We start from the raw sequence: 72,089 nt of genomic DNA, 5'->3' as shown, positions 1-72,089 counted from the left end.
CTGTCCACTGATGTCAGGACCTCGAGGTGCACAGCCCGAGTGGTCAGGCATTTGAATAACAGGCCCCATCTCTTCTCTGTTCAACATACCACCTTGACGAAGAAGGGTCCAAAACAATCCATTCCAGCTTTGACCTCCATTTACAGCATTCAAGGCATGTTCGCTGGTGTTTCTTTACAGCTTCTCTGCCGTTTAAGATCCATACCCTTCGGCGCAGCTCCGCAAACACTCGTTCCGGTCCTGGATGGCAAAGGCGAGTATCATAATCTTGGATGAGTAAACAGGTGTTGGGACGATTGGGATCCAATGCAATGGGGTGTACTGCACTTGGATCGAGGCCTTTTATTCGTCTTAATCATCTTCTAACTCGGATTAGATTGCTGGCTTTGTCAAACTCTGGAGAGAGGCAAATGTGTCGGCTGTTAGAGTGAACAGCCTTACTACTCTTTAACAGCTGATAGTCCTCGGGAAAACTGTCCATTTGGGTCTTTCTCAGTGCAATCTGCTCAGCCTCTTGGTAAGTGCTGGGTTCATCATGCCACAGAAGATACCTCGTCTTAACTCCTCATTATCATCAGATTCCAGGCTGTACATGGCTGGGAGAGATGGCCAGTTACTACAAGGTTGGACGAGGAATTCTGGTCCCTGGGTCCATCGATTCCTTTCAGTGAGGTCCTTCAGATTCTTGCCTCGGGTGATATCATCCGCAGGATTCCTCGCAGAGTCAATGTGGTGCCATGCCTTAAGGTCTGTTAATTCTTGAATCTCCGCCACCCTGTTACCCACAAATACCTTGAAGCAGCAGGATTCGGAATGTAACCAGTGGAGGACAGTTGTTGTACCAAGTACCAAGTACCAAGACTCCCCTGTTACGGTACCTCCATCTGTAGAGAGTTTAGAAGCTGCACCATTCAGTTCCAACTTTTCTATCTCGGTGTTGTATACAGCTGCTTTCTCTGGAGTTTGAGTCAGGCGTCGCTCCATATTCCTGAGGCTTGGCATCACTGCTTCCTTCGGAGCACTGAAAAAGGGGGAATCTTTTTTGCACAGCAAGGGTGCCACATAGCATACTATCCCCTTCACCTCCACCCGAGTCGTCCTGGTCTCTAGAAGGTTAATGGCTTGCTGATCCTCCCTGGATCTTGTGACCTGCTTCTCACATCGAAAAGGTAGAACATCAAGTTGCCATAACTTCTGAACATCTCATTTGAGTTCCAGTGCTGCAGGGGTAAGAGACAAGAAAAGGCACTGCTGTGGCTGCAACTGAGTCTCCAGGAGCCTGACTGGTCCCTGCAGGGTCCATCCAAGCCTTGTCTTGATGGCAGCTGGACCACCGGGTGGGCAGAGATGGACAGGTTCTATTGGTGTTATTAGGTGGGTATTATCAGCCCCAATGGGCAGCAGAGGACATACCCTTTTCAAAGGCCTGCAGGTGAAGATCTTTCAGGTGCTGGTATTTCTTAAGGATGCTCAAGGGATACGAGTGGTTGGCCAGACCAAGGCGTTTGGCGGTGAATGCTCTAGCAACCTTAAACATCTTCTTTGGCTGATCCGCTGGAGATGTGTGAAAGGAAACCGATGCACCACTGACAGTCTGCACCTCTTGGCGAATTGTCTGCAAAGCTATGCTTTCAGCTTGGCCTTGTATTCCGAGCTCCTGGGCAGCATCAGGGGAGAAGTATAGTCCGCTCAGACCCATCATCCATAACAGCATAGGTGTTGAGTGTCTTACCTCCATATCGTAGCAAGACTCTGATGACTTTGAGGAGAACACGTCTGCAATCAGTGGGTCTATCCAAGTATACAGTCTCTGCGGTTAAGCTGACAAGGCAGGAATCTTCTTTGGAACTCTTTGTGTTGACCTCATGCAAGATTTGCAAATGCTTACCCCGGCAGATACTGCAAGACTTCTTAAGTGTGCACTGAGCCGCCTGGTGTGTCCGCCCACACCGCCAACAACGATGATTAGTTCAGATCCAGTCTATCATTTGTTGCTTACTGAAGGATTTAAAGGTGGCACACTGACTGAGATAATGGTCCTCTTTATCGCAGTATGGGCAAAAGGCTTTAGGTGGAACTTTGGTCTTCACTTCAGTTAACGTGGCTTGAGAGGGTTCAGCAGGTGCCTTTACGACAGTGTCATCAGCTCCATGAAGGATGGCTGAATGGGCAGCTGGGTTTTTTTCTCGTCTGCGCTCTGATTTCTGCTCCAATCTCTGGCTTTTATAACTGACCTGTGCTTCTCTGCTCTGGCACCAGGCCTCATACTGCAACCACTGCACCGAGAATTCACGAAGGTTGTACACTGACCCAGGACGATGGTACATCTGTCTTCGGATTCATGTCAACAGGTAACTTACTCAGTAGTCTCTCTACATGTGACCGGCATTGAAGCTCAGCTTCACCTTTATCTCCAAGATACCAACAAGAGCCCTTATCTGCAAAGCAAACTTGTCAAATGCCTTGGTATCTCCCCGCCTGATGTCTGGGGAATCCATCACTTTGGCGATCTTCTTTAATGCCAACTTGTGTGGCTGACCAAACCTCTCATTCAAGGCAGCCATGGTATCTGAGTAAGAGGATGATGAATTGAGGTAGGAGTCTACCACCAGGTGAGCTTCCTCTAGTTTCAGATGATCCAACAGGATTTGGTATCTGAACAGTTCTGTTGCATCCGGTGGTAAGAGGAATACTCAACACAGAGACATGAGAGATATATCTATAGAAAGCCTGACATATCTACTTTTCAATGAAGTAAGTTTTTATTGAAAACAAATATCATGCATTAAAGTAATCTGTATGAAACTAACGCCATGTCCAGTCTTTCTCATCAGACCTAATTATTTTTTATTTGATCACGCCCACGAACTACTTTTGCTTTGATATTATAATCATCCACGTGGAGGCGCACGAGGTGTACCGCCCACATCAGCGTAAACAAAACAGCGAGCCTTGACTTCATTGTTCATCTTAGCTATTATAAACAACAAACTATAAGTCCTGACTACATGTGCAATCAAATTAAACGTTATGAAGTATGTTTCATTTCATTGCATCGAAATGTTTCACGACGCCAGGATGTTTTTAATGTTCTATAAAATAAAAATGTGATATAAAAGTAATAGTGTTTACACTGTAACACTGAATGATAGAGTCTTGTAACACTGAATGATAGAGTCTAAGATTGTTTAGACCAAACTACTGTCATATACTCTGTTCACGAATAGATGTTTATGACGTGCTTAACAATAATAAATTCGTTTCCCAGACATAAAATGGTTTTGTATTGTATAATACATACAAAACATGCTTGTGTTTATTGTATAACAACAGGATATAAAAGTAATATTAGTTTATTATTAATACTCTGTTTGTGAATGGATGTTTAACGTGCTAAAAAATAATAAATAGTTTCTCAGATAAAAAGTGTCATTTTATATCATTTTTATTAGTCCCTATCCTTTGCGGCATGATAGTATAAAGCATGCGTGAGTCTATGACTACAAAATCATACTATATGTATATATTACAGATGCTCCTGATATTAACATGCTCACAGATGTTTGTTTTTTTTTCTAGTGATCTGATACCTGCACCACAGATGAATGCTACATGAATGCCACATAAAGAGTGCTGTACCAACATCAGATGTTCAACTATACTTGGACTACTGAGTTCCTGGACTACTGATGATGAGTTTTGTTTCTTGAATCCATGGAATAAAGCAGCAATCACTTAAATATCAGTTATAATTTACTTATTTCACTTGTTGAACAGATTTCAGAAAACAGTTTTCAGGAATGACACAAAGTCTGTTCACATCTCTGTACATGTAACATCAGTGTAGTCAATAATGTGCTTTTGACCTTTATTATGTATGTTTTGATTATACTGCGTTGTAAATAAAATACAAATAATCTAAAATTCTTTGAATCTTCTCACATTGTTTCTACCTGACAGTCACAGTCTCATTGACGGGCCATTAGGGAAGGGCTTTTTGTCTCTCAGGTGTGAATCACAAAATATTCATGGCCGTTGTCACTCCCTCGCATATTCCCTTTCAATCAAAAAACCCGTCTTAGAAAATTTAAATCAGTATGTTGTTTTCTGTAAACGAGTGAATGGGATGATTTTCACATCATCTTGTGGAAAAAACTCTAGCCTACCACATCCAGTTCTCAAAAGTCTTGTGAAGTAATGTTTAGAATGTGTTTCATGGCCTTATTTCAGTGACTTAAAAATTTTAGTTTTTCACTAACCACGCATAAACGTAGTTTTCTCAAAAACACAAACATGTACATTAATGTTGCTTGCATATTATTGTAGCCCAGTTTGTGCTGATTATGTAATTAGACTTTAGCCATTATGTTTTTAAGATACTGAAAAAAACACAAATGTCAGGACATGTCAAAACTTCTCCAGGGTGCCAAAACAACCTCAGACCCCAGAGGGTTAAAACGCCATCATCAACACAATAAGTTACATTTTTGCTAGGAACTTTTGTTTTGTCAGATATAGCTGCAAAACATGTCGCTAGCGATGGATCAGCCTTTTGTGCAGCCGCCAATTGCAAATGACCCACCTGTAACGGGGCAATATCACAGGTAGAAGAGGATGGTTACATACAACTTCCCTGACATACCTGTAGACTGCAGAAAAGAGTCAGATAAGTTGACCACATCTTCAAATCTGACTTAGGAATGCCGTCAACGCTACCCACCCCTGCAACATAAATTGTTCATATCCTGCAGTGTTTTGATCAGGTAAAACATGTTTTGTCAAAGTTTGTACAAAACCTTCACTTTTAGGCTTAGCTGATGCATTCTTTTTCTTCCAGGCCTCTCAATCTGCAATCAGATGACCAGCATCAAGACAATAGAAACAGACCCTGCCTCCCCCTGGCGATACTGAGCACCTCTATGAACTCCTCCCCTCCCAGGCTTCACAGCAGCTGCTGACCCCTTCACCTGCCCTTCAGCACCTTGGACAGCAAACTTATCATATCTCACTATAGGAGAAAAACTGTTCAGTGTATCAATACAAATTCATTAGCCAGCACAGTGGCCTTTGAGAGGTACGCGACTTTCTGTTTATTTAAATGCATGACTAGATTTTCAGACACACAGCTCTTAAAGTCTTCTAGTAAAACTAACTCCTTTAAACCTTCAAAAGTAGTAGTTTTACTCACAGCACACCACTTGTCAAAAAGAGCTTGTTTTTCCCTGGTGAATTCTACAAAAGTTTGTTTGTCTGCTTTTTTGTGGGCTCTTAATTCATAAGCACAAAGAACAGCCTGCTTCACCACATTGTAATTTAGACTCTGTTCTATCGGCAACGCAGAGCAAACCTTCTTGTGCCTTGCCAATCAGCTTACATTATAGTACAAGAGCCCACATCGCTCTCAGCCACTGGAATGTAACTGCAACACGTTCAAAAGCTGTAAAGTAGCTGTCAACTTCAGGTATTGCTTCAGGCAGTGCATTTATTGGAAACCTGGAAGGTGCGGCCAAGTGCAGCACAGATGGCGGTTTCTCGTCAACCTCCGTCAGCGTAGAAGCTCTTGCATCCACGGCACCCACCCCGGACTCATCAGACAAAATCTGCTGCAATTCTTGGTGCAATAGTTTTTTTTAACTTCCTTCTTAGAAGCATTTTGTGGCACCACAATTAATTTTTTTTTTTTTTACAATTATGAACAGATCGTCCTTACGACAGCAATTAAACTGTTCCGTGCTCTGAGCTAGTGTAAAGGCAATCAAATCAAAATCCATAATAACCTAACTGTCTACTACTCCTTCACACACTAAAAAGAAAGCAGCCGAACAAAGAATAAATTGGAATGACTTACCCACTGTACAGCTACAACAAGGGTTCATGGATGAAGAATAATCAGTTTTTGTAGAAAAAAGACGAGCCCTCAATTTATGTTACGTCCCAGGTCTTGGGTCTAGTAGAAACATAAATAAAGGTCTTAACACTGGACTCTTGTGATACTTTCGTTCTTTTATTTTTTTTCCTCTACTAGTTAAGTTGAATGACAATCCGCACACAAAGTTGAAAGCAAGTAGACTTTAGGGCTGGGCAAAGGCCAAAATAATAAACAAAAATTCAATCTACCTTTTTCCCAGAGAAATCGTAATACCCTAAAAAGAAAAAGTTTAAACAAAAATACAGGGACTGAACTAACTCCTTTACTAACCAAAAAACAGGAATAAAGTAAATTAATATTATAAAAGAAAGTGGCACCCAACCCCTACAGCTTCCATGCAGAAATGAAGTGTTAGTTACAGTATTTACAATAACGGCAAAAAACACTCGTTAAAAGTCTTGCCACATTAAAAGAAAAACAATCGTATGAAAACTGTACAAAAACAGTGAAAACACTAGGTGGGTAAATTGAACAGAAAACTATCAAACAGCGTTCACAATATTTACACAAACGACACTATACAGAGTTTTTTTTTTTTTCTTAGCAACAAACGCAAGCAGCAACACCATCAACATCCTACACATTCAGCTCAGCATCGCTTCTGACCAAACCTCTCATTCAAGGCAGCCATGGTATCTGAGTAAGAGGATGATGAATTGAGGTAGGAGTCTACCACCAGGTGAGCTTCCTCTAGTTTCAGATGATCCAACAGGATTTGGTATCTGAACAGTTCTGTTGCATCCGGTGGTAAGAGGAATACTCAACACAGAGACATGAGAGATATATCTATAGAAAGCCTGACATATCTACTTTTCAATGAAGTAAGTTTTTATTGAAAACAAATATCATGCATTAAAGTAATCTGTATGAAACTAACGCCATGTCCAGTCTTTCTCATCAGACCTAATTATTTTTTATTTGATCACGCCCACGAACTACTTTTGCTTTGATATTATAATCATCCACGTGGAGGCGCACGAGGTGTACCGCCCACATCAGCGTAAACAAAACAGCGAGCCTTGACTTCATTGTTCATCTTAGCTATTATAAACAACAAACTATAAGTCCTGACTACATGTGCAATCAAATTAAACGTTATGAAGTATGTTTCATTTCATTGCATCGAAATGTTTCACGACGCCAGGATGTTTTTAATGTTCTATAAAATAAAAATGTGATATAAAAGTAATAGTGTTTACACTGTAACACTGAATGATAGAGTCTTGTAACACTGAATGATAGAGTCTAAGATTGTTTAGACCAAACTACTGTCATATACTCTGTTCACGAATAGATGTTTATGACGTGCTTAACAATAATAAATTCGTTTCCCAGACATAAAATGGTTTTGTATTGTATAATACATACAAAACATGCTTGTGTTTATTGTATAACAACAGGATATAAAAGTAATATTAGTTTATTATTAATACTCTGTTTGTGAATGGATGTTTAACGTGCTAAAAAATAATAAATAGTTTCTCAGATAAAAAGTGTCATTTTATATCATTTTTATTAGTCCCTATCCTTTGCGGCATGATAGTATAAAGCATGCGTGAGTCTATGACTACAAAATCATACTATATGTATATATTACAGATGCTCCTGATATTAACATGCTCACAGATGTTTGTTTTTTTTTTCTAGTGATCTGATACCTGCACCACAGATGAATGCTACATGAATGCCACATAAAGAGTGCTGTACCAACATCAGATGTTCAACTATACTTGGACTACTGAGTTCCTGGACTACTGATGATGAGTTTTGTTTCTTGAATCCATGGAATAAAGCAGCAATCACTTAAATATCAGTTATAATTTACTTATTTCACTTGTTGAACAGATTTCAGAAAACAGTTTTCAGGAATGACACAAAGTCTGTTCACATCTCTGTACATGTAACATCAGTGTAGTCAATAATGTGCTTTTGACCTTTATTATGTATGTTTTGATTATACTGCGTTGTAAATAAAATACAAATAATCTAAAATTCTTTGAATCTTCTCACATTGTTTCTACCTGACAGTCACAGTCTCATTGACGGGCCATTAGGGAAGGGCTTTTTGTCTCTCAGGTGTGAATCACAAAATATTCATGGCCGTTGTCACTCCCTCGCATATTCCCTTTCAATCAAAAAACCCGTCTTAGAAAATTTAAATCAGTATGTTGTTTTCTGTAAACGAGTGAATGGGATGATTTTCACATCATCTTGTGGAAAAAACTCTAGCCTACCACATCCAGTTCTCAAAAGTCTTGTGAAGTAATGTTTAGAATGTGTTTCATGGCCTTATTTCAGTGACTTAAAAATTTTAGTTTTTCACTAACCACGCATAAACGTAGTTTTCTCAAAAACACAAACATGTACATTAATGTTGCTTGCATATTATTGTAGCCCAGTTTGTGCTGATTATGTAATTAGACTTTAGCCATTATGTTTTTAAGATACTGAAAAAAACACAAATGTCAGGACATGTCAAAACTTCTCCAGGGTGCCAAAACAACCTCAGACCCCAGAGGGTTAAAACGCCATCATCAACACAATAAGTTACATTTTTGCTAGGAACTTTTGTTTTGTCAGATATAGCTGCAAAACATGTCGCTAGCGATGGATCAGCCTTTTGTGCAGCCGCCAATTGCAAATGACCCACCTGTAACGGGGCAATATCACAGGTAGAAGAGGATGGTTACATACAACTTCCCTGACATACCTGTAGACTGCAGAAAAGAGTCAGATAAGTTGACCACATCTTCAAATCTGACTTAGGAATGCCGTCAACGCTACCCACCCCTGCAACATAAATTGTTCATATCCTGCAGTGTTTTGATCAGGTAAAACATGTTTTGTCAAAGTTTGTACAAAACCTTCACTTTTAGGCTTAGCTGATGCATTCTTTTTCTTCCAGGCCTCTCAATCTGCAATCAGATGACCAGCATCAAGACAATAGAAACAGACCCTGCCTCCCCCTGGCGATACTGAGCACCTCTATGAACTCCTCCCCTCCCAGGCTTCACAGCAGCTGCTGACCCCTTCACCTGCCCTTCAGCACCTTGGACAGCAAACTTATCATATCTCACTATAGGAGAAAAACTTCAGTGTTCAGTGTCAATACAAATTCATTAGCCAGCACAGTGGCCTTTGAGAGGTACGCGACTTTCTGTTTATTTAAATGCATGACTAGATTTTCAGACACACAGCTCTTAAAGTCTTCTAGTAAAACTAACTCCTTTAAACCTTCAAAAGTAGTAGTTTTACTCACAGCACACCACTTGTCAAAAAGAGCTTGTTTTTCCCTGGTGAATTCTACAAAAGTTTGTTTGTCTGCTTTTTTGTGGGCTCTTAATTCATAAGCACAAAGAACAGCCTGCTTCACCACATTGTAATTTAGACTCTGTTCTATCGGCAACGCAGAGCAAACCTTCTTGTGCCTTGCCAATCAGCTTACATTATAGTACAAGAGCCCACATCGCTCTCAGCCACTGGAATGTAACTGCAACACGTTCAAAAGCTGTAAAGTAGCTGTCAACTTCAGGTATTGCTTCAGGCAGTGCATTTATTGGAAACCTGGAAGGTGCGGCCAAGTGCAGCACAGATGGCGGTTTCTCGTCAACCTCCGTCAGCGTAGAAGCTCTTGCATCCACGGCACCCACCCCGGACTCATCAGACAAAATCTGCTGCAATTCTTGGTGCAATAGTTTTTTTTAACTTCCTTCTTAGAAGCATTTTGTGGCACCACAATTAATTTTTTTTTTTTTTACAATTATGAACAGATCGTCCTTACGACAGCAATTAAACTGTTCCGTGCTCTGAGCTAGTGTAAAGGCAATCAAATCAAAATCCATAATAACCTAACTGTCTACTACTCCTTCACACACTAAAAAGAAAGCAGCCGAACAAAGAATAAATTGGAATGACTTACCCACTGTACAGCTACAACAAGGGTTCATGGATGAAGAATAATCAGTTTTTGTAGAAAAAAAGACGAGCCCTCAATTTATGTTACGTCCCAGGTCTTGGGTCTAGTAGAAACATAAATAAAGGTCTTAACACTGGACTCTTGTGATACTTTCGTTCTTTTATTTTTTTTCCTCTACTAGTTAAGTTGAATGACAATCCGCACACAAAGTTGAAAGCAAGTAGACTTTAGGGCTGGGCAAAGGCCAAAATAATAAACAAAAATTCAATCTACCTTTTTCCCAGAGAAATCGTAATACCCTAAAAAGAAAAAGTTTAAACAAAAATACAGGGACTGAACTAACTCCTTTACTAACCAAAAAACAGGAATAAAGTAAATTAATATTATAAAAGAAAGTGGCACCCAACCCCTACAGCTTCCATGCAGAAATGAAGTGTTAGTTACAGTATTTACAATAACGGCAAAAAACACTCGTTAAAAGTCTTGCCACATTAAAAGAAAAACAATCGTATGAAAACTGTACAAAAAACAGTGAAAACACTAGGTGGGTAAATTGAACAGAAAACTATCAAACAGCGTTCACAATATTTACACAAACGACACTATACAGAGTTTTTTTTCTTTCTTAGCAACAAACGCAAGCAGCAACACCATCAACATCCTACACATTCAGCTCAGCATCGCTTAGTTTTTTTAGTTCCAGCTTCGGCTAATGACGGGGCACGTATCGGCGCGTTCAATTAGGGCAGGCGATCTGTGAGAATGACAGAGGAAGAGAGAGAGAGAGACAGACAGAGAAAGAGAGAGATAGACACCACATACGTCTCAACGTAACAACTCACACTTCCAATTTATGCAAAAACTTGATTGAAGAACAAAGAATAATCAGTTTTGAATAAAGTGACCCATTTAAAGTGACAAAAATGTTATATTGTATTCCTTTTAGGACTTTAAATTTAGCACAAAAACAATTACTGTCTGTGTTTGTGCGAGCATGTGTGTGTGTACTGTGTTTAGTCACTAATTGTGTTGCCATCTACCTGTTTTTATGTGAATTTTGGAATATCACATAAAAAAAAATGCTGAATGGAAATGTCAAGATGTGCATAAATTCTAAACATTGGAGGCGGATAGTGTTTTTATCCAATAAGATATGTGCATAAACTATGATGGACACACATTTTACATAAATCCCTTTATGTGCAACAAAAACCTCACATGACTTTACCTCAATAGTAGATGTGATTGGATAACTGGACTCATTGAAATCATCATGATGAATTGGTTGTAACATTTTTAATGAACTGTTACAACTATCCCCACCCCAAACAGCCATAACATTGCTAACTGTTTTAGCATGTGGGTTTTAAGTTAGCATGAATGCAAAGTATCAAATTAAACTAGAGAAATAGCTACTTTAGGTTAAGTAAAATAAATATATCTGTAATGATTGCGTTATAGATACATTTATTTTACTGGATTTAATCGTTGAATTGCTAGACAAAAAATAATCTTAATGAAAAAAATGTCTTTCTTTCCTGAAAATCTTTTTTTTGATCATAAAATCGTCTTGGTTACAACTGTAATCCTTGTTGCCTGACGTATTTGGGGTCCCTCTGGAAAACGCCACAATCCTGAACCATGTTACGCAGTTGAGGAACAAAAGCTGACAGGCAAGCGTGTCAGGACAAATGAAGCTCAACACATAACCTTCCCAATGCCCTGTAAACCAGATAATGGGCCCACCAGGTATCTGGAGCAACCGTTGGAGGGCAGAGCACAATGACGAATTTTAAAGCAATGTGGAGACTAGTAAAATAAAATATCTTGCGCAGTGATGGGTGTCGCCTGGCCCGCAGCTCCTACATATGTCTGCTAGACAGGCGCTCTTTTTTATACCCCCCACAAATTTGTAAAAAGCGGAGAAACAATCACTCTGAAAAGCAGGGAAGCCGAGGGGACACCTGTACTGATACATCTGACCCTTAAAGCAGGCTGGAAAATGATCTGCGTCAGGGCAATCAGAGCATAACAGCATGCGTTTTTCAGGTCAAAGCTGTAACCCAACCCTGGTGCTGAAGAACAGAAACATGTGTTTCTGTATCAGCCACCCGAATGGTAGCCCGATTTTAGAGAGGACCAATTCGGAACTCAAGAACCAGGAAAGGGCGAAGCCCACCGCTTTTCTCGGATGTATGGACCGACCAAATCGACCAGCAAACAGGCTAGAATTAGTAACCGAGCTGCTGCCTGCATTAAATATAGATTATAGGAAAGGTACAAATACCCCTGCGGCAGAGCAACCAGCATTTTTTTTTTTTTGTTTTTTTTTTTTTTTTTTTTTTTTTTTTTTAAGGATGGCTCAACCCGGAAAGCAAGCGTCCCGAAGTAGCTCCAGGCTGCTAAGGCAGCCTTACCTGATCCACAATACCGCGTTGTTTCCACTAGAGTGCGAGGAAGCGACGTGTCCTGCATCCCCAGTTTAGACGGTGAGACCATGTGTTGAGCTTGGGTGAGAGGAAGACCTGTGTCGCTCACAGACAAACTCAACATGTTTTAAGAAACCCAAAGGACATAGAGAAAATCGCTCTTTTATTGAAGGGGTGGGTACCTGCTGACCCATAGGTCAGAGGCGGCAGCGGTAGAGAAAGCCCTTGTCTTTCCCAAGGGTATTCCCAGAGCAATCCTCTAATCCCTGGGTAGTCTGCTTTCAGGAAGACCTGTTTCATGCAAGGCAACCCAATGGCAGACTCCGCCCCCTAGGTGTGGCCAGCTCATCACCCCCGAAGGGGAGCGGAGCAGTCCTGCAGTTGCGACAGGCAGACGAAAAACGCGGCCCTTCCATGGGCACTCCAAGTTCTTTTGCTGCGTGTGAACTGCCCAAGACCACTGGGAAAAGTCCTGAACAGTGTCGCCGAAGAGGCTGGCCTGAGAGACGGAACACCAAGAAAGCGAGCTTTGTCGGTGTCACATATCTCTACTAGGTTCAGCCAGAATAACACTTTTAGGCCACAAAATGGACATCACCTGACCGAGGGACTGCACAGAGACTTTTCAGTCACCGTACGCAGTTCCTGTATCAACCTCGAGTCAGAACTACCCTTGTGCATGTCAGAATCATGGCCTTATATAATGCAGGAGGCCCATAGCGTGCAGGGCGGAGGCGGCATGGCTTGCAGCGCTGTGAGCCCAGCTTTACAGCCCGGGCTGGCATCACCACAGCTCATTTCTGACTTGTCAAACTGACGGTGTTACAACTAACCCCATGTTACAACACTCTCCGGTCTTCCCTACATAAGTATAGGTTGTTACTCTGCTTGAACCAGATTAAGAAGTATGATATTTACATGGTTAATAACAGGAATTGTGATGAAGTAGATATTCCCCGCTGGGTACAGCACGCACACACACACTCACCACGCTGTTTTCCTTTCCCCTCCGTCTTATTGTCAGCTGAGCGGGTGCACACTTGACAGCCCATGGACAGTTTCACACGTTACATTACCCTGCATGTATGATTGAGATTCATCCCAATCATACATGCTATGCATTGTCTCATTTATGTTGTGTATTCTGTGTTTGTTGTTCATCCCGCGTGTTTGGCATAGTTAGTCTTGCTGGTGGCACCGGCAAAACAAAGCGATAACGCGTCAACCGCTTATGACGTCATGGGTTGGCGCTGCACCGGTGCGCTGAGCTTGAAATCGGGCAAAACCATTATCAAATGTGTTAAAGACGTGTTAAAGACTGGCAAAGAAAACAACATGCATTTGTATTAGTGGTTTTATTTTGTTTTTATGTTGAAATAAGGTTTTGTGTTTATAAGATATGACTGTTGTATATATGTATGGAGGTTACTGGAAAATGCAAAGTTTTAAAATATGGTACGTCCAAAGAAGGGGCGGAGTCTGGCCTATAAAAAGGGATGCCAGACTCACATTTATCACTTATTAACCAAGTCGAATGCGAGCATGCAGCAGTAGTGCCTTGAGCAACACCTATCAAAACAAGTATACTGAGAATACCTTTTGTGTATATTTTGTATATATCTTTTTCATCTTTATTTTCCTGTTTGTTGTTTCTTTGTCACTTTGTCACTTTTTTTGCATTGGTGAAACACTATATATTTTTCATGCCATCACTCATGGACTTTTGTATATATCTGTGGTGCTGTAAATAAACTACACCTACTACCACCTTATCGTAGTAATACTCCTAAATTTTCTTTTGTGTGGTTTTTCAATGCTTAAGACTAGAAAATCAATCTGACAACTGTATTAATAAAATTATAGCCACAGGTAACTGTCTAGACTCTAGAGCTACACTTGAAATTTCTAAATATTTATAATTACAAATTATTTATTTATTTACTTTTATATTTTATTAAAGTTATATTTTGAAAATGTGAATGTGTTTAAACTTCCATAATATTTGAGGGAGGGGGCACAAACATACAATTTTGCTTAGGGCACCCATTTGGTTAGCAGCGGCCCTGCTCAGCATCTAACGTTAGCTCTTCCCCTCAGAGAAATTGCTGGAAACGTTAACGTTAATAGCTTGGCTGTGTTGTAAAAATCAATTTCGAGTTCGGGCTCTAAATTTAACAGTGCCGCTCAGGTCAGGTCGGGTCGGGTCAAACAATCTTGGGTATGGGCCGGGTTTGGGTTTCAGTTTAAAGCCCATGCAGACCTCTACATTGAAGTCTGTGGTAGTAAGCATGGGGAGTTTCATGCCGGCCCTGTTTGGTGGCTAGGGCAATGATCAGTCTGTGTTTAGAGGCTGGGTCTGAGAACTCTTTTAGGTTGGCTTGTTTCAGCTGCTGGTAGTCCAATTGAATGTGTCCTGGCTGTCAAGTCAAGAGGTGTTGCACCTCTAGGCTAGAGGTGATCCAAAGCAGAAATAGTTTATTTTGGTGGTTCCACGACCGCAAGGTGAAAGTCAATGTCTCACAGGTAGGCGTGGAAGTCATGGTCTCCTGCAAGTTCTGGTGTAAATGCCTGGATATTTCTGGCCATTCAGTTGAGGTCTTTAGTTGTCACTCCATGTGCTGTTTCAGGGCTTGCCTGAATTGATCCTTCTGTGGCTGCAGAGGTTTCCAGGAAACTGCCTGATGAAGTGTCAAGCAGATGGCTTTTGCTCCCTCCTTTGTATCTAAATAGGTTTTTACTGCTGATTGTGTGACATTGAGCAGAGTATCTTTTAATTGCAGTTTCAGGTCTTTCTGGCTAAAAAACATTAGCCTTTATAGACAGTGTTTCTTGAGAATCTTGAGATTGGTTATGTTCAGCTGTGGTTCATGTGATAAATCCTGCCTCTTGTGTTCATGTGCGCTCCACATTCACGAATCAGTCTGAATAAACAATATAATGGTGTTACTGGGAAGACTAATTGAAAAAAGTAAGTAAACAACTCACACACCTAGATAAAACTCCTTTGCTAGGTCAAAATGTGACTTAAAATGGCATGAAAACATGATCTTTGGAGTTTTTAGTGAGTAATCAGCTTGGTGAAATTTGAAGTAAATCTTGGTGTCTGTGACCAACATATACCTAGCTTTGATGACTGATGATCTGAAAAATTAAAAAAATAGTTAAAAGTTATCTATTAAGAAAAATAGCTGAACATAAGTTAACAAATAAAATATTTTGTTTAAATGGTTACTGCCTTGAGTTATTATTTTAGAATAAATGTAAAATGCTTAAAAACATTAACTTGATTAAATTCGTTTTTGGTTTTAATAAATAGATTATTGATTGACTTACATTGTTAATGTAAAAATATAAAATACTTATTTTGTTTTCTTTTTCTGATAGTGTAAGTAAGTTTATTTAAGAAAATGTGACTGGGACATTAATTTACATTTGATTAAAGAAAATGTGTCCTCATTTCAGAACACCACTGCACTTATGTATAGATAAATAGATAGGTAGATAGATAGATATAAAGATATATCATTAATTCATTAAGTAACACACAACTGTCATATTAAGTATGTTGGACTTGTGGACTTTATACGTATCACAAGTTGTCATGGTGCATACATGCACTAAGTTTGATCATTCTATTAAGACATAACATGTTTTTCCCCTTTCTTGCTAATTGGAAGTAGAAACGTGGGCAGCAGGGTCCTGACCAAAACTCTGTCCAGAACTGCTTTCAAGTGGCTTAAAGCCAAGGTTTTCCACAGCGATCCCAAATGCACGCAGCTTTGCTTCAGAGGTCTTCAGCAGGTCATTATGTGCCTGTGGATGGAAATAAACAGCTACACTTAATAACGACAGGCTAACATCCATATATAGTCCATATATATTGTATGACATTTTCAAACTGACATGCTATTTTTAAATTAATATGCAACAATAAATGTTTTATTTAGTATTGTGCCTGTGTCACATGACCAACATTTAGTCACATTTCAGTGAAGATTAATTTAACCCTCTGGTTGTGTTCGGGTCAAAGATTTTCTTTTTCCTGAATATACTAGTTAATGTTATCGCATTGGACTCAAACTTACTGACTTTGTTCACACAGGGTATAAGTACATCTCAGAAATTTGTTCTGAATTTTCGTAATTTTTTGTGGGATTTATTTCACTTAGTCACACTTGTGGTGTTCCCGGTCAAAAATGACCGGACTACAAACAACTGCTCATAAATCTGTCATTATGCTATATTATCACGAAATATTGGATTCAGTCTTTTTTTGTCAACTTGTTTTCTTTCATTTAGGACTGGTTTTGCATTTCTATTTGCATCCGATTAATCGTAGGCCTCATTTATCTGAAAGAAGGCACCTAATTTTTTGAGTGAAAAAAGCATTTTTTGTGAATAATTTTCACAATATGAGATAAAAAATTATGAAAATTTGCACTGTTTCTCACACTAGTGTGCTTTAATGTTTAATCAGGAAGTTTGCTTTTAAATGCTTTTATTTTGTACAAAATTGCACAAAGTCACACTCATCAAAAACGGCCAGCCATTGAAAGCGAATGGGAAAGATCACAAAAAACAGGATCTTTATGAATCCAATCTCTAGTGATAATATAGCATAATGACAGATTTATAAGCAATTGTTTTTTGACCGGGAACACCACAAGTGTGATAGGAATCCGAACACAACCAGAGGGTTAAGCTTTCTTTTCAAATTCATTGACAGAGACAAATGTGTTCTGTCATGCTATTCTGTTTTTTTATTCTGCTAAAGTGTTTTATGTATTTATGTGCAAATGAAGTTTGATTTAAATCCTTCATGAAGCCTTATACAGGAACAGGTTCTCACCTTACAAACTCGTGCCACTTCATACTGTAAGTCTCTGATAGTGTGGTTTTTGGACTCCAAAACTTCCTAAACAACAATAAAACTCACAATTTTATACACATTAACAACCACTTCTGTAAAACTGACTTTTATTTTTCTAATTCAGTCATATATTATTGTGGAGGTCCACTGCAAATACTTTTATGTAACTATGTACACACAGAAATGTACCTCTAGTTTATGGGTGACCATGTTGAAGGTGCTGGGGTCTAGGTTGGAAGCAGACAGCACCTCACTAAGCTGTGCTTCCTTTTTTTTCAGCGTGTCATTGAGTGCACTCAGTTTGCACTCCAGTAGCAGGTTTTTAAAGCCACTCTTCTGCTGAACCTCCTGGATTGCTTTAGAGAACTTCATGTACAGCTCGTCTCGCTCCGACTGAACCTACACAACAAAATGTCTTCAGTTCTTACACATGCAGTAATCCTAATCCATCAATATGAAAAATCTGAGAGATAACTGTTATCCAATATAATAATGTTGTGGAAAAATATAATAAAACAAATAAAAAAATTATCTGGCTGGTATGTACTACTGTAGTGTGTACAGTACACAGAACAGAGATTCCTATAATGCCATGGCAGACATGTTATCAAGATGAAGACATAACATTTTTTTTTCTACTAAGCTGTCATAAGACCATTAAGTCTACTAGTTCAGTGTGTTATAAAGGTCTGATGCTGTTCCTCAAATTACCTTAGTAAATCTCTGTTCCAACACTTCATGCACCCACTTAAGCTCCTTTATTTCTCTCTCAGATATTTTGAGACGAGCTCTTGTTCTCTGACAGCAAAACAAACAACAAAATTCCATACATTACAAGGATCAATTCAAACTATTGCTATAAGTAAGGGATAATCAACGGTTTGCCGTGCAGTAAAGGATTTTAAATGTACAACGTGGAGGCGTAGAACCGCAAAATGCATTTAAAATCCTTTAATGCACAGCAAACTGTTGTTTATCCGGCTTATTCCATGGTCATTTGCCAAGTTATAGACAAGTTAAAACTAGCATTGCTCTTTGCAGCGCAATATTTGACCGAATGTGTTATTTTCGTTAGTTATGGCTTGTTAACTCTTGCATTCTGCCCGCTTCAAATCAGACACAGAGATGAAATAGTGCGGTAAGATCACATTTATTTGAATGAATTACAGTATTTATTTAAAATAATTATCGAGAGAGATAGAGAGAGAGAGCGAGAGAGCGAAAGCGAAAGGAATAAAGGGAGATGACAGTTATGTTTGCATACCTGCAAGCTGCGTTTGCACGTCTCTCTCTACAAAAAAAACTATTAATTAAAAAACGGCAATTTTACCACCTTGTTGCTGAGGAATGTAATGCAGCGATCTAGTATCAAGGCTATTTTATTAATTTTTCTCGCTGTCTCTCTCTCTGTGTTGTGTGTGTGTGTGCGTTTTTCTGCATCAATTGAAGCAGCGCATTAATATAGAACGGTGATTAAACTGACTTGGAACTACCTGTGCATTAAACGGTTTTACTGCATACCTGCCATCCAACCAGAATCCAGTATTCTGACAGACCATGGAATAAGTAACATTTAACACTATCACAGTTCAGCATCTGCTACGGTAGACCCTGAACATACAGCTAGAGCGCTCCTGTCCTTCTCATAGTTGGCGAGTCGTTTCAGGAGTTCTGCGACTTCCTCTTTGGCCTTTTGTGGAGACTCTCTAAGGTACTTATTCTCCTCAAGCACTTCAGCCATCTCTTTATTTCTCTTCTCCTCCTTCCTTTTCATCTCCTTCAACTCTTCCTGCACACATTTCACCAGACAAGTAAATGAGTAAGAATTTAAAAATAATCACACAAGCATACTTAAATATAGCTTGATTGCCAGATACATAAACAGAGTTAATGTAATAATTGTGACAATGCATTGATGACTATGAACAAAGCTTCTAAAAACAGCTTAATGAGAGAAACTCCATAATGTGATTTATGATCATAAAAAAAAAAAAATTGTATGCAAGCGTTCACGTTAACATCCAGTAGCATTTTGTTTTCACCTTGAGTGACGTGATAAGGTCCAGATTCTTGTAGACAATGTCACTGAAGTAGTTTCTGATGTCTCTGAAAGCTTTCTCATGATTCTTCATCAGCATGTTAATGTGACTGTTCTTTCGCTCCTCAATCTCATGAATCTCTGTTTTGCGTCTTAGTTCTTCCTCCTGCCGTAGTTTCTGCATCCTTTTCTTATATTTAGACTCAATTTCTGTGACAACATTTTCACTCCCATGTTAAAATCATTAAATCAAGTTTTTACTGCCTGTTTTGCACATTTACACTGTTACAGTATTTAACTGAGAACATTTACTGCTCATCAGGGTACTTCAAAATCAGAAAGTGAAAAAAATCCAAGCATTGCATTAAATTTACGAGAAAAAAAAAAAAGAAAAAGAAAAAAGAAAAGAAAACACATCATTAGTTAACCAGTTTGCACTTGAGATGATTTTTTCATTACTATGCAACCCCATTCAGTGCTTATTTAGGTAATGCTAAAACCATGACAACCAATGTCCAGGTTGCACATGGATATGTTATAGAACACACTTTTGTAATGGTCACAAAATAATTTCTTTATTAAATGTAGTACCTACTCTGACAGTACATGATTTTGGACATAGCACATGTTTCCCGAATAAAACACACCTGATTCAACTCATCTCATTAGCAGAGTTTTGAAGAAAAAAAAATTCTCTCAATCACTACTGCCTACAATATTCCACTAATATTGAAGGAGTGGATGAAAACAAAGGAGCAGGGTATTTTAAGTCTGTGGATTTACTTGCATGGATTATTGTTTACATCAAGACAAGCAATATCCTAATGCTTATTAAGAGTATCAATATTGATTTCATGTGGATTTTAAGTCTAGAAACACACAGCTGGCTTAAGAATTAATGTTTACAACTACACTTACACTCCTGTTTATTAAACAAATGCTTTTTTAACTTTCACAAAATAAATCTAAGCTGCTCAATTCATTGAGTGTAAAGTATAAAAGTAGCAAATAATATATATATATAACGTTCGCCATTGATCAACCCTAGCCTGTACCACGGATTATTTTTGTGTTTTGTCCTAACATACCTGTTTGCCGTTGTTCGACCTTGCCTGATTTATGACGATGTCTCTGTCTAAAGCCAATAAAGCTCTGCATATGGATTTGCCGCTTCACAATCGTGGAGGATGACCTCCTCAAATGCCCTGGTCTTTAATGGGGAGTTTTGCTCAGCTAGTCTCTACAGAGTCCCCTACAGTAGCTCACGAGTGTTAAAGGAGAACTTCACTTCCAGAAAAACAATTTACAAATAATTTACTCACCCATTTGTCATCCATGATGTTTATGTCTTTCTTTCTTCAGTCGTAAAGAAATTATGTTTTTTGAGGAAAACATTTCAGTATTTTTCCCCATATAATGGACTGCTATGATGCCCCGATTTTGAACTTCCAAAAGGCAGTTTAAATGCGGCTTCAAACTATCCCAGCCGAGGAAGAAGGGTCTAGCGAAATGATCCGTTATTTACATAAAAAAAAAAAAATTTAAATACTTTTTATTCTCAAACGCTTGTCTTGCCTTGCAGTCCTTGAACTCTGTGTACTCTGGCTCAAGACAGTTAGGGTATGTCGAAAAACTCAAACCATATTTTCTCGCTCAACTTCAAAAATCATTTCAAAATCATCCTACATCATTGCAGAAGTTCCGACCCAGTCTTTGCAAAGTGAACATGCAAAGAAGATCAAACACCCTTAACAAATAGGTAAAACAGACATGACAACATGAGATGGGAGTTTTTCAACATACCCTAACTGTCATGAACAGGAACAAAAACAGTCCATGCAGAGTAAGACAAGACGAGCATTTGGCATTAAAAAGTATATAAATTGTATTCTTTTTATTAAAATAACCGATTGTTATGCTATGCACTTCTTCCTTGGCTGGGATTGTTTACAACTGCATTTGGGATCATTTGAAGCCGCACTTAAACTGCATTTTGGAAGTTAAAAATTGGGGCAACATATCAGTCCATTATATGGGGAAAAATGCTGAAATGTTTTCCTCAAAAAAACAATTTTTTTTAAGACTGAAGAAAAAAAGATGACAAGGGGGTGAGTAAATTATTTGTAAATTGTTGTTCTGGAAGTGGAGTTCTCCTTTAAGATTGAGTGAACATGTCCACTGAAGGATTTTCACCTTTTGAGAATAAATATCTTAATTGTCATGCTGAAAAAAGCATGACAATGAGGGTAACATCTTCTGATTCTGTATTTTCTGTAAGTTTTTGTATTGCATCATTGTGCCCCAGTAGCCTGTGGAAGTATTTCAGTTCTATACAGAGAAAAGAGACATTCTGCACTGGGGAGAGTTTGCTCTTTTCCCAGTTGACCTGAAGTCCCAATTGAGCTAGGTGGTTGAGACCACGCCCTGTGGGCGGGCGCAAACTAATTCTCACGAGTGTGCCAGGATTAGCCAGTCGCCAAGATAATTGAGAATGCGTATGCCCATTTTCCTGTGAGGGGCAAGGGCAGCCTTTGCGACCTTCATAAAGACGTGAGGCGAGAGGGACTGGAAAGCCTGTCCTTTAAAGGCAAACCGCAGGAACGGCATGTGTCTTGGAAGGATCGATACATGAATGTACGCATCCTTCAGGTCTATTGCCACAAACCAATCCTGATCCCTGACACACATGAGAATGTGTTTGAGGGTTAACATTTTGAATGGAAATTTGTGAAGGGCCCAATTTAAAATTCTCAAATCTAAGATTGGTCTGAGTCCGCCACCCTTCTTTGGGTACAATGAAGTAGGGGCCGTAAAACCCCATTTTCAATTCGGCATCCTTCACCAGAAGTATTGTGATTTCCGCTCAGAGGACCACAGCATTCTCGCCTCGGACTGAGAATGCCACTGAACTTGGGTGGACACCTCGTGAGCTGAATCGCGTAGCAGAGTCAGATGGTCCTGAGAAGCCAACGAGAGGGACTGGGAAGGTTCAGCCAATCTGTTAAACTCTCCACCAGCGGTTTCAAGGGAATTACACCAGACTTTACCTTAAGTGGTGGTATTGTGGCTGGTCAGAGCAAAAAGCACAGTGGCTGGAAGTGAGAAGTTCCGAAGGCCACCGGCTGTTTTGTCCGCTGAATTCATCAGGTAAGAACCGACCAGAGGATTGTCCGTGCCAGGGAGATTATCTGGATGGTGAATTCAGTGTTCTAGAACATGTGGAAACACAAGATGCATGCCAAACATGTTCTGGTTAGAAATATCAGCGTCTGGCCGTCTCGTGGAGGGCCATAAACACTGAATAAGGCCCAGAGAAGAAGGAAATTGCTCTTTTATTGACCATGTGGACCACTGGGCGGGTCTGGCTGCAGGGTCGGCTTCCTGAGCTGTTCTGGCAGGGGGGCTTCCTCTCCGCTGGGGGGGCAGGGATGGAACTTGACCCTCGTAGAGGCAGGATGTGTTTGATAGCCCCTGTCTGCTTTTTTACTGTGGAGACCTGCTGCGCAAATTCTTCATCCTGGCCGAGAAAGGGGCCTTCCATGATTTCGTCAACTCCTCTTGCACTTCCGGGAAGAAAGACACTGGGGTCGAGTGTGGCCTGGAGTCACGGTCATCACCCAGATACCAGTCATCCAGCCCAGAGCGTTCAGGGCAAGGTGGAGAATTTCACTCCAACCCGACATCCGCCACCGACTGGGCTAGCTCAGACGGGGCTTCAGCATCAGCTCCAAATAAGAGATCAGGCCCGTACTGAGACGAGCTATCAAAGTCATCCGGAAGCTCGACCAGTGAACACAGGGGACGAGCAGCCTGCGGGGATTTACCTGGCAAGACTTCGCTAATTTCCCCTCGCTCTCCTTCATCGCACATCGCTGCAGCCTCATATCAGGAAGTTGAAGGACGGGAAGCAGTTGAAGTGAGTCGCGGCTTCTTCATAAAGAACACAACTTTTGAATGGACCATGCTTAAGGGCATGTCCTTGCAAGCCTGACATGAACCTTTAGCGAACGCTGCTTCAGCATAGTCACGGCCCAAACACTGAGCATAATGATCGTGCCTATCGGTTGGTAGAAACCAGAATGACACGGGTGGAAAGGCATGTTGTAAACACACAAACCAACCGTGTAGCTCTTTCAGAGAAAATTGCTCTTTCAGGAGGAAAATCTTTTCTTTAAGATCACCGTCGAAGCACCCAGGGGAAGCACCCACTTAGCTGTGCTTGAGAAGGGAGAGACTGCTGCCGTGCCGTAGATCCAATGACGAAGAGGTGAATGGCGCTGCTTCTCACAAAGAGACACTGCATTCGGCTCCAAAAAACAGAACGAGTGAGGAGATGCCACACTGGCCTATTTATAGGTCAGCTGTAGGTAGTGTATTCATTCTGATGTAAAACCGTCACCTGAGAGCACTCTAATACTATTGTCATTTTATCTAAGCCCAAAACGCTGCTCGGGAGAGTTTTAAGATTTTAAAGTTTATGGAGTTTATGGTGCCCTTTAAAGACGAAGAGCGAAACTCTCAAGTGTTCAGTGTGGCCTAACACGCTGGCCGGGGCTTGGCCAGCTACGCATTCTGCACACCCAATTTCACTGACCTTTTCTCAATGCTGTCATAGGTGTGGGCTCCCAAGAGCAACCCCTAGTGTTGTATCACTCGACACAAGGTTCGAGTGAATGACAGAAAGGGAACTAACAATGCTACTAATTCTACTACTAACAAACAATATAAAACATACTAAGATGTGATGAGCTGCTGGGTTAATGAACATTAATTACGTTGTCTGCATTCACTCAAACTCATTTGTTGAAATCAAAACAGTGACAGTAATAGGTGAGCACCAGCAAATGAGATTTACATTTGTGCATTACTTTGGCCTACTACAAAAGAAACCGGAAGTGGCTTCTGCTTGTTTATACACTGCGTTCCATTGATCTCGGAAGCTGAAAGCTGGGAATGATGTCACACTCCAGTGGACCATGTTCCAATACCAAGAAAACTAAGATGGACATGTCCATTGTTAGAAATACCAGTGGATTAAAAACACATAAGTGGTATTGTGCACAGATAACGCTGGTGGTGCTGTTGTTAACTTACAACATCAACTCTTGATAATGAAGATGTGATGATAATTTGGTGGGTGATTTAAAAATGTTCATTAATCACCTGTAGGTAGTGTATTCATTCTGATGTAAAACCGTCACCTGAGAGCACTCTAATACTATTGTCATTTTATCTAAGCCCAAAACGCTGCTCGGGAGAGTTTTAAGATTTTAGAGTTTATGGAGTTTATGGAGTTTATGGTGCCCTTTAAAGACAAAGAGCGAAACTCTCAAGTGCTCAGTGTTCAAAATGACTAAAGGCAAGTGAAATATCTGTATTACACTTATAGTTAGCCTCCAACTCAACCACTGGCAAGTGAAATCTAACAACTTCTTATAGCCAGTGGCAAATGATAATTACATTATTTGGTCACCTAGCATGAAAATTTAGTTGCACATGCCAGTGATTTACTTGCATTGTAGAGGGTTGATATAGTGCTCAAAATTAGTTCTATGCAACAAAAAAATGTTGTAAAAATGCAGCCCATTCAAATCTATAAAGACAAAGACTTTACCTTGTACTTGTCTGGCAAATTCATTTCTCAGAAAAGTAATTTTCTCATCATGTTTCTGTTAAAAGACAATTTTGTTATTTTCATTTGAGATCTAATGCAAAAATGTAATTGTCATTTTAACTGTAACCATTTTAGCAATCATTTTGCTAAATACAGTGAGGGGGATAGGGATTAGTGAGTTAAAAGTTATAAAAACATAAAATCTGTTAGTTTGTCCCTTCCTCCCACACCATGTAATTTGCATCCTGATTATATCGTATTATAATCATACTCATACCAGATGAAGGCTCCTGATCACATTCTCACTGGACAGCTCCTGCTCTTTAACGTCCACTTTCAAGCAGCACATGTCCTTCCGCAGCTGATTTTCAAGGTCAGCATGTTCCTTCTGCAGCAGTTTGGTGCTGACAACACCTTCAGCCTTCAGCTCAGAAATCATGTTCTGCTGTTCATACAGCAAGTGTTTCACCTTCTGCTTATAAACCTGAACAAAACAAAATCATATCACACAGTGTTGTTCATTATGTTGGGGGGGGCTGGGGTGTTATTTGGGATTGTTTTATTAGTGTTTATTAGTGTATTAGTGTTTAGACTTCGATACGAAACCTGACTAAAATATCACGATACTACTACTGAACCGATACTACGAATAAGCATAGAACGACAGAAAAAGTAACTGAATAATAGATGATCCAAATGGAGATCATAGTTGTTTTATCTATTAAAACAAAGCATTTCATCCCCCTTAAAAAAAAATATATATATATATATATATATAATATAAATAATCACATTCCAGTGCCACTACACAGGATTATGGTGAACAACTACCAAGCCTACAGGAGTGTAGAGGTCTTTGCTATATTGGTAAGTTAGCTTAAAGGATAAAGCCAAATCTTATTTCATAATATAGTAATTTTATTTCACAACAACAATTCATATCATGACATAGTCATTTTTTGTAATTTTATCTTTGTTATTAATAATAAGAAGACACAAATTAAATAAAGAGGGTTTACTTCCGGTTCCGGTCTCCTGTTGCAGAGTGTTGTGCGTTTGTAGCTCCCTAGAGTTTTATTCTTCTGAGGAAATCTCTATTTTACTATTACTTTCTGTTGTTTAAAGTGATAAAATATAGCTTTTTTCCCCACCAGATTTCTGTTATTATCCATCAAACTAATCCGATCGCTCGTTTTTAATCTATAACCGCCAGTGCAACGCCGCGCTGTGCGTTAGCATTCCGTTTGCCGGTTAGCCTGCCATTTGCGTTCCCACTCACGTCTCTATTCACGTCTACTACCGCTTTCCTTTCTTCCCTCGCTCTCGTTGATCGCTCGTTTTTATTGTACAACCGCGAGTGCAGCGTGTTTGTAGTGTGTTAGCCGGTTAGCTTGCCATTCACTTAATTTTTCTCTACGCCTTTTTCTACACAAGTTCATCAGACAACAGTGGTGAGTTGAAATCATTCTACATCTACGGTGAGTAATGGCTTCTTCTCCTTTCCTGGTAACCTGCATCACCTGTCATATGTATAGTTTATCAATCTCTGTCGGCAGCGAGGGATTCACATGTGATAAATGCAGGGAAATAGTTAGGCTGACAGAGAAGATTTCAGAACTAGAGACACGCATCCAAACTTTAATCGAGGATAGTAAGAATGTGAGGGCATTAGATATGGCTTTGGATGCGACTAGCTTAGGAAGTCCCGTACATTGTTCGGTTCCGGTAACTTTTGCAGCAGGGCAACTGGGTGACTGTGAGACGGCATAGTCGCGGGTCAAAACACCGCTCTTCCGTTCCGATCAGAACATCAAACAGGTTCTCCCCACTCAGTGACGCACCCACTGAGAAACCTGATCAAAGTGCTCTAGTTATTGGCGATTCTATTGTACGGAACGTGAAAATAGAGACACCAGCCACCATAGTCCAATGTTTACCGGGAGCCAGAGCGCCTGACATCTTGGCAAATTTAAAAGTGCTGGCTAATGCTAAACGTAAATTCAGTAAGATCGTTATTCACGTCGGCACAAATGATGTTCGACTTCGCCAGTCGGAGATCACTAAAAATAATGTTAAAGAGGTGTGTGAACTTGCAAGTACGATGTCAGACACTGTAATTTGCTCTGGTCCCCTCCCTGCGTATCGTGGTGACGAGATACATAGCAGACTGTCGTCACTGAATGGCTGGATGTCTAAGTGGTGCCCGCAGAATAACATAGGTTTCATAGACAATTGGACAAGTTTTGGGGCAGACCTGACCTGTTGAAAAGAGATGGTCTTCATCCCTCCAGGGGTGGTGCTGCTCTTCTCTCTAGTAATATGGCATATAGTCTTAGAGTTTGCACTTGACTAACTGGGGCCCAGGTCAGGAAGCAGACAGACTGGCTAATCCGACCGTCTGCTAGCCGCCTCACGTCACCAGAATCAGTTAATTCTCAGCACATAGAGACCCTTTCACCTAGATATCATGCTATAGAGACTGTGTCTGTTCCCGAGCTAGACAATACAAAAGACGTCCAAACCAATTTAAGAGTAACAATCTAATCAACGTTCAACAAATAAAAAACTTACATAATACAGAGAAACAAATGATAAAACTTGGCCTTTTGAATATCAGGTCCCTCTCGACAAAAGCGCTTTTTGTAAATGATATGATCATTGATCATAATCTAGATGTGCTATGTTTGACAGAAACCTGGCTAAAATCAGATGATTACATTATCTTAAACGAGTCTACTCCTCATGATTACTGTTATAAACATGAGCCACGTCTAAAAGGTAAAGGGGGAGGTGTTTCTACAATTTATAGCAATATTTTTAGTGTTTCACAGAGAGCGAATTTCAAGTATAACTCATTTGAAGTAATGGTGCTTCATATAACATTATCCAGAGAAACAATTGTTAATGATAAATCCCCTATGACGTTTGTACTTGCTACTGTATACAGGCCACCAGGGCACCATACAGATTTTCTTCAAGAATTTGCTGATTTTATATCTGAGCTGGTGTTAGCTACAGATAAGGTCTTAATAGTAGGTGACTTTAACATCCATGTTGATATTGAAAATGATGCGCTGGCAGCTGCATTTACAGACATTCTAAATTCTATTGGAGTTAGACAACAGGTGTCCGGTCCCACTCATTGTCGAAATCATACTTTAGACTTAATACTGTCACATGGAATTGATGTCAATGCCGTTGAGATTCTGCAGCAAAGTGATGATATCTCTGATCATTATCTAGTCTCGTGTATTCTCCAGATGACTAAAACTGTAAATTCAACTCCTTATTACAAGTATGGTAGAACCATCACTTCTACTACAAAAGATTGCTTTCTAAGTAATCTTCCTGACTTATCTGAATTCTTCAGCATGTCCAATAGCTCAGAAAAACTTGATGATGTAACAGAAACTATTGACTCTCTCTTTTCCAGGACTCTAGATACGGTCGCTCCTCTGCGCCTAAGGAAGATTAAGGAAAATAGTCCGACCCCGTGGTATAACGAGCACACTCGCGCCCTAAAGAGAGCAGCCCGGAAAATGGAGCGCAGCTGGAGGAAAACAAAATTAGAGGTTTTTCGTACTGCTTGGCGGGAATGTACCCTATCGTACAGAAAAGCGTTAAAATCGGCCAGATCTGACTACTTTTCGACTCTTTTAGAAGAAAACAAACATAACCCTAGGTATTTATTCAATACAGTGGCTAAGTTAACAAAAAATAAAGAACCAACAGGCACTGACTATGCCCATCAGCATAGCAGTAATGACTTTATGAACTACTTTACTTCTAAGATCGATACAATTAGAGACAAAATTGTCACTATGCAGCCGTCAATTACAGTGTCGCATCAGATAGTGCGCTATAGATCTCCTGGGGAACAATTCAACTCATTCTCTACTATAGGTCAGGAAGAATTGTATAAACTTGTTAAATCATCTAAACCAACAACTTGTATGCTAGACCCTATTCCATCTAGGCTACTAAAAGAGATGCTTCCAGATCTCATAGATCCTCTGCTAAATATTATTAATTCATCACTGTCATTAGGATATGTCCCCAAAACCTTCAAACTGGCTGCTATTAAGCCTCTAATTAAAAAACCACAACTTGACCCCAACGAATTAACTAATTACAGACCTATCTCGAATCTCCCATTTCTGTCAAAGATATTAGAAAAGGTTGTATCCTCACAGTTATCTTCCTTCCTACAGAAATATGATATCTGTGAGGATTTTCAGTCAGGTTTTAGACCGTACCATAGTACTGAGACTGCTCTTATTAGAGTTACAAATGATCTACTCTTATCATCCGATCGTGGTTGTATCTCTCTGTTAGTGCTACTGGATCTTAGTGCTGCGTTTGATACTGTTGACCACAACATTCTCTTGAATAGACTTGAGAATTATGTTGGCATTAGTGGTAGTGCATTGGCATGGTTCAAATCGTATCTATCTGACCGCCATCAATTCGTGGCAGTAAATGATGAGGTATCATATCGATCTCAAGTGCAGTATGGAGTACCACAAGGCTCAGTACTAGGGCCGTTACTCTTTACGCTTTACATGTTACCCTTGGGTGATATCATCAGGAAATATGGTGTTAGCTTTCACTGCTATGCTGATGATACCCAGCTCTATATTTCTTCGCGGCCTGGCGAAACGTACCAATTTGAAAAACTAATGGATTGTGTAGTTGAGTTAAAAAATTGGATGACAAGTAATTTCTTACTGCTAAATTCTGAAAAAACAGAGGTGTTAGTTATTGGGCCTAAAACCTCAGCGTGTAATAACCTAAAACACTGTCTAATACTTGATGGCTGTTCTGTCAATTCTTCGTCATCAGTTAGGAACCTAGGTGTGCTGTTTGATGGTAATCTTTCCTTTGAAAACCACATCTCTAGTATTTGCAAAACTGCATTTTTCCATCTCAAAAATATATCTAAACTACGACCTATGCTATCAATGTCAAATGCTGAAACATTAATTCATGCGTTTATGACCTCACGGTTAGATTATTGTAATGCTTTATTGGGTGGTTGTTCTGCTCGCTTAATAAACAAACTCCAGCTGGTCCAAAATGCAGCAGCTAGAGTTCTTACTAGAACCAAAAAGTATGATCATATTAGCCCGGTTCTGTCTACACTGCACTGGCTCCCTATTAAACATCGTATAGATTTTAAAATCTTGCTAATTACTTATAAAGCCCTGAATGGTTTAGCTCCCCAGTACCTGAGTGAGCTCTTATCGCATTATAGTCCCTCACGTCCGCTGCGTTCTCAAAACTCTGGCAATTTGATAATACCGAGAATATCAAAATCAACCGCGGGCGGCAGATCTTTTTTTTTATTTAGCGCCCAAACTCTGGAACAATCTACCCTACAATGTTCGGGACGCAGACACACTCTGTCAGTTTAAATCTAGATTAAAGACCCATCTCTTTAACCTTGCTTACACATAACAAATCCACATTCTTATAATTCAAATCCGTTAAAGGATTGTTAGGCTGCACTAATTAGGTCAACCGGAACCGGGAACACTTCCCATAACACCCGATGTACTCGGTGCATCGTCAGAAGAATGGCATCTACGCTAATATTAGTCTGTTTCTCTCTTATTCCGAGGTCACATTAACCACCAGATCCAGTCCGTATCCAGATCAGATGGTCACTGCAGTCCCCCGGATCCAGTCCGAACCCAGCCCAGATGGTGGATCAGCACCTAGAGACGACCTCTACAGCCCTGAATGTCAGCGGAGTCCACATCAACTAGATGAGCCCCAGAGACGGATCCACATTAAAGACCACATCACCTAGACGGCTGTCGGCACAAGACCACGGGAACTTTGGCCAGAGGAGAACTGGCCCCCGACTGAGCCTGGTTTCTCCCAAGGTTTTTTTCTCCATTTGTCACCGATGGAGTTTTGGTTCCTTGCCGCTGTCGCCTCTGGCTTGCTTAGTTGGGGACACTTTCTCTTAACACAATATTGCATTTTATTTTATTGTTTTTGATTAACTACCTTTACCTATAATGTGAGTGTTTAATGTTGCCTTTGGCATTGTTGATGTACTGTTTCCTATTTAATACTGTACAGCCGCCTTGTCACAATTCTGTATTGTTAAAGGCGGTATATAAATAAAGGTGACTAAAGAGGGCCCTATGAAATCTTTTTTTTCCCCTAAATTCCATTTGAATTTTTCTAGACTCTGTTTTAATGGTTACATTAAAAAAATGTATCAAAAAGCATGTCTAATTAATTGAAATCATGAAACTTTGAAATCATGAAACAGAATTTAACAGCAATTTATTAAAAGTTTAACAAAAATTAAGTTTTTAAGGCCCTATGGAATATGTTTTATTATTTTTCTCAAATTCAGTTTTGTTTGTGAATCTCTGTTTTCCATTAATTTTCTGGATTCTATTTTAATAGTTTCATTACATTTTAATAATCAAAAGCATGTATAATAAATTTATAAAGGATAATTAAATTTGATAAAGAATTAATTTATTATAGGCTATTTATTTCTTTATTTAGTTGTGTATTTACAATTTTCTGGTAAATAAATTCTGATAAATATTTTTTTCTGGTAAATATTCCTTACACATTGTTTGAATAATATTTTTATTATTAGTAGTAGTATTATCTTTATATTAAGTAATATATTAATATATTTCTGACTGTCAAATTAAATTGAACTTTTATTTTGACGGGTTGCTGTGAAGGGGGTTTCAATATATGATGATGCTTATGAAGTGACTCTCAGAGCAGTTCTAGAGATTATGTTCATGTGTTCTTGTTCTTATATATTGAGGCGGCAGAGGCTGAAAACACCACGATCGTCATGCATATGTGTGTAGTAAACAAAACTGCGCGTCTGCGCCATTCACTAACACAGACACGCAGAAATACGGCTCTTATTAAAATGCATATTTAAAGTACCGTTACTAGTAAAATGCGGAAACATACCGTTTTTAAAAGCAAGGTATCGCGATACTTTTTAAGTACTGGTATATCGTGCAATGCTAGTTTTTATATAGGCTGTACACACACACACACCGATCAGGCATAACATGACCACTGACAGTTGAAGTGAATAACACTGATTATCTCTTCATTACAGCACCTGTTAGTGGGTGGGATATATTATGCTGGGTACACACTAAAAGATATTTAAAATCTTATAAGATCTTCAAAATGTGAAAGATCACAAACATGAGGACGAAAATTCCTAGATTTAATCGTTTTGCTCCTATAGTGTGTGGTCTTCTGTCAGCGGGCTTTCTGATTAGATATGGTTTCATTTCACGTGATAATCTCCAGATCGTATGTGCGTTTGTCCTCGGAGTTCCCCCCACATATCAGGATTTCAACATATATTCAACATTGAATATTTACAATTCACGATCGGGGTGCCTCCGACGTTCTTCTGAGCCAATTCAGTCACTCTTAACACACCTCACCACAGGAAAATCTGATAAGATAATCTTTAGAACCACCAAGACAATCGGGACATTACCTAGGATTGTCGGAAGAAGAGAAATCGTCCCAAAATCAACCCAATTATCTTGTGGTGTGTACCCAGCATTAGGCAGCAAGTGAACATTTTGTCCTCAAAGTTGATGTGTTAGAAGCAGGAAAAATGGGTAAGTGTATGGATTTCAGCGAGTTTGACAAGGGCCAAATAGGCCTATTTCACAACGTGACATTCACGAGCCGGGAGTAGGGTAAACTCTTTTCCGGTAAAAGCGCTGCCAGAACGGCGGAGACTAAAAATAGTCAATCTTGTAGCGTGTGTGTGTGTGTGTGTGTGTGTATGTGTATATTATATATATATATATATATATATATATATATAAATAACCTCATATATATATATATATATATATATATATAAACATATAAACATATATATATATATATATATATATATATATATATATATGCGCTAGACTTTAACATTGTCCGTCATTCTAACGGACAAGGTCGTAAAAATTCCGTCATAATCTATTAACCGTCATATTAATTTTAATATTTTAATCATTATAATTATTTAAATTGCTTTTATTTTGTTCACATTTTCATTTTTAATCCTAAACTTACATGACAACAGCGCAGTGTTTAAAAATGACAAAATACGCTAGGGCTGAGTAAAAAAAAAAAAAAACGTTTCTCCATAGATTCTCAATAGATTCACATTTTGATGAACCAATATCGATTCCTAAATACCAATCGATCTTTTAAAATATCAATTGATCTATGCTGTTTTCAGATGATGAATACACAGATGATGTACACAGTGCGCCTGCCTTCCAGTAAATAGCATTAGGCTAGGCTTTGTGTTGTTTAATACGAAAGTTTCACATTTCAAATTCTGTCCATTTCATTAGGAAACTCAAGCAGTAAATACCGTTTTGGCGCTTCTTAATGTGGCGTGATATATCGTTCATATATCATAGTACTTCTGTGTACTCGCCTGTGCGTATAGCAAAAGATTCGTGACAGTTTAGTTTATGGTCTAGATCCAGTGCTCTGCTGCTACATTGGACTGTGTATACATACACACATACACATACATATATATATATATATATATATATATATATATATATATATATATATATATATCATATCCTAACTGCAGATGGTGCTCTTACTGCTAGAATTAATCGCTACGTTTGATACATTGATACGATTTACATTGAGACAAGTAATGCATTCTAAACAATCATTACCTAAATCCTGAATGTATTTACCTTAAGCTGATGTGGTTTCTCTTTCGTAATGACCTATAACACCTGCCCTAATTACCACAATAATGTTTGAGACTGAAGTGTCCAAACACACACATAAACATAGTTATTAACAGGACATTTTTATTATTATTATTATTTTTATTATTAATAATAAACCACTTTTTAATTCATCCATAAAGACAACATTGATAATTCGGAGATATCATGACAGCTGTCTAACATAACACACATACCTTGATAATCAAATATAAATTGCTCTAAAACGTATTTATAACCCCTGTGCAATTTTGATCGCCTCACGTCTCCCTGAAAACTATCAACAAAACGGACAACATCTGCTATTCTTATTGTTGGTAAATTTGTTAATGATTGGGAGAAGACGACTTCGCACTCGCACTGACAATGAATGAATGAATGAATGACGATCGTGACGGGCGGCGGCACAACCGGAAGTACCGCTACCCTACTTCCGTTCTCGGCCAGCATATTGTGAAATAGGCCTATTGTGATGACTAGACGATTGGGTCAAAGCATCTGCAAAACTTCTGCACTCTCTTTCTCTCTCTCTCTCTCTCTCTCTCTCTCTATATATATATATATATATATATATATATATATATATCATACAAAATATATTTAAAAAAAAAAAAAAAAAAAAAACCTGTCAGCACAGTTGTCTGGACATGCCTAGTTAACGCCATGAAGGTACTATGTTTTTTATCATAAAGAATAGCAATGTACAGTTAAATAATTGCAAGAATTACTAGTAATTACAAATACATTTACATTTAACCCTGATTAATTAATTATGAATATAATATTAATAAATTATGAATAAATTATAGAAAACTTTTAATACCTTAATTTCCACTTGGTGGCGCTCCTCACCCTCCTCCCTTTCATGCTCTCTATTTCTTAGTTCACACTTTTTCTCTTCCAGTTGTCTTTTGGTGATTTCCCAAAACGTGTGGATTTTGTCCCTCTCTAATTGGAAATAGTTGCGTTCCTCTCTTTCTCTGTCCAGCTCCTCTCGCAGACGCACAATGTGCTCCTCCAACTACAAAACACTCATGAGTTAAAGGCAAATTGGTACAATAAAATAAAAATGAATAGCTGCCATTAACAAGGTGTTCTTGGTTTTATTTTAATTAGTAGTAGTAGACTCTACACAGATGAAAAAAAAAAAATCACACCTGCTCTTTAGACATCTCATCTGTGGACAAGCCATCCACTACTGTTGGAGTTTTGCCCTTTATGGACTTGTTAGAAGATTTTCTTTTTGGCGGCTGGAAAATGGACAGAAAAACAGTTTAAGTGTAACCAAAGTGAAGTCTATTGTGTTGGATACCCTACATTTCTATCACACACGACACAGTAAACTATTACCACTTTTCCCTTACAAAAATGAATGGTTTATTAAAGTCAAAGTGTAGTAATCAGGGCTTTTTTAATGCCATTTGTATATATATAGTTAATTTATGGTTACCATGGTTGAACTACAACAACCTGGTTTTATTTATTTATTTATATTATTTTGCGGTTAATTTCCGCAAGGGATAACGTTATACATATTGATATACTATTATTGGAATGACACATATATATATATATATACACACATATATATATATACACACATATATATATATATATATATATATATATATATATATATATATATATATATTGCAGGGGACACATTTTCTATTTAGTTTTCCGAAAATAGTTTGTACTAAACATATTTTTTATTAGACTTTAGCTTCTAGTATATTAATCGGTAAACTAGCGTCTCACCATTGGACTAAAAACACCAGCGATACTGAGCCATATTCATTTATCCCCGCTTAAAGTTTATCAGTAAATACAAAGACGACGTGATTTTATAAATGTTTAACATGTTCTTACCATTATTTGTGAACGCGTTATTATCACCTCAAACAAAAACAGAGTGGCTTGTCGCTTCACATGCTGAAACTACCAAACAACTGTTTCCTAGCAACGTGAGAGCTCGCCTTCTTCTTCTTCTTCTTCTTCTTCTTCTTACGGTGGTTCGAAAACAAAAAGTGCACTGCCGCCATCTATCCCCCAAATGGACCATTGACACTCATCCAACATGCACTCATCAAATACCCGACTACACCAACCAACGCAACATCACGTTTAATTTATAAACTCACGTAAGGGCTGAAGGCTTTATCCAGCGCTGCGTGTTCAGCTCCTTTGGTTTCAACCTCAGACCACATGAAGAAGAAGAAAAAAATAATTTTAACAAAAATCGTTTACATTAACTTTTTCAGATAGCATACTTAAACATTAATCTACTATTTCTACCTGCACCTGGTTTTAGTAGATTTTATATATATATATAAATCTCTCTTTCGAATCAACTCTTGTTTTACATTAATATTAACATACATATACATAAGTAAAGCATATGGTCACACTTTATTTTAAGGTCCAATTCTCACTATTAACTAACTGTTAACTATTATGACTTTTGCCTCAATAAACTCCTAATTTGCTGCTTATTGAAAAGATGCAGAATAAGGTGTTGATATGTTCTTTATAAATAGTTATAAACAGCCAACATGCTATTAATATGCATGCTAGTTAATAGTGAGAATTGGTCCTTAAAATAAAGTGTTACTGTATATACAGTGCACAGCATAAATGAGTACACTCACTCTAAAACTTAACAAATTCAACAATTACTCTTTACTTAGAATACATGTTAGGGTTCTTTAGAGATGTTCCAACAAGCCTGCTTGATCAATTGCCAAAGAAGAATGTCAAAACTGTTCTGGAAAATAAGATTTTCTTATCGAAGTGATAAAACGTTATGTTGCAAAAATGAGTATGAAAAAAAATAAAAAATATTGTAGGTTTAAGGTATTTTTTTGATTTTTGAACAGGTAAGCATATTAAACAAAAACTTTTAAAGACTAGCAATTTCATGACAATTAAAAAAATAAAAGTGTTATATAGCCTACTGAATCATATTCAGATTTAACGCTGGCAACAGTGGAACCACTTGGGAGAGACCTGTCAGGAGATTTATTTCTTAGCATAAAAGAGGATAATGGTAGCAGATAAATACCAAATTATTGTTTTAAGTGTGAAAATATAGCAGAAGTAAGACAGACATTCAAAAACAATGGACTTGTGACAAGGCTCCTGAAATAATCAGATCTTCACTTTAAGTTTTCATTAAGTGATGAGTGATTTTTTTGCTAGAAAAAAAACAGGAGAAATACCATACAAGTATCTCAGAGTCAGCAAAAGTTATGAAAAGAGTGACACTTTATCTCACAGAGTACAACACAGCCTGCAGAAGTGGCATGGTTGTTGTCACCACTAGAATTACTGTAGCCAAAGCACAGTAAACTCATTTAACCTCTTCCAAGGCCCATATTTACAAAATATAGACTTCTGGGAATCCATACTCTCGTCTCAAGAGACCAAGTCAGTCATTTCAGATCCAAAATGTTCTTGTGTTGCTAGAGAAGGTGTACAATGAGAAGTGTCTAGTTCAGTGGTAGTAAAGCTCTTGTACTCACTACTACTCTCAAAGCTGTCATGAATTCACACACCACTGTGTGATGTAATACCAAAACTTGAAACAGAAGATGCTACCCTTTCCTCATTCCCTGCATTTTTCAACATGACAATGAAGATATTCATTCTCCCAAGGTGAAAATCCTTCAGTAGACATGTATTTCACTTAATTATAAGAGCTATAGACAAGCTGAGCAACACTCCCCATTAAAGACCAGGGCATTTGAGGAGGCCGTCTTCCAGGAGTTAAAAAAGAAAGATGTGGCATTTTGTCATGAACTTGTACACTCACACAGTGTACATAGAGTTATGGTGGACATGTTAAGTACTAAAATATTATACATTTGCTGAATTAAATCTAGGGTGTACTCATTTCTGCAATCCTTCATTTAAACCAAATTTGCTAATTTACTTATTTTACAGAAAATATTTTCTTTTCTTTTTTTTTTTTTTTTTTTTGTTTGTTTGTTTAGTTTTGTTTTTAATAAGTATATATATATATATACAGTGCTGCTTGAAAGTTTGTGAACCCTTTAGAATTTCCTATATTTCTGCATAAATATAACACAAAACATCAGCAGATTTCCACACAAGTCCTTAAAGTTGACAAAGACAATACTTTGTAATTTAGTTACTGAGAAAAATGATCCAGTGTTAAATATTTGCGAGGTGCAAAAGTGCATGAATCTTTGCTTTCAGTATCTGTTGTAACCCCTTTTTGAAGCAATAACTGCAGGTAACGACCCACTTTCTCTTTAGATTTTAGTTCATGATGTTCAGATGTCCTGACATTTTCCTTTAGAATTTGCTGGTATAATTCAGAATTTATTGTTCCATCAATGATGGCAAGTCGTCCTGGCCCAGATACAGCAAAACAGGCCCAAACCATTGTTGCGATTTAGCTCAAAGGGAAATGTATATAAATAATTACAATTAATTAGGAATAATTACAATTATTTATATCAGCTGCCAGTAGTAACTTTAGTAGTATCAATTTTCCATCAACTAATCTGTTCGCCCAGCGAACATTCAGTATAATCTTTATATCAACTCTAAGAAATTATATTTTCTTGGCCACAGAAAATAACTTTCTTAAAGTACCATTGCATTAGAGCATGCAGCTCGAATCGGAATCGTAAAGGGACATTAATTTGCAAGGCAGAATCAGAATCAGAACTCATGTAATTTGTGCACAATAGTTTATTAACGAAGGACTAACACATAACTAATCTAAACAAACAAACATGAAATCACTCATACATGGGGGAATGGTCAGTGAGAAGCAGTTAGAGAGAGACAAGGAAATTAATCTATGAAAAGAGTCAGTTAGCCACCTGAGTGAAACCATCAATGCTGTCTACAGCTTATACTAAACCTCTGTTTTGTTTAGTTAAATGTACGATACTTGCATTGCCTTGGTCGTTGAACAAGTGTCCGAATGTAGTCTCTGGTGAAAGTCTTGATGGTTGGAGCAGTGGTGGTTTTGGAATCGTGATCACGTTCTTCTGGGTCCGAAGAGTGATGAACTCCAAAGATGTTCTGACTCGATGGTGACTGGGAGTTTCTTCCCATGTGAAAAGTGAAGAAGAACCAAGAGCTGAGAGGGACCCAGCTGAAGTCCTGTGGTCTTTGGGGAATGGAAAGATAAGGCCGCAAGGCCTGGCGTGTGCTTAGGGAAGTCCTGAAGAGGTCTAGCTCATCTTCTTAGGTTCTAAAAGAACCACTGACTGACTGAGGTGAGTCATGAAGATGAATTCCAGGGTTGAGTGGAACTGTCTGGCTCTTTGTGGTCGAGAGCCACAGTTCTGTATGTTGGGCCTGTCGGGCCCGCCGGGCACGCCCTGTGCCGGCTCAGGCTCCCCGTGGGTTCCTCCACATGGGCAGCAATCGGGAGATGTTGCAGGCGAGTGAAGAGAGTGAAGAGAGAGGGAGGCCTCTCCCAGGAGGTCCACGAACCAATGGTAACTTTCACCTTTGGGCATGGGTATTTCGTCTGTAAGCATGGTATTTTGCATATGTAATTCGATTGGGTGTTGATGCAAAAACTACTAAGGTTTCTTAAAACACTAATATGTTGCATAGGTATCAACATCTAATTTACACCATCGTTTAGATCATCAAAATACAAATTCAAAGAAACCAAACATGACATAGGTGGGTTATACAACTAGTCATCTATCATAACGCATGCATAAAACAGTAGAAAGACAAATACAAATACAACAAACAAAATTAAAATACAATGCAGTAATACTGTACACAATGACCTGGGCTATGTGTGATAGGAAGGTCAAAGAAAGGTTTGTCTGTGAATGAATAGGAAAGAGTCTATTTCTATAGTCACTGTGTCTTTCCTATGGCAAATGTAGCATGGGCAGATGTGCATTCCTCTGGGCAATAAAACCTCTTATCAGATCGTTGTCCTGGCAACTGAGCCCTTTTGGGGTGTTAGTTGCTTTGGGGAGGGGTTGTCTCCAGAGCTCCAGGCTTGTTGTGTTTGAAGACTATTTGTTAAATGTAACAATTAATGTATGTCTGATTGGTCCAGACGCTACACCATGATACTATCTCCACCATGTTTCACAGATGGGATAAGGTTCTTCTTATGCTGGAATGCAGTGTTTTTTTTTTTTTTTCTCCAAACACAACACTTTTTATTTAAACCAAAAATTATATTTTGTCTCATCCGTCCACAAAACATTTTTCCAATACCCTTCTGACTTGTCCACATGACCTTTATCAAATTGCAGACAGGCAGCAATGTTTTTTGGAGAGTTGTGGCTTTCTCCTTGCAACCCTGCCATGTACACCATGGTTGTTCATTGTTCTCCTGATGATGGACTCATGAACTTCAACATTAACTAATGTGAGAAAGGCCTTTAGTTGCTTAAAAGTTATCCTGGGGTTCCTTGCAACCTCGGAAACTATTATACATCTTGCTTTGGAGTGATCTTTGTTGGTCGACCACTTCTGGGGAGAGTAACTGTGGTCTAGAATTTCCTCTGTTTGTACACAATCTGTCTGACTGTAGTTTGTGAAGTCCAAACTCTTTAGAGATGGTTCTGTAACCTTTTCCAGCCTGATGAGCAACAACAACTCTTTTTCTGAGGTCCTCAGAAATCTCCTTTGTTTGTGCCATGATTCACTTTCACAAACATGATCAGCCTTTAATAGATCCCTGTTCTTCAAATAAAACAGGGCATAAACTGACACCTAATTGTTATCCTTTTGACTGAAAACACTTCCGAACAGATAGACTCTAATTTCACCTTCAAATTACCAGCTAATCCTAGACATTCACATACTTTTGCAACTCACAAATATTAAACGCCAGATAATTTTTCATAATAAATAAATTACAAAGTATATATTTTCATCTATTTGTTTAATTGGGTTCTCTTTGTCAATTTTCAAAACTTTTGTGAAAATCTGATGATTTTTTGGTCATATATATGCAGATATATAGAAAATTCTAAAGGGTTCACAAACTTTCAAGTAGCACTGTATATATACATATATATATATTGTGACGAGTCGGCTGCCTCCCCCCTAATTATCATCGTCACCCCGTCCGTAATCGCCGCCCTTCACCAGGCTCCCGACGGGAGTGGGTGTGCGAGAGAGGAGGGGCGCTGAAACAGCCAGGTCTGGCGGCGTGTGATGAGGCACACCTGATGTGAATGAAGCCTCATCACCGCCGCTGTTAAAATGCCGAGCGTGCCTCTTCCCGGGAGACCGGTCTCTTCCCCGTGCATGCACGCTGATGTCCTCGTGGGTCCAGAAAGGAAGCGTAGAGGGACAAGCGCCGCCGAAAATGATGGACGAGCTGCCGGACCCGCGGTCCGGACGTGAAGCCACACACAGACGGCTGCGGGCTAGGATGCCGGGCCGATTTACCCACCTCAGGAAGTGCCGTGATGAAAGGTGGATGAAGCCGCTGTAGGAAGCCGCTACCACTCATGCCGCGGACTTCGGCGGGGAGCGAGTGTGGCCGCCGGACTCTGCCCCTTACCCAGCCAACATGTATATGTGGGCCCCACATGGTTTCTGCTGGGTCTACATGGGTACCAAGTGGGCATGGTCTCAAAATAGGCATCTTATCTGGGGCCCACTTGGGTCAGCTAAGTAGGTCCCACATGGGCAAAAACAGATGGGCTCCCTATGTGGGACCTAGTTGGGTCACAAATGGGAAATGAGTGCTTGGGCTCGAAATGGGCAACACAAACGGGGCCCATATGGGTTTAACAAATGGGTTAGACATGGGCAAACACAATTAATCCCATATAGGCTGCCTACACTGGCCCAAGGTAGTACCCACATAAGCTACCTCTATATGGGTTCTAAATGGGGAAACACATATGGGGCCCTCTTGGTCAATCCATATAGGTAAAAAATGGGCAGACACAATCAGTCCCATATAGGCTACCTACACTGGCCCAAGGCGGTACCCACAAAGGCTACCTCTATATGGGTTCAGAATGGGGAAACACATATGGGGCCCTCTTGGTCAAACCATATGGGTAAAACATAGGCAAACACAATCAGTCTCATATAGGCTGCCTACATGGGCCCAAGGTAGTACCCACATAAGCTACCTCTATATGGGTTCTAAATGGGGAAACACATATGGGGCCCCCTTGGTGAAACCATATGGGTAAAAAAATGGGCAGACACAATCAGTCCCATATAGGCTACCTACACTGGCCCAAGGTAGTACCCACATAAGCTACCTCTATATAGGTTCTAAATGGGGAAACACATATGGGGCCCTCTTGGTCAAACCATATGGGTAAAACATGGGCAAACACAATCAGTCCCATATAGGCTGCCTGCATGGGCCCAAGGTAGTACCCACATAAGCTACCTCTATATGGGTTCTAAATGGGGAAACACATATGGGGCCCTCTTGGTCAAACCATATGGGTAAAATATGGGCAGACACAATCAGTCCCATATAGGCTACCTACGCTGGCTCAAGGCGGTACCCACAAAGGCTACCTCTATATGGGTTCTGAACAGGGAAACACATATAGGGCTTTCTTGGTCAAACCATATGGGTAAAACATGGGCAAACACAATCAGTCTCATATAGGCTGCCTACATGGGCCCAAGGTAGTACCCACATAAGCTACCTCTATATGGGTTCAGAATGGGGAAACATATATGGGGCCCTCTTAGTCAAACCATATGGGTAAAACATGGGCAAACACAATCAGTTTCATATAGGCTGCCTACATGGGCCCAAGGTAGTACCCACAAAGGCTACCTCTATATGGGTTCTGAATGGGGAAATAACGTGGAAATACAACCAGAAGACAGCAAATGTAGGACTAAAAAGGGATGCAGCTACATAAGGTCAATAGGCTATTGGTCCTCAACTCCAGTCCTGGAGGGCCAGTGTACAGCAGACTTTAGTTTCAACACTAATTAAACACACCTGACACTAATTCACAAATCATTTTGAACACTGTCATTAGCTTGTTTGGTGTGTTTGGTTAGCGATAGAACTAAACTCAGTAGTACATTTAGTTTTCAGGACTAGTTCATGAATCAGGAGTTGAAGAGTCCTGGAATATACAAATCAAGTTAAACCCAATGTGCCATCAGCATTGGCCTGCAAACACATGCTTATCTCCATATAATTATTTCAAAATCTATGCAAATGGTTCAAAATATCCAGAAAATGGTCACTGTGCAATATGAAGAATGGGTTACAGAAGGCTAATTATCATAGCAACAGCTGCTGCCTGATTCCACAGAAGTACTCCAAAGTTTTATAATCAGTTGGTTGGTAACAGATAATGAAATAGCCCAAGTGAAAAAAGACAGAATGGACATTTATGTTTCTGATGGGAAAAATCAAATGTATATCCAGAAATCGTATTTGCAGCATACGATACAGGGGTTCAGAATAAAGTGCTGTTTCATTCAGTTAGCATATTGTGTTTTATGTTCAGTTTTCTTTTTGGACCAACAGTACAGACTTTTCTTTTCAGTCTAGTCGGCACATGACTGACCTTCAGAGTTGAGATATGATTGAAATAATGTCAGCTGCTGTTTTAACATTGACACAAATTGATAATGTATAATGCTAAATCATTCAAATTTGTTTTAACAAAAAAAATAAAAATAAAAATAAAAATAAAAATCTTAAAAAAAAAGATAATAAAAAAAAACAGATCTGTATGTTGAATAAATGTCATGTCTTTAACAAGAAATATCTGCCTTTTGAATGATTATGATTATTAATATTTTATTTATTAGCATTTTACGATATTTCGATCAAAACACCTCTTCAAAATCCAAATGTATATGTATAATTTTAATTATTAGCATTAGTAGCAATAATTATAATAGATACAGTTCTAATCTCACAAGAGCAGTAAGATTCTGTGTGAACTTTTACATATCACTATTACATTTTTATTCATACTGTCATGAAAACACAGTTAATCAAATAATACAGGCAAAAATAAAAAATAAATAAAATAAAAAATCCGTTACCACTCTGAAACAATTTCTATTGGTTGTTTCACCTGGTTGCTTTCATCAGGATTGGTTAATCTGACTGTCATTCACGAAACTGGCCAATGACAGCCTCGCGCGCCTTTTTGCTAGTGCAGTTTGAAAATATACTAATCAGTTTAGTGATGTGGGTGCTACCGATCCGCAAGATTACTCGCTCGCTCAGTTCCTGATTATGTGCCTGTTAAATTCTTATTGTAAACTAACTTGAACTGTAAGATGTCAACGGAGAACAGAAGCTGGAATGTGAACACAGAGGAAGGGCCAGACTGGATGTGTGAGATCCCGAAATCATATGGCGATATAAGGTAACAAAACATTTTTCAGTCAAACCATCATGAAGTTATGATTTGTGCCCACAATTAATTAATGTGAGTGAGAGGAAATTAAAGGGAGAGGCTAATCGCGATTAGCGTATTAGCGCGCTGGCGATATTAGCACGTATTTCAATGTAAATTAGTGTTTGACGTTGGTGTGTGTTTGTGTGTATTGATGTTTAGTTTAAAACTCAAACTCATGAGAAGTAAAGGAGCACTGGAATAAGTGAAGCGATTGATTAAACTGTAATTTACACTCGAAAACACTGGAATATATAAGAGAGATGAGAGTGTTATATTATAGATAGAGTGTTATGTTTGCGTAGTTGACTCTTCAAATACTGATAACTTCTAATGATAAGATATTGGTTCACATTTTTAGATCAAGCACACGTTTTTCAGGAAAAACAGGCACCCAATACAGAGACTACAGTAAAATGTTAGTCAGTTTTAACCACTGTTTCCAGACCTGAATTATGATTATAATCATTATAAGTACATTTGTAAGACATTTCCTCCACTGGTGAAAGAAAATCTGAGTAACTTTTTTTCCCTGTTGTCTTTCTTTTTCTAAGGTGGCACAAATAAAGGGAAATAGATTTGTCACCATCTTCAGTCCTTTATTTTATTCACTGGAGAACATCACAGCCTTCAGATGTGTCAAATTAGGATAAATGCAACTGCAGGTAAAATTATATTATGGTAGATTTAATTGTGGTGTACAAATTGGCTATTTTAAGATACAGTTGTATTTACCTTGCTGTGATATCTATGGGAAGAGTCCCTGTGAATCCTCTTTGTCTTTCTTTTGGGGATTCACATTTTTCTGATGGTATTGTTAAGCATTAGGTTCATGTTTCGGTCATAACTAACAGTTTCAAAGCTGACAGTTTGTTTATGTTGCCTAAATGGCTTATAATGGCAAATTTCAGTACAATTTAAATATGTTTTAAGAATGTTTAAAGAAATGGTAAAAAAAAAAAATATATATTATTTTTAAGAACTCGTCGGGCCCACCCAACTACAGATTCACCCAGGATCCAGCTGATCACTGTCAATTTGAAGGAAGACTGTCCTTTATCTGCTACATTGCACTCTCACTTCTGGTATGGATTCACTGACTTTTTGTGATATAGCGTTTATGTTCTGATTTTACTAAATGTAGTGATTTTGCTTAATTTGATTCTACATAATTTCTTAAAGGGAACGTTCACCCCAAAATGAAAGTTCTGGCGTCATTTACCCTTCATCACCCTTATGTTTTTCCAAACCTGTATAAATTTCTTTCTTCTGCTGAAGACGACAATTTTTTTTGAAGAATGTTGATAAGCAAACAATAGTAGCCATTAACTTCCATAATAGGAAAAATATATATATTATGGAAATCATTGGGGCATGTCAACTGTCTAGTTACCAACGTTTGGAACAACATAAGGGTGAATAAATGATGACAGAATTTTCATTTTTGAGTGAACTATACATTTAATACAATGTATATGTATGATTCTGAATTAAAAGTGTAATGTTTCTCTTCAAATGTTATCATAAGTAGATGGAGACACATATATTATCAGAAATTAGAGCTGCACGATTAATCATTTAAAGATCATAATCTTGATCCAAACCCCACTTAATCTTATTCGTAAATGACTAACACCGTGTGACAGTTGTCATGGCGTGACAGCTAAAGTCTGTCTACACTAGATGTGACCAAGCGACCATTGAAAATCATTTAAAGGGGTCATCGGAAACTCATTTTTACAAGTTTGAACATAAATGTGTGTTGACAGTGTGTTTACACAACCACCATATAATGATATAAATTCACCCAGTGGTATTTTTTTTTATCTTAATATGGGAAAAATCCAATGTAATCAAAGTAATATGCCTTTTTTCAAATAAGGTCATTGTCAGTGTCTTGTCGGTGTGATGTCGCACCGACCAAGTCCGCTCCCACGATAGTTGATTGACATGACAGTCTTATCTTAAACCCACCCTAAATGAGCCTAAGTGAGCGCTGAGAACAGTCCGACCACCATTATTGTTTGGACTCCAGTGCAGGGGAAGATGAGACTATCTCCGATTGAGCGATTGAGGTGTTCTGTTTGTTGGATGCAGTAATGCACATAGTAGCACTCATCATTTACTCCCGACATCTGAGCTACCATCTGAGCTGTTTTTACGCTACCACTGAGAAATTTTAACCAAAGTATGTTATAGACTTCTCATTAAGACTCTAAAGAATCACATAAATGCGTGGAAAATGGGAACCCAATGACCCCTTTAAACTTTGTCAGTACGTCATTAATAAAACGAGGCATCAGTTTGCCAGCGGGGATTTGTCGCATCCAGTGTAGACAGTACATTAGTTGCATTTCCATCATGGATTTGCACAAAGCTTTTGCGATGTTGTCGATAAAACAATGTTGCGAAATTACGGCAGTTTCATTAACCAATGTTAATGAAATATTGAGACTAAAACTTAATTTTTTTCATCTCACGATAAGTCATGGCAATGGATGTTGATAGGTTTACGTATGTCGCAGCCACTGCACTAGCCATTAATTTTAATCGTAGGAGACGTAGGCAACTATTTTAACAGATGCAGCATGGAGAGCTGGTGTAAATCCATTTGTTTTAAAAAGCAAACTTAACATCTTATCTTTTTTGAATCCTGATTACGAGACGATGAGCCACAAAGCAATAAAAGCAATAAAAACACCCTTTCTCATGCTTAAAACAAGGTGTCTGCAAATCAGAGTCTGAAACAGTCACTTGGACAACGTTGTCTTACACCACTTCACAGTTGATAAGTAGAAAGAGAATTTTTGATTGACATTGCAGTCATTTATTATGTTCTTTAATATAATATTACAACAACATCAGCTCATTTTGTGCATCATGTCATTTCTACTTCATTACACATGCGCAAAACTTTTCTAGTTCAGTTATCAATTTGATCAAGTGTTTACATGTCCTATGTAATGGATTAGAAAAGGTTTGTCCTACCTTTCTAAAGTAATTGAAATTGAAATCGGTTTGAGCATTTTTATTTCGATTGAGTTGTTTACATGGAGCTTTTTTGCAATACAGTTCTTCATGTCAATGTACCTACTGATCCAATAAGAGTGGGCAGTTGTCATGTGTAGGAATAAAACAGTGTCACACTTTTTCAACAGCACTTACCGTTTTTTTCTGTTAGAATTATTTAAATGATCGAAGAAGTACTGAAATAAAAGTTTAGTTTGGATATAATCACTGATGTCTACAGTAGCTATCAAAATAGAGCAAATCATTTGAAACAAAGTTAACAATTCAGATAAAGATTATATCAGTGACTTTACACCAGTAGGTGCTGACAAGTGACTGTTAAACACATGTATTTGTCATTGAATCATTCAAGAGATTCTTTAAAAAACACAGATTCATCCAGTAATGAAACAATATATATTCACGAGTCATTTAATCAATAATTCAAACCATTAAAAAAAAAAAATCATTCAAGATTAAACATTTTTAATAGACTGCAGTCATAGTATTTCTAGTACAGAACTTCTAGTAATTACACTTTATTTTTAGTTTGATGTTCAGAATCTTGATGTCTGTTTGAAACTAAAAAAAAATTGTGATTCTCTATATATCCAGAATCATGCAGCTCTAATTTGATTAATTAAAACAGAGACTCTTAAAGGAATAGTTGACAAAAACAAAAAATCTGTCGTCATTTACTTGCCCTTGAGTTGTAAAAGTTATTATTTTGTAGTATTTTAACATGTGTAAGTAACATAATATTTCACGTTTACTAAACACATCATAGAAAAGTTATTGGAATAGCCTGTAAACAAGCACCTTTGCTTTTACTCTGTTGTTTTCCTTACTGTAGTGGAGGGCAGCATCTTCATACCTCATCTTTCTGAAAAATTTTAAAATGTCCTATTTTTAAATATGTTTGTTATATATATTGCAGAGGCTGTTAAGAAGACTGCACTGATGTCAAAGATCAACCAGCAAGAATCTGAGAGGGAACTCTCAAAATGGTTTACTGGGACAAGAGACAGAGGAGGACTGAGGGTCTAGAATGCACAAATGTCTGTCTGCAGTGTAAGCAGTACTGAAAAATGTATAGTTGCTGCTGCTGTTTCTTACCGTCTCTGTTTTTTTATGTGCAAATGTTCAAAGCTTTCAGTAAACACTGGTTCAAATACAAGTTCAAAATGTTTGTTAACTTTAACAATTACATAATTTTAACAATTAAGTATCAGAATATAGCATATGATGGGTAGTTTCAATAAAATTGAAATTTGAAAAGATTTAAATCTCACTGTGTACTGCTGTATGCTAATGCTTTAAAACTTGTTTTTTTAATCCCACTTGCAAGCCATAGTTTATCCCATGTAGTTCCCACATAGAGTTTGAAGATGGGACCTAGGTAGGTTTTGTGTATGTTTCATAGTTGGGCCCCACCTTAAACCCAGTGAAATCCTACATAAAACCCACAGTGGATAAGTTGTATGGGGCCAACATGGAACCCGTGGACAAACCCATGTAAAACCCATATTTAGATGGAACCCAGATGGGTTTTGCATATGATCCCTAGATGGGCCCCACCTAAAGCCCAGGTAAATCCTGCATAAAACCTACATTGGGCCAACATGGAACCCGTGGACAAACCCACTTAAAACCCATATTTCAGCCCATGTATTAAAGATGGGGCCAAGATGGGTCTTTCGCATGTTGCCCAGTTGGGGCCCACCTGTTGGCAAGTGTAATGCAACATGAAACCCATGGGGGCAATTGGCATGGGGCCATTATGGAACCCATGGACAATCCCATACAGAGCCCATTTTTCAGCCCATTTCAAACCCACATGGGCCCCACATGTAAATGTTAGCTGGGTTAAAGCTGGGACCGAGATGGGTCTTGCACATGTTTCCCAGTTGGGTCCCATCAAGTGGCAAGTGCAATCCCATATGGAATCCATGTGGGCGATTGGCATGGGGCCATTATGGAACCCACGGACAATCCCATATAGAGCCCATTTTTCAGCCCATGTCAAACCCACATGGGCCCCACAATCAAATGTTAGCTGGGTTAAAGCTGGGACCAAGATGAGTCTTGTGCATGTTGCCCAGTTGGGTCCCACTTTGTGACAAGTTCAATCCTATATGAAATCCACGTGGGCAGATAACATGGGGCCATTACGGAAGGGGGCCAGTTCATACCCATATGGGCCCCACATACAAATGTTGGCTGGGTACCTGGACCCTTCCCTTCTGAACACTGCCCCTCCTTCACGGAACCCTGGCACGTCGAGGACACCAGATCCCCTATTTATTTTGAACACTTTGATTTTCCCCTTTTGGACACTTTTGTTTAATAAAAGCCTCTCCGAGGCCTGACGTCACGCCCACTGTGTCTGTCGTTTTGCTCCTCCTGCCACGATATATATATATATATATATATATATATATATATTTGCAGCTGACTGGACTGCAGCTGACTGCAAATGATCATAATCAGCAGTCCGGCGCCGGAAAAAAAGCAAAAGAAAAATAAGCCCAAGATGAAACCCATGTATGACTTTAAGGTATGTTTATAATCCTGTGAGACTTTTTTGGTTGACATTAATAACATGTTGTAATGTCAGTAATAATTTTACCACACCCAATGCATCTGCCTTACTATTCTTGTTTCCATTCCTTAATTGCCTCATTGTTTTTATACAGTATAGCCAATTGCATTTTATGTTTTGTTAATTAATAATAATCATATGGTTGCAGGGAATAAAAATTAAAATAAACAAGGAAAGGAACATGATTCTTTCATAATATTTGAGGGAGGGGACACAACAATACAATTCTTCTTAGGGCACCCATTTGGCCAGCAGTGGAAGAGTGCAATTAAAATGGAAGAGATGTGTTTCTTGAAGATGGCTAAGGACTCAGCTGGGCAGCTGAGTTGGGCAGGTCATTCCACCAGGAGGAAACAGTTAATGTAAAAGTCTGTGAAAGTAATTTTGTACCTCTGTGGGATGTTACAATAATGTGCCATTCACTTGCAGAAAGCAAGCTTCTAGAGGGCACAAGTCTGATATAATAAATTTAGTTAAAGGGGTGCAGAGCCAGTGGTGGTTTTGTAGGCAAACATTACTGCCTTGAATTTTATGCGAGCAGCTATTGGTAGCCAGAGTTGACAGGAAGATTTGGTGGTTAACCCTCTGGGTTCTGAGGGTGTTTTGGCACCAGAATAAATTATTCAGAATTATTTATTTATTCAGAATAAAACAAGGATCACGTTCTCTCGACCAGCACATCCGTGAGTTTCTGTCTATCGCTAACCATTCCACCCTCCCGGACTGTATCATTATGGAGATATTTTGCGATTGCATTAATGAGCCTCTAAAGGCTAGACTCAGACGCGAGGGTCCGCGTTCATCTCTGGCCGCTTTCATGAATTTGCCTTATCGTGTGGGGGCTCGCCGTGTACTGTGAGGATCGCGAAGGAGGAACGCGACAACGCGGACATGGCAGCCGCGCCCCCCTCTCGAAGATTGGCGGTAACGCCGGATCACGACGCCACAAACAAGTTTTCCGCCTGGAGCCATATAAAGTTGCAGCTGCATTTCCTGAGTCGAGTCAAGTTTCCAAGTCTACCCAAGTTGCAGCTGCGTTTCCTGAGTCAAGTCAAGCTACGGTTCATGTTCCTGTGTCAAGTCATGTTAAAGCTGTGTTTCCTGTGTCAAGTCAAGTCAGAGCTATCGCCCCTATCTCAAGTCAAGTTACAGCCATCCTTCCTGTGCCAAGCACTGTCAAGATGGCTGCCACGCCAGAGCCACTGCACAAGATGGCTGCCACGCCAGAGCCACTGCACAAGATGGCTGCCACGCCAGAGCCACTGCACAAATGGCCGCCGTCTCCAAGCCACTCCACAAGATAGCCGCCATTCCTGAACCTGTGGCCAGCACCCGGACGCCACCTGTGGTCATGATGGCCCACGTGCTGGACTCACCCCTAATGTCGGTATGGGCAGCTAAAATGGCGCTCCTTCACACCACGGCGGCTACCCCTGAGTCAGGTCGAGACACAGAGTCAGGTCGAGACACAGAGTCAAGTCAAGACAAAGCTGTCGTTCTCCATGAGTCAAGCCAAGACACAGCCGTCGTTCTCCATGAGTCAAGCCAAGTCACAGCTGTTCCCCACGAGTCAAGTCACGTTACAGCTGTTGTTCCTGAGTCAAGTCATGTTGTTCCTGAGTCAAGTCACGGTACAGCTGTTGTTCCTGAGTCAAGCCATGTTGTTCTTGAGTCAAGTCACGTTACAGCTGTTGTTCCTGAGCCAAGCCATGTTGTTCATGAGTCAAGTCCCGTTACAGCGGATCTCCATGAGCCAAGCCAGGTTACAGCAGATCCTCATGAGCCAAGTCAAGCTGCTGCTGTTATTCCAGAGCCAAGTCAAGCTTCAGCCGCTGCTCCGGAGTCAAGTCAGGCTACAGCTGTAGCTTCCAGGTCCAGTCAAGCCTCCAGGTCCAGTCAAGCCTCCAGGTCCAGTCAAGCTTCCAAGTCCAGTCAAGCTTCCAAGTCCAGTCAAGCTTCCAAATCCAGCAACGTCAAGGCTGTCGTTCCTGCGTCAAGCAACCTCAAGGCTGTCGTTCCTGAGCCAAGTAAAGTCATTGTTAACCTTCACAAGCCAAGTGAAGTCAGGGCCGCTCCTCCTGAGTCGAGCAAAGTCACAGTCGTGGTTCCTAAGTCAAGTAAAGTCATTGATCTTCACAAGCCAGTTCAAGTCACCGCTGATCTCCAAGAGTCAAGTCAGTTCACTACTGATCTTCACGAATCTGGTCAAGTCACAGCGGCACTTATTGAGCCAAGTCAAGGTATTGCTGTTGTTTCAGAGTCAAGTCCCGTCCTGCCCGATGGCCCAGAGCCTCCCCATGTTTCATCAGACCTCCCAGTGCCTCGTCATGTCTCATCTATCTGTCCGGAGCCAAGTTACGTCTCGTCTGACCTTCCAGAGCCGTGCCATGCCTCGTCTGACATCCCAAAATCATGGCCTATCAGGATGGCCGGCGTGCTGGACCCACCACTAGCATCAGTGAGGGCAGCGAACATCCCAATGGCCTTAATACCTTCTAGACCCACCTTTAAGGAGGTCCTGCCACCCGCCGCTGCTCTTCCCGTAATGGCGGTTGCCATTTGGTGTGTGTGGTCTGCACACTGTGCTCCTGAGGTCACATCTGTTCACAAGTCAGCTCCTGAGGTCACGTCTGTTCATAAGTCCGCCCCTGAGATCACGTCTGTTCATAAGTCCGCCCCTGAGATCACGTCCGATCACAAGCCTGCTCCAGAGGTCCCGTCTGGTCTCAAGCCTGCTCCAGAGGTCCCGTCTGGTCTCAAGCCTGCTCCAGAGGTCCCGTCTGGTCTCAAGTCTGCTCCAGAGGTCCCGTCTGGTCTCAAGTCTACTCCAGAGGCCCCGTCTGACCACGAGTCAGCTCCAGAGGCCGACCCTGTTGGAGAAGCCGCGCCAATGCCTCCTGAGGTGTCAGCTTCGGCTGTAGATCCTCCTAGGGAGGCGGCGTTATCCTTTGGTCTCTCTGCTTCTCCCCCTATTCTGTCTGCCTCTACTGTCGCTGTTCTCCCCAGGTCCCAGTCCATTATGCGGGTTCCTGCTCAGCCCTGGAGGGCCCTGGCGCCTCCTGTTCCGCCCTGGAGGGTCTCGGCGCCTCCTGCTCTGCCTCCGGTTCCGTCCTGGAAGTTCCCGGTGCCTCCTGCTCAGCCCTGGAGGGCTCCTGCCCCTCCTGCTCTTCTGTTTGTCTCCTCTATCCCTGCTCTCCCCAGGTCCCAGCCCATGACGCAGGTCCCTGCTCTGCCCTGGAGGGTCCCAGCGCCTCCTGCTCTGCCTCCTGTTCCGCCCTGGAGGGTTCCTGCGCCTTCTGCTCCGCCTCCTGCTCCGCCCTGGAGGGCTCCTGCGCCTCCTGTTCTGCCTCCGGCTCCGCCCTGGAGGGCTCCTGCTCCGGCTCCGCCCTGGAGGGCTCCTGCGCCTCCTGCTCCGCCTCTGGCTCTGCCCTGGAGGGCTCCTGCTCCGCCCTGGAGGGCTCCTGCGCCTCCTGCTCCACCCTGGAGGGTTCCTAAGCCTCCTGCTCTGCCCTGGAGGACGCCTGCGCCTCCTGCTCTGCCTCCGGCTCCGCCCTGGAGGGTTCCTGAGCCTCCTGCTCCGCCCTGTAGGGCGCCTGTGGCTCCTGCTCCGCCCTGGAGGGCCTTTGCCCAGCCGGTTCTGCCTCAGTCTCCTGGACCCCCCACCACTCCCCTGGACTGTTTCTGCTTATTCTGTTGGAGCGTCTGGAAGCCGCTCCTTGGGGGGGGGCTATGTCACGGATCTGGTCGGTGCTCCGCGGACCGCTCGCCACCAGATGTCACTCTCTCCTTTTCGTTCACTCCGACTGTTACTTTGCATCTCGGACTGCATCTCCCATCCTCCACCGCACTGATTGTGTCAGCCCCCGTGACCAATCAGGCGTTCTATAAAGCCCCGGTCCTTCCCAGTGCACTTCACGGATTGTTGTAGTTTGTATTGTTAGCGTTTCCTAGTTTCCTGTTCCGAGTTCCTAGTCCCCAGTGTTTTGTCTTTCCCGCCTGGTTTTCTCGTTTTGACTGTCTAGCCGCCTGCCTTTTGGACTATCGCTCTTGTTTATTGGATTTCTCTTCGACTGCCTGTGATATATCTGTCTGCTCCCGTCTCGACCCTGCCTGTACGACTATGTCTTTGTCTCGTAATATCAATAAAAGCTCGCGTATGGATCCGCTCGCCTCTCGCCTCTCACTCCGCGTAACACCTCCTCTAATGGCCCATCAATGAGACTGTGACTGTCAGGTAGAAACAATGAGAGATTTAAAGAATGGAGTTTTAGACTATTTGTATTTTATTTACAACACAGTATCATCAAAACATACATAATGAAGGTCAAAAGCACATCATTGACTACACTGATCTAACCATTTATAGAGACGTGAACAGACTTTGTGTCATTCCTGAAAACTGTTTTCTGGATTCTGTTCAACAAGTGAAATAAGTAAATTATACCTGATATTTAAGTGATTGCTGCTTCTTTCCATGGATTTAAGAAACAAAACTCATCATCAGTAGTCCAGGAAATTGTTTTACAATAAAAAATCAGTGTAGTTGAACATCTCATGTTCAACTACACTGATACTGCACTCTTCATTTGGCATTCATGTAGCATTCATCTGTGGTGCAGGTATCAGACCACTAGAAAAAAAAAAAAAAAAAAAAAAATCAGTAAGCATGTTAATATCATGAGCATCTGTAATATATACATATGGTATGATTTTGTAGTCACAGACTTACACATGCTTTATACTATGTTTAAAAAATTGCATTTTATATCTGAGAAACTAATTATTATTGTTTAGCATGTTAAACATCTATTCATGAACAGAGTATTAATAATAAACTAATATTATCCTATTGTTATACGATAAACAAATAAATAAATATGATTTTATAGTCATAAACACAAGCATGCTTTGTATGTATTATACAATACAAAACCATTTTATGTCTGGGAAACTAATTTATTATTGAAATGAAATATACTTCATAAGGTTTCACTTGATTGCACATGTAGTCAGGACTTATAGTTTGGAAAAAATCAAATTACTATAATGTGTACAAGTTACATCACAGTAACACAACATACTCCTCACAGCGCTTCTTCTTCCAGTAACAAAATGCAAGTAGTTGAGTGTCATGAATCTGGTCGGTGACTTGCGGTCCGCTCACCACCAGATGTCGCTCTCACTCTTTCATATCATACAGACTGTTGCTTTGCACTCCGGACTACTACTCCCATCACCCATCGCGCCGATTGCGCTGCTTCCTGTAGCCAATCAGGCGCGCTATAAAGCCCCGGACTTTCCCTCTGAAGTTCACGGAGTATTGTTGTTGTGATTAGTATTGTTGTTGTGATTTCCATTGTTCCTAGTCCCTAGTTCCCTGTGTTTTGTGATGTGGGCGGTAAGCCGCTTGCGCCTCCACGTGGCTGATTATAATAACAAAAGTGTAAGTAGCTCGTGGGCGTGATCAAATTAAAAATAATTAGGTCTGACGAGAAAGACTGGACATGGGGTTGGTTTCATACAGATTACTTTAACACATGATATTTGTTTTCGATAAGACTTACTTCATTTAAAAGTAGACAGGTCAGGCTTTCTATAGATATATCTCTCATGTCTCTATGTGGAGTATTGACTGAGTTTTGGTTCATTTTAGTGACACATTTCTTAATGACGATCACAGAGAACAAAGCAGCATGTTTGCTTTATTTCACAAAACCACAGAGTTGTTATGAGTGTACACAAATAAAAGTAGATTCCTTACAGATTCGATTGATATATTGCTCTTATCTGTACAATCAAAAATGACGGAGTAATTATTCTACCATGTTAGAAGCTGCAATTCCAAAAAAAAAAAAAAAAAAAAAAAAAAATTAAGCATGCTTTTAGATTGTGTTGTTTTCCCTTGTATTTTATGTGGTGACCACTGGGAGGTGCATAAGGCATATATTTTTTGAGGTTAGTGTAGCATGTGGACCAATCAGACATACATTAATTGTTACATTTAACAAATAGTCTTTAAACCCAACAAGCCAGCTATATGCTGGAGCTCTGGAGACAACCCCCCAAAGCAACTAACACCCCAAAAGGGCTCAGTTGCCAGGACGACTATCTGATAAGAGGTTTTATTGCCCAGAGGAATACACATTTGCCCATGCTACATTTGCCCATAGGAAAGGCACAATGCCTATAGAAATAGACTCTTTCCTATTCATTCACAGACAAACCTTTCTTTGACCTTCCTATCACACATAGCCCAGGTCATTGTGTACAGTATTACTGCATTGTATTTTAATTTTGTCTGTTGTATTTGTATTTGTCTATCTACTGTTTTATGCATGCGTTATGATAGATGACTAGTAGTATAACCCACCTATGCCATGTTTGGTCTCTTTGAATTCGTATTTTGATGATCTAAACGATGGTGTAAATTAGATGTTGATACCTATGCAACATATTAGTGTTTTAAGAAACCTTTGTAGTTTTTTCAACACCCAATCGAATTACATATGCAAAATACCATGCTCACAGACAAAGAGTCGTAAATTTTCCCTCCAAAGGGGAAAGTTACCATTGGTTCGTGGACCTCCTGGAGGCATAGCCTCGAGGCATCAAACGATTGATCGGCTCCCTCCTCTCTTCCCTCTCTTCACTCTCTTCTTCCGATTGCTGCCCGTGTGGAGGAACCCACGGGGAGCCTGAGCCGGAACAGGGCATGCCCGGCGGGCCCGACAGGCCCCAACATATAGAGCTGTGACTCTCGACCACAAAGAGCCAGACATTTCCACTCAGCCCTGGAATTCATCTTCATGACTCGCCTCAGTCAGTCAGTGGTTCATTTAGAACCTAAGAAGATGAGCTAGAACTCTTCAGGACTTCCCTAAGCGTGCACCAGGCCTTGCGGCCTTGTCTTTCCATTCCCCAAAGATCACAGGACTTCAGCTGGGTCCCTCTCAGCTCTTGGTTCTTCTTTACTTTCCACATGGGAAGAAACTCCTAGTCACCACTGAGTCAGAACATCTTTGGAGTTCATCACTTTTTGGACCCAGAAGAACATGATCACGATTCCAAAACCACCACTGCTCCAACCATCAAGACTTTCACCCAAGACTGCATTCGGACACTTGTTCAATGACCAAGGCAATGCAAGTATCGTACATTTAACTAAACAAAACAGAGGTTTAGTATAAGCTGTAGACAGCACTGATGGTTTCACTCAGGTGGTTAACTTCTTTGCATAGCTTCATTTCCTTGTCCCTCTCTAACTGCTTCTCACTGACCATTCCCCCATGTATGAGTGATTTCATGTTTGTTTGTTTAGATTTGTTATGTGTTAGTCCTTCATTAATAAACTATTGTGCACAAATTACATGAGTTTTGATTCTGATTCTGCCTTGCAAATTAATGTCCCTTTACGATTCCGATTCAAGCTACATGCTCTAATGCAATGGTACTTTAAGAAAGTTATTTTCTGTGGCCAAGAAAATATCATTTCTTAGAGCTGATATAAAAAGTATACTGAATGTTTGCTGGGCGAACAGATTAGTTGCTACATTCTGCTACAGTTACTACTGGCAGCTGATATAAATAATTGTAATTAATCATAATTAATTGTAATTATTTATATACATTTCCCCTTGAGCTAAATCGCGACATTGTCACGGTTCACAGATCTGCCGTGTTCTCACGTCTCGTGATCTGTTGGTTTGTCATGTGATCGTGTGCTCGCTCAGCTGAGCTGCCAATCAGTCCGGCACAGGTGTTTCCCATTACCTCAGCCTATAAATACTCACCTCATTCTCTCTCCCCTCGTCCGATAGTTCGACTGGATGTCGCGGTGTTGGTTCTGTCTTCATGTGTGTCAGTCTTCAGTTGGGATCATTTCGTGTTGGATTTCGTCGTGTCTTCGTGTCTGCACCACCTGGACTTCAACCACCACGGGACTCACGCCACTTCACTGCCTGCCATCTAACCCCTGCCTCACCCAGCCGAGAGACTTCACCATCAGACTTTGTTCACATTCTGTCTTCTCAATAAACCTCCATTTCACCTGCATTTGCTTCCTCCCTCATTTCAGCTCGTCACAGAACTATCGGACCAATCATGGAAGCAGCATGCAACCCACAACCCACTCTGGAGGATTACGTTCAGGACTGCATCTCTCGGCTGGAGAAACAGGAGAAGTGCACGAGCGATGTTGGTTCCGCGATCCGTGCTCTTGTGGGGCAGGTGTCCGAGCTGACCCAGCGAATGCAACAGCTGCAACTTCCCGCTGCGCCAGTCACGCCACCCACGCCGCCCGCCCCTCTCGCTGCGGTCGGATCATCTGCCGCGGCTCTTCAACCCGAGCCCCGCCTTCCCCCGCCGGAGGTCTATAGCGGTGAGCCGAATTTCTGCCGAGCTTTCCTCACTAAATGCTCTATGCATTTCGCTCTCCAACCGCGCACGTTCCTTAGTGAGGAGAGCAAGGTGGCGTTCGTGCTCACCCTATTGACGGGGAGGGCGGCACTTTGGGGTACGGCGGTGTGGGAAAATCAAGATCCCTGTTGTGCCTCGTTCGCGGCTCTCTCCGCCGAGATGAAGAGGGTGTTTGACCACGCGGCTTCAGGAAGGGAGGCCGCGCGGACATTGATGGATCTCCGACAGGGGGAGAGATCCGTCTCGGATTATTCTATCGAGTTTCGCACCCTGGCGGCAGAGTGCCAATGGAACGAGGAGGCGCAGTGGGATAGGTTCCTGCATGGGTTGGCTGATCGCGTCCAAAAGGAGATCTACGCCCTGGATCTACCCGCCGACCTCAACGGACTCATAGACCTTGCTTTGCGGGTAGACTCTCGTCTCTCCCGAGCCGAGCGGCGGGGATTATCCGCTCGGCTTCCCCTGGGGAGGGAGTTCCACCTCGAGCCAGCGGCCGCGACGCGATCAGCCAGTACGACGAACACGAGCCCATGCAGGTGGGTCGAGCTCGGCTTTCTCGGGAGGAGAAGGAGAGGCGGAGGTCCCAAGGTCTTTGCCTGTACTGTGGTGCTGGAGGACATTTTGCATTTAACTGCCCGGTAAAAGGGCCAGCCCGACAGTAAATTTGAGGCTACTGTCGGGTGGGATCTCCGCTAAGAAGACCTCATCCAGCTCGACCTCCACGCTCCTCCCGGTCAGGTTAAGATGGCAGAATTACGATCATCACTGCACTGCACTTCTGGACTCTGGGGCTGAGGGTAACTTTATAGACTACAGTTTTGCACTCCGTAATCATGTTCCCCTCTCTCCCCTCACCAATACCATCGCCGTCTCCGCACTCAATGGCCAGACTCTACCCAAGATCACTCTCACCACAGATCCCATCACTCTCACTGTATCTGGCAACCACAGTGAGAGTATCCCCTTTACATTTTGGACTCCCCTCATGCACCCGTTGTTTTGGGACACCCGTGGCTAGTCAAGCACAATCCCGGATTGATTGGCAGCTTAAGTCTGTGTCTGAGTGGAGCATTAAATGTCATGAGTCTTGTCTTGTGTCTGCTTGTCCCTCTGTTTCTACTTCTATGTTTCAGGAGAAGGCGGTGGATCTGTGTAACGTGCCCGTAGAGTATCTCGACCTGAAGGAAGTGTTCAGTAAGTCTCGGGCTGCTTCTCTTCCTCCTCATCGTCCCTATGACTGTGCGATAGAGTTATTGCCAGGTACGTCTCCGCCTAAGGGCAAATTATATTCGCTCTCCATTCCTGAGAGAGAGGCTATGGAGAAATACATTTCTGATTCTCTAGCAGCCGGGTTCATTCGACCCTCCTCTTCTCCAGCGGGGCGGGGTTCTTTTTTGTGGGGAAGAAAGACGGATCTCTGCGACCTTGCATTGATTACCGAGGGCTGAATAATATCACGGTAAAGAATACCTATCCTTTGCCGTTGATATCTTCAGCTTTCGAGAGGTTGCAGGGAGCATCAGTCTTCACTAAATTGGACTTAAGAAATGCATATCATTTGGTCCGCATCAGGAGGGGAGATGAATGGAAGACCGCCTTTAATACCCCCAGGGGGCACTTTGAATACTTGGTCATGCCCTTCGGGTTGTCCAACTCCCCAGGGGTCTTTCAGGCACTCGTCAATGACGTGCTGCGAGACATGGTCGATCAGTTCATATATGTCTACCTGGATGACATATTGATTTTTTCCTCATCTCTCCAGGAACATGTGCAGCACGTTCGGCGAGTGCTCCAGAGGCTGCTAGAGAATGGGCTTTTTGTCAAGGCGGAGAAATGCGTTTTTCATGCACAGTCTGTTCCTTTTTTGGGGTACATCTTGTCGGCTGAGGGAGTTCGTGTGGATCCAGAGAAAGTTAAGGCTGTGGTGGATTGGCCAACTCCAGATTCCCGTAAGGCCCTACAGAGGTTTCTGGGGTTTGCCGATTTCTATCGGCGCTTTGTTCGCAATTTCAGCCAACTAGCCTCACCTCTGACCGCCTTGACCTCCCCCAGAACTACATTCAGGTGGTCAGACGCAGCGGAAGCTGCGTTTGCCAAACTAAAGAGCTGCTTTGTTTCGGCCCCCATTCTAGTGACCCCTGATCCATCACGTCAGTTCGTGGTGGAGGTTGACGCATCAGAGGTGGGGGTAGGAGCAGTCCTGTCCCAACGTTCGGCCACGGACGACAAAATGCATCCCTGCGCGTTTTACTCACATCGTCTGTCACCTGCAGAGTCAAATTATGATATTGGTAATCGAGAGTTGTTGGCAGTCAAATTGGCATTGGAAGAATGGCGTCACTGGTTAGAAGGGTCGGGGGTACCTTTCATTGTATGGACCGATCATAAAAACCTCGAATACACCAGAACTGCTAAAAGATTGAACTCTAGGCAGGCTCGGTGGGCATTGTTTTTCGGACGTTTTAACTTTACACTTTCGTACCGCCCGGGTTCCAAAAATGTCAAACCCGATTCTTTATCGCGAATTTTTGACCATTCCGATCGCCCGTCCACTCCCGAGAGCATTTTTCCAGAGACGCTTATCGTTTCAACTCTCACATGGGAGGTCGAAACGAGGGTTAAAACAGCCTTAGAAGGGGTAACGCCTCCGGTCGCTTGTCCACCGAACCGCTTATTTGTGCCAGAGGAATTACGGTCCGAGGTTATTCAGTGGGGACATTGTTCTAATGTGGCTTGTCACCCAGGAGTTAATCGAACCTTACATGTGGTTAAGCAACGATTTTGGTGGCCTCTCATGGCTCGTGACGTTCGCAGTTTTGTCTTGGCTTGCTCAATTTGTGCCATTGGTAAGACTTCTAACAGACCCCCTGATGGGCTCCTTCAACCGCTGCCGGTCCCTTCGAGACCCTGGTCCCACATCGCGCTAGATTTTGTCACCGCCCTCCCGCCCTCCCGCCCTCCCAGGGCAACACGGTAGTTTTGACCGTGGTGGACCGATTCTCGAAGGCGGCCCACTTTATTCCCTTGCCCAAATTACCCTCAGCCAAGGAGACAGCGGTGACTGTCGTTGACCACGTTTTTTCGGTTACATGGCCTCCCGACGGACGTGGTCTCCGACAGGGGACCCCAATTTGTGTCCAAATTTTGGCAAGAATTCTGTAAATTATTGGGGGCAACTGTTAGTCTCTCTTCAGGATTCCACCCTCAGACCAATGGTCAAACTGAGAGAGCCAACCAAGATTTGGAGAGAACGTTGCGATGTATGGTCACCAGAAATCCTTCCTCCTGGAGCCAACAACTCTCAATGGTGGAGTATGCCCACAATTCATTACCAGTATCATCTACGGGCCTATCACCATTTGAATGTAGTTTAGGGTACCAGCCACCAATTTTTCCTAGTCTGGAATCCGAAGTCGCGGTCCCCTCTGCCCACGCCTTTGTTCAGAGGTGTCATCGCACTTACGTCGTCGGCTCTAAAGTGTGGCTTTCTACCAAGAGCATTCCGCTCCGATCCGTGTCGAATAAACTTGCTCCTAAATTCATTGGCCCATTTCCTGTCACCAAGATCATTAGTCCGGTGGCAGTCCGCCTCAAACTTCCTCCAGTATACAGGAGGATCCATCCCGTCTTCCATGTTTCCAAAATTAAACCCGTGTTTTTCGCATGTATTAATCCGCCAGCCCCGGTTCCCCCACCGCCGCGACTCGTAGACGGGGAAACCACCTATTCGGTCAATCGCATTCTGGACTCTAGGCGGAGGGGACGCGGATACCAGTACTTGGTGGACTGGGAAGGTTACGGTCCGGAGGAGAGAAGTTGGGTACCTGCCAGGGACATCCTGGATCACTCTCTTATTGATGATTACAATCAACAGGTAAGGGGCTCTGGGAACGTCATGGGACGTTCGTAGGGGAGGGGGTACTGTCACGGTTCACAGATCTGCCGTGTTCTCACGTCTCGTGATCTGTTGGTTTGTCATGTGATCGTGTGCTCGCTCAGCTGAGCTGCCAATCAGTCCGGCACAGGTGTTTACCATTACCTCAGCCTATAAATACTCACCTCATTCTCTCTCCCCTCGTCCGATAGTTCGACTGGATGTCACGGTGTTGGTTCTGTCTTCGTGTGTGTCAGTCTTCAGTTGGGATCATTTCGTGTTGGATTTCGTTGTGTCTTCGTGTCTGCACCACCTGGACTTCAACCACCACGGGACTCACGCCACTTCACTGCCTGCCATCTAACCCCTGCATCACCCAGCCGAGAGACTTCACCATCAGACTTTGTTCACATTCTGTCTTCTCAATAAACCTCCATTTCACCTGCATTTGCTTCACCTGCATTTCAGCTCGTCACAGACATTAGTTACCTCCTTTCCTGACGTGATGTACAGTATCTCACAAAAGTGAGTACACCTCACACATTTCAGCAACCATTTTAGTATATCTTCTCAAGGGATAATACTATAGAAATTAAACTTGGATATATTTTAGAGTAGTCAATGTGCAGCTTGTATAGCAGTGCGTATTTACTGTTCTCTAAAAATAACTGCACTTTAAAATATTTAATTAATGCACTTATTGTCAAAACAGCTGGCAACAAAAGTGAGTACACCCTAAGTGAACTTGTCAAAATTGTGTCCAATATTTTGTGTCAAACCATTGTTATCTAGCACTGCCTTAATCATTCTGCGCATGGAATTCACCAGAGCTGCACAGGTTGTTGCTGGGATCCTCTTCAAATTCTCTATAATGACATCACGGAGCTGCTGGATATTAGACACATGATGCTTCTCCACCTTCCGCTTGAGGATGCCCCATAGGTGCTCAATAGGGTTCAGGTCAGATCACCTTCACCTGCACCTTCCTCAGCAAGGCAATTGTCATTTTGGTGGTGTGTTTGGGATCATTATCTTGTTGGAAAACTGCCATTCGGCCCAGTTTCTGAAGGGAAGGCATCATGTTCTGCTTCAGAAATGTACAGTACATAATGGAATCCATGTTTCCCTCAATAAACCGTAGCTCCCCACTACCAGCAGCACTAACGCAGCCCCAGACCAAGATGCTACCACCACCATACTTGACTATAGGAGAGACACAATTTTCTTGGTACTCCTCACCAGGGCATCACCACACATGCTGGACACCACTTGGGCCAAACAAGTTTATCTTAGTCTCATCAGACCATAGGAGAGACACAATTTTCTTGGTACTCCTCACCAGGGCATCACCACACATGCTGGACACCACTTGGGCCAAACAAGTTTATCTTAGTCTCATCAGACCATAGGACATGGTTCCAGTAATTCATGCTCTTGGACAGGTTGTCCTCAGCAAACTGTTTGCAGTCTTTCTTGTAAGCCAGCTTCAGAAGAGGCTGACACCAATGCGAACTGACTTGCTGCAGTGTGCAGCGTATGGTCTGAGCACTGACAAGCTGAACTTCTACTTCTGCAACCTCTAAAGTAATGCTGGCAGCACTCATGCATCTGTTTTTGAAGCCAGGTTCTGCACCTGACGCACAGAACGAGTACTCAACTTTGTTGATCGACCTTTGCGAGGCCTGTTCCGAATGGAACCCATCTTGGAAAACCTCTGTATGACCCTAGCCACAGTACTGTAACTCAGTTTCAGGTTGTTACTGAACCTCTTACAGTCTAGGCCATCTTTGTGGAGAGCAACAATTCTAATTCTCAAATCTTCAGAGAGTTCTTTGCCATGAGGTGCGTTGTTGAACATCCAGTGGTCAGTATGAGAGAATTGTACTCAAAGCACCAAATTTTAACTGCTCTAATATAAGATACACAACTTTGTCAAGCAGACAAAAACATGAACATGAATACAACATGTGGCTTTGCATGGTTAAATGACATAGTGCTGTTATCACTTAGGGTGTACTCACTTTTGTTGCCAGCTATTTTGACAATAATGGCTGTATGTTGAGTTATTTTCAGGGACAGTGTATATACACTGCTATACAAGCTGCACATTGACTACTCTAAAATATATCCAAGTTTCATTTCTATAGTATTGTTCCTTAAGATATACTAAAAACGCTGCTAAAATGTGAGGAGTGTACTCACTTTTGTGAGATACTGTATGTTGCAAAGCGAAAGTATAAGTTTTATGCAAGTTCGCTGCGTTCTAACAGGACAAAGTGACGTTTTTTTTTTAAATCAACATTTATTTTATAAAGAACACCACTTTCTCACATAAAGCACTGAAGCAGACCCTGCATAGAGTGAATAATCAATTTTTGAGCCATCGATATCAACGAATTCAGCACCACGTCCATGGACAGTAGTATACCTTTAGTCTTCATAGCACGCTAAGAGACAGCGTTATCAGGAAACATAGCCCAGTACCAGATGGGGGGGGTGTGGGAAAATGAGAAATTATTAGCGAGTTCTGCAGGTGTAACAGTGTCCTCTGGTTTGATCCAAGTCTCTGTCAGGGCCATGAGCTTTAGCCTTACATGACTAGTAATAGATGCAATGAAATCTGTTTTGTTCACTGCAGTCTGGCAACAGAGACCAATAGAAAAAGAAATTAGGCAATGTGCGCAGGTGTTAGGATTGTACTGCCTACAGTGTGTGATGCGTGGTTTTGCAAATGGTAGTAATAGTAGGAATTTGGAAACCATAAGATTTGGTCATAAAAACTGAAACAGAGGTGAAGCAAATTTTAGGAAAGCGGACCAATAAAAAGTGATACTTATGTCCTTTGCCAGTGTCACTGTTCAATGGAGTAGCACGGTAGAGTCAATGGTCTTTACACTCTTTAGTCTTCACCTGAGAGCTGCCGCGACCTCTGCCACAGTATACTAACTTTTTTATACCCGTCTGACAAAAACTGTAATTGATTTCAGCTGAACACACTTTACTGTTTATCAAACCAAAGGGCCAAGAGAGTGCACAACACTGACAAGGTACGGTTACAGTACGAGACCAAACTTGACTTAAGCACATCTCAACAAAAGTACCAAAGTAAACAAAACAAGCGTTTCCTAGCAATGACTACTGTGCTAAATAGTAATGAGACAAGAAATAAATACACTTATGAGCTACTTTTAATTTTCACTGATTGACTGCTTCTCTCAAAGAGTATTTCTTTACACTGTCTTTGCTGGCACTTGAACACGCTTTACTGTTTATCACAACAAAGGGCCAAGCAAGCGTACAACACTGACAAGGTATGTGATACAGTACAAGACCAAACTTGTTATTTTATCTGTAGAGGCAGTTCACACATTTCCACTTGAAGAGCTGAAACTGGATATGTTGGATATGGCAGATGGGAGTTTTACTTACTCAAAAATGTTTTGAGGGCAGAAAGGAAAATGATTGTTTTATAGAGGCGGGGTCAAGAAATTTGGATGTGTGGAGGGAATGCTTTAGACAGATACCTTATATAGGGTATGCAATGACGTCACTTTCCTGCCAGAACCCCCTTCAGCCAAACTAATGGCTTGTTTCCAATGAGCGGTACGGGTTAGTACAGTACAGTACAGTATGATTCGGGGCCAAACATCCTGATCCAGTTTGCATTTCCAAACGGCAACCATAACCTTACTTGATGGGCATGGTGTATAAAAGTAGCAATCAATGATAAAGCGCGACAATAAGCACAACTCTGCCTATTTTTGTCAAATGTCAGTTTTAATGAACAATAATAGCCATTATAAAAGCATAAGTACAAAGTATAAGAGGCTCATATAAGAGGAAATAAAGACAAAAGCAAACAATTTAGTCAAACGTATGCTACAAAGACAGCGCTGTACTACGCTGTACTAAAGTTCAAAATAAATATATAAAGTTGTGCTTTGTGCTCAGCCAAAACAATATGACCAGAAACAAATAAAAGATTCATGAGACCAGCGATTACCTGTTAATATACCCAAAGCGAACTGCATCTCATGTTTAATCACTACAGAGACATCAGAGCCAGCAGCAAATGTCAGAAGGACTAGCCGAGAAAAAGGCTGCTCAAGGCGGATACCTGAGCACTGAGCACCCGGTAATCGCCTGGAGCTCCAAAAAAGCATAGCAAATTTTCAAATAGACGCTATCTTTACAAATAAAACACAGATTTGAGTTTTAAACAACCACATTCTTGCCTTCTCTTAAATCTACATTTCATAACACAATAACAGTAATATTTTGAAAATTATGCAGGTTTTGGGCAATGACGTTTCACAAGTCCACAAAATTGACATTGAGAAACATCTATTCAAATAACATATAACAAATAACAAATAACAAAACAAACCCAAACACATAATTCATGGGCATGAACACAGAAACTAGCTTGATTATGAAGCGTCTTAATAAATGGATGTCAGCTTATTTATATTCTCTTAAGCCTGGAATACACTGCATGATTTTTACTCAAATTTTCTATTGAATTACAGTCTGAAGAAGTCAAGTCAAGTCACAATTAATTATATACCGCTTTTAACAATACACAATTGTGACAAAGCGGCTGTACAGTGTTAAATAGGAAATATTGCATCAATAATGCAAAAGGGCAACAATAAACACTCATTGGATTCAATGATGTCATCATCTAGCTCAGTTCAGTTCAAATAGTATACAATATCGTCTGAAGAAAAAGTGTCCCCAACTAAGCAAGCCAGAGGCGACAGCGGCAAGGAACCAAAACTCCATCGGTGACAGAATAGCCGTCTAAGTGATGAGGTCTTCACTGGGGATCCGTCTCTGGGGCTCATCTAGTCGATGTGGTCTCCGCTGACATTCAAGGCTGTAAAGGTCATCTCTAGGTGCTGATCCACCGTCTGGGCTGGGTACGGACTGGGTCCAGAGGACTGCAGTGACCATCTGATTTGGATACGGTCTGGAACTGGTGGTTAAGGTGACCTCAGAATAAGAAAGAAACAGACTAATATTAGCGTAGATGCCATTCTTCTTACGATGCACTGAGTACATCGGGTGTAATGGGAAGCGTTCCCAGTTCCGGTTGACCTAATTAATGCAGCCTAACAATCCTTTAACGGATTTGAATTATAGAAATATGTTGATGTGTTATGTGTAAGCCAGGTTAAAGAGATGGGTCTTTAATCTAGATTTTAAACTGACAGAGTGTCTCTGCTTCCCTAACAGTGTTGGGTAGATTGTTCCAGAGTTTGGGCGCTAAATAAGAAAATGATCTGCCGCCCGCGGTTGATTTTGATATTCTAGGTGTTATCAAATTGCCAGAGTTTTGAGAATGCAGCGGACATGAGGGACTATAATGTGATAAGAGGTCGCTCAGGTACTGAGGAGCTAAACCTTTTAGGGCTTTATACGTAATTAGCAAGATTTTAAAATGTATACTATGTTTAATAGGGAGCCAGTGCAGTGTTGACAGAACTGGGCTAATATGGTCATATTTTCTGGTTCGAGTAAGAACTCTAGCTGCTGAATTTTGGACCAGCTGGAGTTTGTTTATTAAGCGTGCAGAACAACCACCCAATACAGCATTACAATAATCTAACCTTGAGGACATAACGCATGAATTAACGTTTTAGCATTTGACATTGACAGCATAGGTCGTAATTTAGATATATTTTTGAGATGGAAAAAACCAGTTTTGCAAATGCTAGAGATCTGGTTTTCGAAGGAAAGATTGCTATCAAATAGCACACCTAGGTTCCTAACTGATGACAAAGAACTGACAGAACAACCATCAAGTATTAGACAGTGTTTTAGGTCATTACACGCAGAGGTTTTAGGTCCAATAATTAACACCTCTGTTTTTTCAGAATTTAGCAGTAAGAAATTACTTGTCTTCCAGTTTTTTTATCTCAACTACACAATCCGTTAGTTTTTAAAATTGGTATGTAAAGCTGTAACGCCAAGCCAGCAGAGGGAGCCCTCACCCTAGGACTGCCTGCATGCTCCCTCTGCTGCTTCTACTGTCACTTCCTGTTTGGCAGTATTTAAAGACTGACCATGTGCGCTATAGTTGGCGAAGTATTGCCAGTGTAACCTGCCTTACTGAGCGTTGTATATTACTCTGTTGGATTACCTGTTGCTGTTTTGCTTTGTCTTTGGATTACTGAGTTTACAGATCACACTTGTTTGGATTGTTTGCCTGTGTGGACTGCTTACAAGGTTTGACCCCGTATATGCCTCATGACTATCGCTCTCTGGATTATCCCTGTTGTTACGTTTGCTGGATTGGACTGATTACTTGGTATTTGACCCACTGCCTGTATAAACTCTCTGCTGCTTGGATCACGTTGGTGTTGTATGTTATTGGACTGCTTTCCGGTGTTGACCCTCTGCCTGCTCACGCCACGCCTGCCGCTCCAGGGCCTGCTCACGCCACGCCTGTCGCTCCAGGGCCTGCTCACGCCACGCCTGCCACCCGTCCAGAGTCCGCACCTGTCATGGCCGCCCTCCCACGACCAGTCCACAAGATGGCCGCCGTCCCTGAGCCAGTCCACAAGATGGCCGCCATCCCCAAACCTGTTCACAAGATGGCCGCCATCCCCAAACCTGTTCACAAGATGGCTGCCATTCCAGAGCCAGTCCACAAGATGGCCGCCATCCCAGAGCCACTCCATAGGAGGGTCGCTGTCTCCAAGTCACGCCACATGATGACCCACGTGCTGGACTCACCCCTAATGGCTAAGTAAGGTCACAGCTGCCACCCCGAGCCAAGTAAGATTACAGCTACTGTTGCAGAACCAAGTCAAGCTGCAGAACCAAGTCAAGCTGCAGAACCAAGTCAAGCTACAGTTGCTGCTCCAAGGTCAAAGGCTTCCAGGTCAAGTCAAGTTCCAGGGTCAAGTCAAGTTTCCAAGTTCTATCAGGCTTCCAAGTCAAGTCCAGTTCCAGGGTCAAGTCCAGCCACAGAGCCCGGCCAAGCTTCAGAGCCCGGTCAAGCAACAGAGTCAAGTCAAGCAACAGAGTCAAGTCAAGCCAAAGCTGCTGTTTTCTGTGAGTCAAGCAAGGCTACAGCTGTTCCCCATGAACCAAGCCAAGTCACAGCTGTGTTCCACGAGCCAAGCCAAGATACAGCTGTTGTTCTCCATGAGTCAAGCAAGGACACAGTTGTTCCCCATGAATCAAGCCAAGTCACAGCTGTTCCACGAGTCAAGCCAAGAGTCAAGCCAAGTCACAGCTGTTCCCCACGAGTCAAGCCAAGTCACAGCTGTTCCCCACGAGTCAAGCCATGTCGTTCCTGAGTCAAGCCATGTCGTTCCTGAGTCAAGCCATGTCGTTCCTGAGTCAAGCCAAGTTGCAGCAGATCTTCACGAGTCAAGTCAAATTGCTGCTGTCTTCCCTGAGCCAAGCCAAGTTGCGGCTGTCGTCCATGAGCCAAGCCAAGCCGCGGTTGTTCTTCATGAGCCAGGTCAAGTTGCGGCTGTCGTCCAGGAGCCAAACCAAACCGCAGTTGATCTTCATGAACCAAGTCAAGCCACGGCAGGCCTCCCTGAGTCAAGTCCGGCCACGGCAGGCCTCCCGAGTCAAGTCCGGCCACGGCAGGCCTCCCCGAGTCAAGTCCAGCCCAGCCACGGCAGGCCTCCCTGAGTCAAGGCAAAAACTAATGTCCTACCAAAACCTCACCAGGTCTCCTTTAACCTTCTCAAACCACCTTACATCTCAGCTGAAACCGCAGAGCCCACGCTCCCAAGCCACGCAGAGCCCACGCTCCCAAGCCACGCAGAGCCCACGCTCCCAAGCCACGCAGAGCCCACATTCGCAAGCCATAAGTCCATAACATCCACACCCACAAGGTCACCAGACACCCCATTATCTACTGTGCTGCCTGTAATGGCCGTAGCCATTTTCAGTGTGTGGGCTGCACACTGTGTTCCAGAGGTCTCGCCTGTACACAAGTCTGCTCCAGAGGTCTCGCCTGTCCACGAGTCTGCTCCAGAAGCTTCGTCTGTCCACGAGTCTGCTCCCGAGGCCTCGTCTGTCCACGAGTCTACACCAGAGGCCTCTTCTGTCAAAGAGTCTGCGCCAATGCCCCCAGAAGCAGCAGCTCCGGTTGCAGAACCTCCTAAAGGGGCGGCGTTTCCCCAAGGACTCTCTGCCCGTCCTGTCACGGCCATGAAGGCCATTCATGACTTCTCTGCCTCACCTGCCCAAGCATCTGCGCCCATGCCCCCAGAGGTGTCAGCGCATGCTGTAGATCCTCCTATGGGGGCGGCGTCCCAGGATGAACTCTCTGCCCACCAGGTCGCAATCAAGAAGACCCATATGAAACTCTCTGCCTGTCATGCCACGACCAAGAAAATCATGCATGAACACACCGCTCTGCTATGCATGTCATTAGTCCCACTGTGGATATCTCTGCTCCTGTTTGCTCTGCCTGCTCTGCCTGCCCTGCAATGGCTCCCTGTTATGCCTGCTCTGCCTGCCTCGCCATGGCTCCCTGTTATGCCTGCTCTGCCTGCCTCACCATGGCTTCCTGTTCTGCCTGCTCTGCCTGCTGCGCCACGGCTTCCTGTTCTGCCTGCTCTGCCTGCTCTGCCTGCCCCACCATGGTCCCCTACTCTGCCATTGCTCCACGGCCCAGGCCCTCCAGTACTTCACGGTCTGCTACTGCTCCACGGCCCAGGTCCTCCACTAGGTTCCACTGTCTGCCACAGCTCCACGGCCCAGGCCCTCCAGTACTTCACGGTCTGCTACTGCTCCACGGCCCAGGTCCTCCAAGGTTCCACTGTCTGTCACAGCTCCATGGCCCTGGTCCTCCAAGGTTCCACTGTCTGCCACAGCTCCACAGTCCAGGTCCTCCAGTGCTTCACTGTCTGTCCCTGCTCCACGATCCAGGCCCTCCTGCTCTACATGGACCTGGCCCTCCGTCCCACCCCCTGTTTTGCCTCTGTTCCCCCACCCACCTGGACTGTTGTTTTGAGCGCCAGGAGTCGCTCCTAGGGGGGGGGGATTCTGTGACGCCAAGCCAGCAGAGGGAGCCCTCACCCTAGGACTGCCTGCATGCTCCCTCTGCTGCTTCTACTGTCACTTCCTGTTTGGCAGTATTTAAAGACTGACCATGTGCGCTATAGTTGGCGAAGTATTGCCAGTGTAACCTGCCTTACTGAGCGTTGTATATTACTCTGTTGGATTACCTGTTGCTGTTTGCTTTGTCTTTGGATTACTGAGTTTACGGATCACACTTGTTTGGATTGTTTGCCTGTGTGGACTGCTTACAAGGTTTGACCCCGTATATGCCTCATGACTATCGCTCTCTGGATTATCCCTGTTGTTACGTTTGCTGGATTGGACTGATTACTTGGTATTTGACCCACTGCCTGTAACTCTCTGCTGCTTGGATCACGTTGGTGTTGTATGTTATTGGACTGCTTTCCGGTGTTGACCCTCTGCCTGCTCACGCCACGCCTGCCGCTCCAGGGCCTGCTCACGCCACGCCTGTCGCTCCAGGGCCTGCTCACGCCACGCCTGCCACCCGTCCAGAGTCCGCACCTGTCATGGCCGCCCTCCCACGACCAGTCCACAAGATGGCCGCCGTCCCTGAGCCAGTCCACAAGATGGCCGCCATCCCCAAACCTGTTCACAAGATGGCCGCCATCCCCAAACCTGTTCACAAGATGGCTGCCATTCCAGAGCCAGTCCACAAGATGGCCGCCATCCCAGAGCCACTCCATAGGAGGGTCGCTGTCTCCAAGTCACGCCACATGATGACCCACGTGCTGGACTCACCCCTAATGGCTAAGTAAGGTCACAGCTGCCACCCCCGAGCCAAGTAAGATTACAGCTACTGTTGCAGAACCAAGTCAAGCTGCAGAACCAAGTCAAGCTGCAGAACCAAGTCAAGCTACAGTTGCTGCTCCAAGGTCAAAGGCTTCCAGGTCAAGTCAAGTTCCAGGGTCAAGTCAAGTTTCCAAGTTCTATCAGGCTTCCAAGTCAAGTCCAGTTCCAGGGTCAAGTCCAGCCACAGAGCCCGGCCAAGCTTCAGAGCCCGGTCAAGCAACAGAGTCAAGTCAAGCAACAGAGTCAAGTCAAGCCAAAGCTGCTGTTTTCTGTGAGTCAAGCAAGGCCACAGCTGTTCCCCATGAACCAAGCCAAGTCACAGCTGTGTTCCACGAGCCAAGCCAAGATACAGCTGTTGTTCTCCATGAGTCAAGCAAGG

At 41.7% G+C, this 72,089-nt stretch overlaps 1 protein-coding gene and 1 long non-coding RNA gene across 3 annotated transcripts; one reads left to right on the top strand and one right to left on the bottom strand.

Annotated features, from left to right (window-relative positions):
• Window positions 1-12,237: 12,237 nt before the first annotated feature.
• gas8 (growth arrest-specific 8) lies at window positions 12,238-35,576 on the bottom strand. Of its 2 annotated transcripts, XM_051102557.1 has the most exons (12): window positions 35,452-35,576; window positions 34,740-34,832; window positions 34,406-34,603; window positions 25,074-25,280; window positions 24,797-24,851; window positions 19,187-19,392; window positions 18,766-18,933; window positions 17,856-17,942; window positions 17,334-17,543; window positions 17,124-17,189; window positions 15,979-16,087; window positions 12,238-15,195 (listed from the first exon to the last, which is right to left on the bottom strand). In XM_051102557.1, exons 1-12 carry the CDS (start codon window positions 35,452-35,454, stop codon window positions 15,191-15,193), a joined length of 1,407 nt encoding a protein of 468 aa, XP_050958514.1. In that variant the 5' UTR covers window positions 35,455-35,576; the 3' UTR covers window positions 12,238-15,190. The 2 variants fall into 2 exon arrangements, with proteins under 2 accessions (XP_050958514.1, XP_050958513.1); XM_051102556.1 differs by lacking the exon at window positions 12,238-15,195 and having other exon boundaries at window positions 15,836-16,087.
• Window positions 35,577-41,607: 6,031 nt separating this feature from the next.
• On the top strand, window positions 41,608-42,391 carry LOC127159808 (uncharacterized). Its single transcript, XR_007826567.1, has 3 exons — window positions 41,608-41,706; window positions 41,842-41,945; window positions 42,348-42,391. It is a non-coding gene; the product is annotated as an uncharacterized LOC127159808 (long non-coding RNA).
• The last annotated feature ends 29,698 nt before the right edge of the window (window positions 42,392-72,089 follow it).

The sequence above is a fragment of the Labeo rohita genome, unplaced genomic scaffold (assembly GCF_022985175.1).
Source record: "Labeo rohita strain BAU-BD-2019 unplaced genomic scaffold, IGBB_LRoh.1.0 scaffold_252, whole genome shotgun sequence".
Classification (NCBI taxonomy): domain Eukaryota; kingdom Metazoa; phylum Chordata; class Actinopteri; order Cypriniformes; family Cyprinidae; genus Labeo; species Labeo rohita.
Note: the sequence above shows the minus strand (reverse complement) of the source record. Positions and strands in the feature narration are given on the sequence as shown.

Excerpts from the sequence above, each read along its gene's own strand:
- gas8 (XM_051102556.1), bottom strand. Across the intron at positions 18,934-19,186 it reads ACCTTATCACGTCACTCAAG|GAAGAGTTGAAGGAGATGAA; the intron begins GTGAAAACAAAA and ends AAATGTGTGCAG. Across the intron at positions 17,943-18,765 it reads AGGACAGGAGCGCTCTAGCT|AGAACAAGAGCTCGTCTCAA; the intron begins GTATGTTCAGGG and ends TTTTGCTGTCAG.